The sequence below is a fragment of the Juglans microcarpa x Juglans regia genome, chromosome 8D (genome assembly GCF_004785595.1).
Source record: "Juglans microcarpa x Juglans regia isolate MS1-56 chromosome 8D, Jm3101_v1.0, whole genome shotgun sequence".
Classification (NCBI taxonomy): domain Eukaryota; kingdom Viridiplantae; phylum Streptophyta; class Magnoliopsida; order Fagales; family Juglandaceae; genus Juglans; species Juglans microcarpa x Juglans regia.
Genome location: NC_054608.1, coordinates 598,832 through 649,330, shown reverse-complemented (window position 1 = coordinate 649,330; position 50,499 = coordinate 598,832). Strand labels below are relative to the sequence as shown.

At 36.9% G+C, this 50,499-nt stretch overlaps 4 protein-coding genes and 1 pseudogene across 5 annotated transcripts; 3 read left to right on the top strand and 2 right to left on the bottom strand.

The window, feature by feature from the left end:
* Nucleotides 1-6,027: 6,027 nt before the first annotated feature.
* LOC121243562 (lysine histidine transporter-like 6) lies at nt 6,028-9,036 on the bottom strand. Its single transcript, XM_041141691.1, has 8 exons — nt 8,878-9,036; nt 8,646-8,785; nt 8,180-8,563; nt 6,927-7,320; nt 6,723-6,828; nt 6,499-6,590; nt 6,337-6,405; nt 6,028-6,254 (listed from the first exon to the last, which is right to left on the bottom strand). The coding sequence occupies exons 1-8, from the start codon at nt 8,896-8,898 to the stop codon at nt 6,156-6,158; spliced, it is 1,305 nt and encodes a 434-aa protein (XP_040997625.1). The 5' UTR covers nt 8,899-9,036; the 3' UTR covers nt 6,028-6,155.
* An 8,763-nt stretch (nt 9,037-17,799) lies between these two features.
* LOC121243001 lies at nt 17,800-21,387 on the top strand. Of its 2 annotated transcripts, XM_041141046.1 has the most exons (7): nt 17,800-18,208; nt 18,346-18,513; nt 18,996-19,257; nt 19,343-19,509; nt 19,703-19,852; nt 20,495-20,771; nt 21,234-21,387. In XM_041141046.1, the coding sequence occupies exons 1-7, from the start codon at nt 18,164-18,166 to the stop codon at nt 21,272-21,274; spliced, it is 1,110 nt and encodes a 369-aa protein (XP_040996980.1). In that variant the 5' UTR covers nt 17,800-18,163; the 3' UTR covers nt 21,275-21,387. The 2 variants fall into 2 exon arrangements, with proteins under 2 accessions (XP_040996980.1, XP_040996979.1); XM_041141045.1 differs by lacking the exon at nt 21,234-21,387 and having other exon boundaries at nt 17,801-18,208; nt 20,495-21,091.
* A 493-nt stretch (nt 21,388-21,880) lies between these two features.
* LOC121243068 lies at nt 21,881-25,154 on the top strand (annotated as a pseudogene).
* Nucleotides 25,155-32,716: 7,562 nt separating this feature from the next.
* Nucleotides 32,717-35,103, bottom strand: LOC121243556 (transcription factor HHO2-like). Its single transcript, XM_041141685.1, has 5 exons — nt 34,549-35,103; nt 34,143-34,426; nt 33,692-34,016; nt 33,501-33,577; nt 32,717-33,162 (listed from the first exon to the last, which is right to left on the bottom strand). The coding sequence occupies exons 1-5, from the start codon at nt 34,685-34,687 to the stop codon at nt 32,800-32,802; spliced, it is 1,188 nt and encodes a 395-aa protein (XP_040997619.1). The 5' UTR covers nt 34,688-35,103; the 3' UTR covers nt 32,717-32,799.
* A 9,945-nt stretch (nt 35,104-45,048) lies between these two features.
* Nucleotides 45,049-46,320, top strand: LOC121242104 (zinc finger protein WIP6-like). Its single transcript, XM_041140015.1, has 2 exons — nt 45,049-45,485; nt 45,700-46,320. Exons 1-2 carry the CDS (start codon nt 45,105-45,107, stop codon nt 46,162-46,164), a joined length of 846 nt encoding a protein of 281 aa, XP_040995949.1. The 5' UTR covers nt 45,049-45,104; the 3' UTR covers nt 46,165-46,320.
* The last annotated feature ends 4,179 nt before the right edge of the window (nt 46,321-50,499 follow it).

Below are 50,499 nucleotides of genomic sequence, written 5' to 3'. Positions count from 1 at the left end.
AAATTCTGAGCTATCCATAGGAGTAGTGCCATCAACTAATTTGAGAGATTGACTAGTTGAGAGAGGAGTAGATACATCCTTTGCATCACTCATATTAGTATTTGACAAAAGATCACAAACATATTTATGTTGTGATAAAAATAGATCAGCCCGAGTAAGGACAATCTCTATCCCTAGGAAAAAAAATGAAGAAGACCCATATCTTTGAGAGAGAACTTGTCACCCAGTTGCTTGATAATAGAAGCCATAAAATTAGAATTATTTCCTATAATAACAAGATCATCAACGTAAATTAAAAAATAACAAATTATTGAACCTTGGCTGTAGATAAATAAAGAGGAGTCTGCCTTGGAATTGTGAAAACCAAATTGAAGAATGGCATTTTTCAGAGCTATATACCAAGCCCGTGGGGCTTGTTTAAGCTCATAGATGGCTTTTCGCAATTTACAAACATGAGTAGGCTTGGACAAATCTTTAAACCCCGAGAGTTGCATCATATAAACTGTTTCAGTTAATTCCTCATTTAAGAAGGCATTATTAAAGTCCATTTGCCTCAAATCCCATCCATTCATAACAGCAATAGTCATAATTGCTCTAATAGTAGCATGTTTAACTACGGGGCTAAATGTTTCTTTGTAATCAAGCCCTGGTATTTGATTATATCCCTTGGCAATAAGACGGACTTTAAACATATCCACTGACCCATCAGCTTTTCTTTTCACCCTAAACACCCACTTATAGCCCACTGGATTGCAATTTGAAGGAAAGGGAACTAAGTCGCAAGTTCCATGTCTCATGAGTGTAGTGAGTTCAGTGGACATAGCCTCACGCCATTGAGGTTGATATATGGCCTAACTCACACTGATTGGTTCAAAGGTCTATGGAAGGGGATGTTTGGACATAGAGTTAAGTTGTTTTGGTTTGAAAATTTGATTCATTAACCTAGTAGTCATTTGATGCACCCTTTGAGGTTGAACCGATGGGTTCGAAAATTTTAGAGAATTCGAATTCTGTGTATTTTCGAGCTGACCTAAGGGTTTTGCATCAATTTGATCATGAGAATGAAAAAACATCACAGACAGAGAAGCATCTAAACTCTCATATGCAGTAGAAACAGGATTCAAATTTTGGGGATTTCTTCCTAGGGATTCCGAGACAGCTACATCATGAAGAGAGTTTAAGTTTTCGGAATTACCTGAGGAGGATGCAACAGTGGCATGAACACCTTCTAGAAGTGCTGGTGCAGGTGATGAGACAGGCGTTGTTGATGGTGGCACACTAACGGCTGGACGTTGAGGAAGAGAGGGAAGGAATGTTGGTTTGGCCATGTGGGCTTAGTATGCACGGATTGAGGGAGTTTTTGATTTTCATCAAATAGCACATGGCGTGAGACGTAGATTTTATGGGTATGGGGCTCCAAACACTTGTAGGCATTTTGGGTTGGTGAGTATTCGAGAAAGACACATGGTTTGGACTTGGGCTCCATTTTATTAGAGTTGTAGGCCCGTGTGAGTGGATAACAGAGACGCCCAAATTTTTTTAATTTGAGATAGTTGGGCTTTTGGCCAAAAAGAGCTTCATAAGGGGATCTATTTTGAAGAAGTGGTGTGGGTTGCTTGTTTATGAGGTATGAGGCAGTTTGGAATGCATGTGGCCAAAAGGAAAAATCAAGAGAAGCATCATGGAGGAGTGTAAGGCCAGTTTCAACAAGATGTCAATGGCGACATTCGAAGACACTGTTTTGTTGAGGAGTGTGAGGGGCGGTGGTGTAGTGAGTAATGCCATTAAAGGACAAAAACGATTTTAATGCAATGAACTTACCACCATTGTCAGAGTAGAGGGTTTTGATTTGAAAACGAGTTTCAACAATTTTTTTGAAATGTGAAAAGATACTAGAAACACTGGATTTATTGACCACCGGATAGAACCACTTATATTTTGTATAATGATCAACAAGACAAGGTAATATCATGACCCATCAATTCCAGTGTAACTAGTAGGGCCCCAAACATCTGTGTAAATTAATTCAAGAGGAGCATGACTTTGGAGACTAGTAACACGAAAAGGTTGTTGATGTGCTTTATTAAGGGAACACGAACTACATAATGAAGACAATTTTTGGGATGTAATTGGAAGACAAATTCTTAACAAGATTGTGAACAACTTTGAGTGATGGATGTCCAAGCCGCTTGTGCCAACTATCAATCGAGGTCCGTTCATGCACATTTGCAACCATTTGAGATGAGGAAGCCACCATTGGTTCCGATAAAAGTGTAGACGCCATTGTCACATGCTCCTCGTATTAGAATCGCCCCCGTGATCTTGTCCTTTACAAAAAAATGTAAATAGTGAAACTCAACAAAAACATTATTTTGTTTGGTAAGATGATGAATAGAAATTAAGTTTTTGCAAAGATTGAGGACACAAAGTGTATCATGGAGTATAAAGGTTCGTTTAGGGGAATGCAAAGCCAATGAACCAATGTGTGAGACTGCCAAACCTGAGCCATCACTAAGAATTACTTCATTACCATCATATTCTAAGTGAAAAGATAAATTGGCAAGATCACCCATGATGTTATGGGAGGCAGCCAAATCAAGAAGTCAAGTTTTTTCTTTGCCCGTAGAGGTTTGAGCACAATTCACAATTACTCCATTTGAATGGAGATGAGGGCAGGACTTAGCTATGTGGCCCAGTTGGTCACAAATTTGACATTTGGCCTAGTAGCGTCTGTTGGAGTTATTGGGCTGGCCCGAACCATTGTGAGACCGACAACCATCTCGCTGGAAGTTATTCTAAGATTGAGCTGAATTGCTGCCTCGTTGTTGTCCATTGGATTTAGAAAACTTCTTTGCAGGATCACCTCCATGTTTCGTTCGGTTCGTGTAGTTGGCAGAAGCAACGAGCTGCTGGGTTGCAGCTTCTAAACGCCGCATGTAGGACTCATGGCCTACCAAGAGATCGTGTAGCTCCTCAAACGCCAACGAGGTCTCCCGTGCTCGGATTGGCGCAACAATCTCCCTGAAATCAGGATTTAAGCCATTCAAAACATAGGGTTAGATCATCATCTGAAATCGAATGATCAATAATGGCAATTTCATCAACCAATGCCTTGACTGCATGCAAGTAATCTAGAATCGACCGATTCCCCCTCTGAATCAAGGTAAGCTTCTCCTTTAATTGCATAGCCCGTGTTCTTGAACGGCTAGCATAGAGAGTGTTGAGTTTTTTCCAAGCTTCATGATAAGCCTTGGTTGTGGCTATGAGGGTTGTGATTGTGGGAGATGTGGAGGCTAGGATGACACTTAAAATGAGTTTGTCCTGTCAAATCTAGTGGGTTTTGTTCAAATCGATAGAGGATGTACCATTGGAGGAGGGACACAAGGCGGCACCATTTACCTAATCAAGTAAATCGTAGCTGATGAGGAGTGCCTCAAATTGAGCACGCCATTGGGGAAAGGTGGAGGGAGTCAATTTTTCATTGATTTGGGCAGTGATATTTAGGGTAATAAGAGGCTTATCAATGGTGGTGAACGGTTGGGTATTGAGGTTGAATGTTTGATTTTGATATGAAGAAGAATACATCGTTGAAATCGGGATCGTTTGCTCCTGAGAGAGTGGCTCTTTTGATACCATATAAGAGAATATTCACTGCAGGGGTTCTGAAAGAATTGTTTCCCACACTTTCATTAAAACTGAAATATATACGCAGATTCTAGAGTTCTATTTTAGGAATGATATAGACGTTTAAGCCAAAAAAAATGCTACGGTTACCATGTACAGATATGAGAATAAAATGTGCAGCTATTACAGAAACTATACACCACAATTTCAGCCTAGATATGCTCTGTTGTGTCTTGAACTTGATTCATGCAATCTTCCTTTATACTTCGAATGCATATCCAAAGTACATTCAAACTGAAAAGGATTGGCGATTATGACATGGCTCTCTAATGACGAACAATTATAAATCTTTGGTAAGAATTTGTTCAGTATTTTTTGAGTTTCAATCAAAAGTGAAAGCACTAATTTCCTTCCTGCAATAACATTTGTGATATGTGATTTCTGAATTGGAGCACTTTCAGATGAATGGACACACCCATATGCCTTTGTGTACGTTGGCCTCACCAAAAGTTATGGCCAATTCTTTTGCACGCAAAAGGTATAGGTTATCTTGTATGGGTTTGGCTTGAAGCTTTGCAAGCATCTTGTATTTTTATAACTATTTAAATTCTTCACTTATAACTAGCCGACCATTTCTTAAAGCTTTAATATTCAAACAAAGAAATTTAATTAAAAATTCATATATGACAGACCTATGCTTTCTTCTTCGTACCAGTAGTATCTATCTTTAGTCAATGAAAGCCATTGATGAGCGAGTCATGAGCTTGCTAGGATCTGCAATTTGACAACAATTAATCAATTTTTTATATTATCTTCAGCGACGTTTTTATGGATCACATCACTTTCCACAACCACTCCCACTGTTTTTTCTTGAAGACTCACTCTCAAAGGTAGATGGTAGGGATCGATTGCAATTAAAGATTTAAGTATGCGTTCATCCCAAACTTTTTCTTAATACTTGTTTAAGTCACTTTGGGTGGCTGTCTTTTTCGAGTATCTGCAAAAGCTTCGTGCTATGATCTAGTGCTTGAAATAATCGTGTTATATCATATTCCTTCTTTAACCATTACCATATAGTTTACTTTCTTTTCTTTTCTTTTTCCTAAGCATGCAAATAAATCATTCAAATAAGGGAAATGAAATAAATGAGGAGGGGGTGGGGTTACCCAACAAACACTCCTTACAACAACCACAATGCAAAAGTGAAAAGAAAAAAAAAAAAAAAAAAAGGGTTTTAGGACCAAATACTTGGTCTCCACCTATACCCTAAAAAGAGGGTGCCGTCTTAAATGACAATTTTTTACAGTTCGCACAGCTGTGCAAACTGTGGAGCCATGCTGGAGGTGGTGGAAGCTAAAGGTGCACTGTAGTTTGTTGTCTTGAGATGTTTTCTGAAGAGACCTGTATTCCCTTCCTCAAGATCATCGGTTAAGGAAAGCGGAAACATAGTAGGAAGACCGGCATCAGATGGATTGGACTGCAACGGGCCAAGTTTCTTCACACGCACTTGTTGTGGTGCGTGGAGACCACGTGCCGATGATTGTGAGATGGGGTGGCGCAGATCTGGAAGATCTTGAGGTGGAGAATCTGCCAATATGGTGTGTGTAGCCAACAGAAACAATATGGCGCGGCGTTGTTTGACAGCCATGCATGGAACAAGCCACGCGTGAGAGCTATGCGCCAAGATTTTCGTCGCAATTCCGCTTCATCCAAATAGATCAGCGGCTGGGAAGTTGCGTTGTGGGGCACTTCTTGATAGTCGGTTGTCGGAGTGTAGTTGATCTGACCAAAATCGAACCTAGTGGAAAGAAGAGATAAAAAAACACTAGCCTGAAATAATATACACAGATCAGTATTAGGAAAGGAACGGAGAGAAGGATGGAAGCCAAGATTTCACACTCCTCTTCGGTGGAACCACTGGAAGGTAGCTGTAAACAAAGAAAAAAAGGTATAGTTTACTTTAACACTGGCAATTGATGGGAAAAAGTAAGAGGAATGTTGCTCTTCCACGTGGGGATCCCGACAGTATTTATTTATTTTTTTACTTAATAATTAAGGAAGTATTTTTTAATAATGTAAATTTTTTAAAAATTTTTCTTTTTTACAAGTGTTAAAAAAATGCATAAAAAAAAAGAAAAAAAAAAAAGGAAAAGCTCTGGGATGCCATGTGTGGCTGTAGAGCCACTCAAAAAGTAACGTTCTTTAATACCAAAAACTAGCCTTTTTTAAAGTCGAGTGAACACCTTTTCCATTTCCTCGTTTTTACGAGTCCACAATTCTGATAGAAGAAAATTAATTGTCTTTGCGCCTATCATTTCAAACAACTGAATTACTTGCAAAAAGAAAAAAATGATATTAGTATTATGGAGAAACGAACTGATGCAGAACATTGGGGCACTCCATTAAATATATATATATATATATATATTCTCTTCAATATTACAAAGACATAGAGAAGGTAATGAGAACAACTATTACAGTTAACTCGATTACATTTTGCTGGACCTTCCAGTAACATAAATCTCCATAATTTATGTGTAGAAACTATATGTGGAGGCATCAATAATAATATTCCGGAAGCCGCCAATTGTAGATGCCAGCATAATGAAAACTCCAACGTATATGCAACCCTGAAAATGCAGAAACCACAGGTATCAGTGAATAAGTTTTGAAGTAAAAAATGGGATATTGTTTGTGAGATGATGATTTTACCCAGTTGATGAACCATTTGGTGCTGAATCTTTTTGGTTTCTTGATCACTAGCCACATAATACTCGGGAGCTGCAACATTAATGCTCAATATTAATTAGTTCTTTCAGTAATGCAGTGTGTAATTAATAAACAAAAGGAAACAAGATTAATGTAGAAGCTTACAAAATATGAAGTGGGGGCGAATCCGAATCCACCAAAGAAACCAAGAAGATCCCCAAAGAAAGGGAAAGTGACTCCAATGAATAATGTAAATGCTGCAATATGTTAAGAACATAGTGGTTTCAATTAGAAGAGTATCACAAAATTCATCTTTCTCTCTCTCTCTCTCTCTCTCTCTCTCTCTCTCTCTGTGGTTCTGTTGCCAGAGATCACAATAGGAACCTCACCTACATAAGCAGATCGAGCAACGAGTCTGAGAGCAAGTCCTGGTGGGAAATTCAACCTTTTCACCATCATCTTCTCGAGCAAATCAAATACAGGCATGGCATAGACCTACAAAGCTTTCTTCATCATATTTTGCTGTAGTCCTCATCTTCTGGGTATATATACTAATGCATGCGTGCCAGTGTGCTATAGATGCATGTACGTACCTGGTAGCTGCCTATGACATGGATGACCACCATCAGGTTAGCAGAGGCAATGAGCCACGCGGGTTTCTGGAGGTTCATGAGCACATTGTCATCAACATCTTGCCCAAATGCCCAGTATCCAACCATGGCCACCGGAAAGTAGCATATTGCATTGATAAAATAGGCTCCCATTGCGCCTTTCCACATAGGTATCTTTGAAGGCTTCTCAGGAGTCGATGGAATTGTAGCCTGAATTTCGAGGGCCACTGCATGGCCAGCAAATGCAAACGTGATTTCACCCAGTGCATTAAACACACGAAACATAGAATCTGCTGAGCTTGTTTTTTTGTATGCGTAGCTCACATTGTCGATCCGTCCTCTTGACAAGCAACCCACCCAGGCAATAGTTGAATAACTGCAATCGGAAACTCCAATTTAATTAGCAAGTTCACGAATTTAACTTGTATGTGTACACGGATATATCATTTTTCAATGTTCCACACGGTTCTGTTTTAGAGTGAATGGCTTTACAAAGTAGCTTAATATTTAATAAAAAAGATAATTAGAAACAGTCGCAGCCACACAGTACCTGCTGAAGTAATAACAACTTCTGCTACCTACATACAGGAATTGTAAAAGGCCCACCTTAGCCGAATCTCTTCTCTCACTCCAAAACTATGAGCCAAAAATCTTTACTTCCCATAGCTAGCATTAGATATTTGTACTTCAAGCTCATATATACTGCATAGGTCAGGGGAGGCATGATCTATCCATTCATGTGTGCTTAGAGGAGTAATAATCAGGTAGATAAATAAGCTGGACCATCTTACGTACCCACTCATGAAAGAAAAGCAACAGGATCTGTTTTTACATACTTGGGGTTGTGTTTCCTTCAATTCTGAGGAATATTTGATCTTATGGAGAGTGAGTGCTCTAGATTTTAACTCTAGTCCCTCGCTCTGTTTACTTTGACACATCAAACCAAATTCTGATTTGAGCCAGAGTTAGTCTAAAACAGGACGAACTGATTCAGGGTTTCCTTCAATTCCTAACCTATCATCATGTTCTTTCCATTCTCTTGTTTTTCTTCTTTCTGGGGTGCTCCTTTTAGCTTAGAAATAAACGTTAAGATTACTTTCCCTAAGTTGTTAAAAGTCTTCCATGTACCTAAAAGTTTAAGCTGAATGCTTGTCAGAAAAACAATAGCTGAACAAGCATTCATAGATCATAAGTTGGAGTGCAAAGTGAAAGGATAGAATCAAAGAACTTGGTACCTCAGCGACATGATTGCTGCTGCTAGTGAAATACCAGCAACGGAGTTAAAATTTGGAAGCTGAGACAGGAAGAAGTGGATGCCCCCAAAGATCAAAATCCAGTAGGATTGTTTGAGCTGTGTGCAATTGGCGCAGGCAATCTCCATAAACTTCTTTAGGCACTTTCCCCCCGTGACCATATACACTATATCACAGCCAACCTGGACAATAAGTTGCTGTGGAAGCACAATCCATGGCCCCAGTTTTGGCCCAAAGGCATGTCGACCGAGGTCAATATATCGATCAAAGCGAGTTCCTGGAACACATTCATGGAGTTGTATCATCTGCCACAGTGTGTTCAAGGTCATGCACCATGATAACACCAAAACCATTGTCCCTGGACCCCTGAAGAATTAAGATTAAGGAGGTTAACATGAAAATCTTAGTGTGTCCTTTTAGTATTTGAGTAGAGTTCCAATATATGCACCATCCTAGGTAGGCCATGGCATAAGGCAGGCTGAGTACTCCTGCACCAATCATGGCCGTGACAGTGTGAAAGGTTGAGTACCACCATTTGGCTCGGCGAGAGGTGTCCTCCTCTATCCATTTGTTGTCTGAAGCAACTTCCTGCAGAGAGTACAAATTAATTCACAAACAACAGTAAGGAATCTAGCGAAGGAAATAATGGGTATGGATGTAGTAAAAGGTCTCGTGCATACCTTTGGAGAAGTTGACACCATTTCTGCAACCAGAAAAGGACTCGGACCCTTTGAATCTGGAGTTCCATGATGATCTTCAAGTATATATAGTGGAATAAAGTGAAAAATAGGGATTTTGCATTGCTTAGCCCCCACCAAAACACCTTTGTATTTATATTTGTTGCTTCCACTAAGACTTTTGCTTTTAAGGGCATTGTCATATGAAAGAGTAATAATGGTGAATGCAGTGAAATAATTGTGGGGTTGAAAATGTGAATCGCTCGATGAATTTGGCTAATATTATAGCTAATACTCAACCATTGGAAGATTCATGACGTCTGGTGCTGTGTTGCCAAGCACTGTTACTCCAATTGCCATTGTATCCAGTCATTAATCCTGGCTTTCTACAAGGCAGGAACCAATTATATGTGAAAAGCCCACGCGGGTTATCATTTGGGTCATTGCAGCAAAGGTACTGGGAGTACTATACCTACTTGATGGTCCAGACACGAGGTGATGGCAATTTCTTAGTTTTTGTCCAGAGCCAATCAGGGGAAATTTGGTTGGTTGATGAATTGGATCCATCATTCAATCAAACACTTGGAGCAGTAGCTTTATAGAAAAGGTTCACTAGTTTGATCAGGACTAATGATTAAAGCAAGGAAGCCGCTTCTATTTTGAAGTTGGTGGAGGTCTATTTTTTCTCTTTAGGGTCCCCATGCTTTTGATGCCAAAAGATGACTGCTGCTAGGCATTTGCATACCACAAAAATATAGACGAATTATCATATTCTCGCTTGTTAGGGCTGTACATGTTTTCCTACATTCCTTCTGCAAACTATTATCATATTAGCGTGTTTTATGATGTCATGTCAATTTTTATAAATATCAATATAAAACAAAACAAATAATTAAAAAACAAAGTAACAAAGAGAGTTTTTCATTTTCTTCAATTATTAAACAAATAAATTTGTTTAAAAAATTGGACCCCATGGTCTTCTTTGGTCTGCTATGTAAAACCAGAAGAATCAATGATGCTCTAATTTAACTCAAACGTTAAGCCCCTTACAAGCATTTTAGGTGGCCCTTGTGATGAAACCTGTCTGTCCCAAACATCTGTTGATGCTCTTGCTGCAATAGTTGTGGGAAGCTGTCCTAATGCTGCGTTTGAATATGCGAGGAGTTGAGTGTTTACTGTTAAGGTTACATATGGGGAAGTTGCTAGCTGTCATGGTTACAAACTGCGAGAGTTTTTAATGCTGATCGATGTTGGAGTTGCGGAAGTCCATAGCTGCGGCTACTGTTTCAGTTGTGGAAGTTGCTGCTGCTGCTGTTTGTGTTTGCATCGGCTGATGTTGCTACTGACTGGATATTTGTGACTTAATTTAAATTGGAAAAGTCTTCGAGTAATCAATCATACGTACATAGTCATCCACAATACTTTCCTTGAAAAATGAAAGCCTCCACTCACTGTCTCCATTGGTACAGACGACATGAACATAAATGCCATGAAAGGGAACATTCAGCTGTAGCAGCAGAGCATCGTCTGCATTAGAAAAATTCTCTACTTGTGAACTTGTAAACAAGGCAGGCCGCAGTCTTGGTAAGTAGCAGGCCTTTGACTCTACTTTGAGCAAGACATGGCCTGCCGTGTCTACTCGGCCCAACCAGGAAAGAAGAAAATGGAACCGCCAGTAGCCAGCCATTCTCTTCGTGAAATATGTGCAATTAATGATGTATATAATTTTTTTTTTAACAATCAATTAAGTATGCATACGCACGAACTTTCGTGGGACCGGCTAGAGAGAAGTCAGAGCTTCTCTATCTAGGAGGGGGAAATCTATCCTGCACTTACTGTTACTTTTTTTTCATGTAATTATCTTATACACAGAAGGAGTTTAAACATCTACATATCGACTTTCAAACCCTTCTCAGTTTCAATCCAAACAATAGCCACTTCTATTACAGCTTCAACATCAGATGGATATGGATTCACTGATCCTTCAAACAAAAGCTTTGTCATGGCATGATCTCAATCTCCAACCTACTCCAAAGACAACAAAAGCTACTTCAGATAAAATACTGATAAGAATGTTAGTTGCAGATAGACTTTTGAACAAATATGCAATTCATTCTAGTATTAAAGCCTCTTGAAACTTTATCCAAAACTTTCTCATTGAAGACATGGATATAAACAAGTTTATATTCACATTTAAAACCTCTCAAGATAAGTTAAGAGTGCTTAATTAAGCCCAGTGGAATATCAAAGGGCATTTGATTATTCTGAAACCGTGGTCTCTGGGAGCCACTCTCCATGAAATCAGTTTAAATCATGCAATTTTCAATGTACAAATTCATGGTCTACCCCTTGATCACATCACTCTCAATAATGCCATAGAAATTGAGAAAGTTCTTCGTAATTTGATCAAAGTGGAGGAAGATCCTTTTTATGGTTTAACTTTCTAGAAAATTTATTAGAATCAAAGTTGAGCTAGATATCACAAAACCACTTCAACAATGATTTATGATGCCAAGACTTGACAACCATGAAATATGGATAGCTATAAAATATGAAAAGTTGTCAGACTTTTGCTATGCATGTGGAATGCTTGGTCACTCTCAAATCTTCTGTGGTTTCTTAAGCTCACTTCCAACAAGACTAAAGTATGGCCCATGGATCAGAGCAGAGTTTCAAAGCAACCATGATAATAGTCAGGCTTTTCATCAAACGGGTGGTGAGTAGCATGAAGAAACAAAGCATATTGATAACTTCTCTCCTTCAGTTTCAATCATAGGCAATTATAACAAAGGAAAACAAATTCTCAATGTGAGTAAATAGCAGGAGCTTACTCTCAAAGGCCAGATCAGTCTTAGCAGTGATCATATTGAAAAAATCTCAGCCAACAAGCCGAACTTACATCATTTGATTTCATCTCCATCGAGCTCTTAACAACCGTGCGAAATTTCCATGAGAGAAGACACAGCAACACAGTACAGCTACAGTGATCCAAGCTCATTAATTTCTTCACTATTCAACCAACTACAGAATCCAACAACCTCACCTCAAATCGCAGCAAAATATCCCTTTTGTCTTCATGCTCAGAGGCATAGGTGGCAGATGAATTTAGCTCTCGGGTACAAGAATCATCTTCATTTCTCTCAGCCATTGAGTCAACACAACATCGCCCGCCATGGAGATCTCAATGGAAGCAAATATACACGGCAATGCAAAGCTATAAAACTCATAGAGAAAAACTTGGGCTTGGGCTTAAGTCAGATTCTCAAAAGGAAACAAAGCCTTTATTTATGGACCCACAAGATCTATATTCCAATAGGCCTCAGCACTTCTTCTTTGGTAATAAGCCCAAACTTTTCTATAAGTCTTCATCAGTTATTAGCCCATTAATGGCCCAAATGAATAGCCCTTCTGCATCACGTGATCAAGATGTTATTACCATTGTCATTCCTTCACGCCCAACTTCTGAAAAAGTCTTGGAATTGCCTCCAAATTAGATGAATATTCAACTGATAGAAGACTTAAAAGCTCATTGTGAAAACAGTCCCATGCAGATTGAAATGGCAACAAATTTATCATCAGATCCCAAACACAGTGAAATCATTCTCAGTGAGAACCCAGATATATACATTACAAAAGTCCATCAAGCTACCCGAGTAATCCTCCCTTCCAAAACGCAGCAACATGTTGAGTCTATTGAAGCTCCAAAAAGAAAATCTCAACGCCTCATCAAAGTGGAAAAAATAGATCCAACTGAATGTCATGCTCTAAAGCAATAAACAAATGAAGATTCTGTGGCACTAACTCTATTGGAAATGCATTCAGGCTCATTAGGCAAGGGAAAAAATCAAAAGTGAAAGCAAAAATCAGTCCCTATATTAGGCCACCAACACACCCATATGGAAAGTCCAAATCAGCTAGCGAGGCAAGCTTAAAAATGTCTCCACCATCCAAGTAAAGACAATGGCATGGAATTGCAGGGGACCCGTCCCAAAGCAATTAGAAACTTAAAGGTTAATATTAGAAAATATAACCCAGATGTAGTTTTTTTGTCGTAAACCTTGGTGACAGATGATCACACCATATCTATTATAAATAGTTTAGGTTTCCATCATTTTGTTCATCTTCCTGCAATTTGTAAAAAAAAAAGGCATGCTACTTTCGTGGAGATCGGGTGTAGAAATAGAACCTATAAATATAAATATTAATACAATTTGAGTTTTAGTTTACTCTGATCCTACACATCAACCATGGCTGATTACTTATGTATATGCACCAACCCAATGGAACAACAAAGCTAGCTTCTGGAGCCATTTAGATTCATTATATCAAGTTTTTCCAGAGCTTTGGATTTGTTTGGGAGATTTCGACAACCTCATTGATCAATTTGAAAAATATGGAGGAAGACCTATCTCTTATAATCCCAATAAGGGTCTAAAAGCTCTCATGGATAGAAATGGTCTCATAGGCATTGGCTACATGGGCCCAAAGTTTACATGGATCAATAATAGACAGGGTCAAGCACTTACAAGAGAAAGATTAGACCAAGCTATTGCAAATCAAGAATGGAGACTACTTTTCTTAGATGCTACATTGCAACATCTTGCATCATCAACATCAGATCATCATCCCATCTTGTTATATACTATGACCAATATTCGTCAAGCTCATTCTTTCAAGTTTGAAGAATTCTAGACTCGTGAGCCATTAAGCCATCAAATAATCAGTGAAGTATGGAGTAAACCCCACCTGGCAATCCATCTTATATTCCATGCAAGAAAATCAAGTCAACCAAAAAAGCATTTAAAGTTTGAAACAAAGATCATTTGGGAAAATCAACCACAATATACATTAAATTGAAAGTGAACTTCTCAAAATACAAGATGACATTATGACTCCTTTTAATCAAGAAAAAGAAAGATTTTTGCAATATAGACTTCACAAGCAAAGAGAATATGAAGAAATATTATGGAGACAAAAATCTAGACTCACATGGCTTACCTCAACGGATCTCTATACCAAATTTTATCATTTGACAACAACCATCCAGAAAAGAAGGAATGCTATTGAATCAATCAAACTGGCGCCAAATAAATGGTCAATGGACCTTACTGTTATAGAGTCTTATTTTATTAATCATTTTAGAACTATATATTCCTTTTCAAATCCAATTATTCCGGGTCAATTGGATAATCTCTTCGAAAAGCAAATTTCGGACATAGAGAATGAATCTCTAATTGCCATACCAGAAGAAAATGAAATATTTGAAACTCTAAAACAGATTCCCAGAAATAAAGCTCCAGTGCCAGATGGAATGACAACTCTATTCTATAAACACTATTGGAGTATTGTTAAAAAAGAAGTCATACTGGCAGTTCAGAATTTCTTTAGCAGTGGGCAGCTTCTAAAGTAGAGTAATCATACCAAAATTGCTCTTATCCCAAAGATGACTAGTCCAAATAGTCCAAGCCAATATCGCCCTATCAGTCTCACAAATGTCTGCTACAAAATTATAACCAAAATCATGGCCAATCGTCTTAAAATTCGTCTCCCAAAAATCATCTCTTCACTCCAGACAACCTTTGTTCTAGGAAGAAACATTAAGGAAAATACTATCATAGCTCATGAGTTTTTTCACTATCTCAAAAAAAAAAAAAAAAAAAAGGAAAAATAGGTTTGATGGCGATTAAGCAAGACATGGAAAAAGCTTTCGATCAGGTAGAGTGAGATTTTCTTTTTATAGTGATGCAAAACTTGGGTTTCAATCATAAATAGATAAATCTGATAAAGGAGTGTATAACGATAGTATCATTCTCTATTCTCATTAATGGTTCACCAAGAGGCTTCTTCAAATCTCAGAGAGGTATCAAGCAAGGTGACCCAATATCACATTTTCTTTTTATATTGGTCATAGAAACTCTTTCTAGGATCTTATTAAAAGCTGAAGCCCAGCAGAAGCTAGAAGGGGTTCAAATTAGTAGAAACGGTCAAACAGTATCACACTTATTATTTGCAGACGACACATTTATTTTTGCAAAGGCCACGGAAAAAAAAATGCTCAAAACATTTCAGAGTGTCTTGCAAACTATCAAAGTTGGTTAGGACATAAAAATCAATTTAAGTAAATCTTCAATGTTTATCACCAGAAACACTAGCCAGGCAATAAAAACATCTATTTTCCAATGGTTGCCTTACAAAGCAACATCAGCTATAATGAAATATCTGAGATTACCCACTTCCTTCAACATATACAAAAAAGAAAGCTACAGTGAAATGTTGAGCAAAGTGGGTAAAAAATTGGAAGGCTGAAAGTCAAAGCTACTAGCCCAGGCAGGCAAAACCATGTAATCAAGTCTATAGTAAGTACGATACCAACATATCATATGAATATTTTCCAGCTACCAAAATCAATATGCAAAACTCTTGATACAGCTTTCAAAAATTTCTGGTGGGGGTTCTCGAAAGACAAAACTCATAATTTGATACTAAAGTCCTGGAAATCTACTTGTCAACCGAAAAAAGATGGTGGTCTTGGTATTAGATTGATGGAAAAGATGAATCAAGCTATGCTAACAAAAACAGGATGAGAATTAAGCGGATGTAGCAATGGCTTGTGGCACTCAATTCTAACTGCTAAATATTTAAAGAACACAACACTTTGGGAAGCTTCGCAGAAGGCATCAGATTCATCCATGTGGAAATGAATACTCAAAAACAAAAGATTTGCTAAAAAAAGGCCAATGTTTCCAAATTTACAATGGAGAATCGGTAAATATCTGGCAGGATCCATGGATTCATTCATTGATCAATTTCCAACCACAGCCAATCCAAGGTATGGATCTAGAACATCCAACTCTTACAGTTTCAGATCTCACACAAATTAACTCTTGGATTTGGAATGTTTCAAAAATACAATATCTTTTTTATCAGGAAAGCATATCAGAAATACAAAAAACCTAACTACCAATACGAGCATATGAGCAGGATAAAGTGGTTTGGGCTTTAAACCACAATGAAAAATATTCAGTCAAATCTGCATATCAAGCTACAATGCTAGATCAAGTTCCTACTCAACAAATTCTCTCAATAACACTCTTCAAGCTAATGTGAAGCCTTAAAATCCATGATCGTTATAAATTACTGATTTGGAAACTTCTTTAGAATATTCTTCCTACTAGAACAAGATTTGGTAAAATCATTCCCCACCAAGAAACAAAAGAATGTATATTCTGTAACCATGAGAAAGAAACTCTGATGCACCTTTTTATTGAATGTCCTATCAACAAAATCCTATGGCAACAAAGTAGTTGGCCCCTAAACATTGCAAATTTGCATATTAATTCTATATCAGACTGGATGCAAATGATCATCTATCCGGAAAATGAGCTGGGACTTCGGAAAGAGGAAAGACACCACTTCCAACTATTTACAATCATAATGATAGATTTTATTTGGTGGAAGAAAAATGACATCATTTATAATCACACTTCTTTATCAATTGAGAAGGTAAACGTTCAGATTTCAGATCAAACACATCTATGAAGACTATAAAGAAGCATGGAAGGAAAAAGTTGATCAACAAAGCAAAGAAGAAAAATGGTATCCTCCTCCTCCAAATTATCAAAGTTTCTCTTTTGATGCAGCAATATGTGATTATTTTTCAGTAGTCTAAGCCATTCAAAGAAATCATAGTGGAGATATTCTGGGAATAATAACGGAAAAGGTAAAAACTACTATCCCTTTAATTGCATAAGCAAAAGCAGCGCTACTAACATCTAATATGGCTTCAACTCAATGTCTTGCGATAATAGAAGGGGATTCCCAATCGGTAATTACTTCCATTGAAGCCCAAATACCTCTTTATTCTAGAACATGTAAACTATTATCGAGAACTTTCAGTACATATCCAATCTTCATCAAAACTAGAAATTTGTTAAAATATATCAATCTCAAAATCGATGTGCGCACTCAGTTGTGCAATGGACAGCTACCAATCATGTTTTTGGAAGCATACCCTAAGATAAAATTTTTAGATGTTTTCTATATATTGATAGTGGAATGGATCCTCCTTAAACTTTGTATCTTTTATTTAATCTATAATATGCTTGATTAAAAAATATATATATATATAAGCTCTAAATTCTAAATTTATAATTTCGTATAAATATTGAATTTTATTATAAAAAAATATGAAAAATTCATTTTTTATAGGATCTATATTTTTACAAAATGCTTGTACAAGACTTATACATTTTATGTTTATACCTAACATTACTAGTTAAATTATAGGTAATGTTAAGGATGAAATCTAAATGAGTAATGCTAGGTACAAGTTCAAAATAGACAAGTCTCGTACAAATCATTTGTAAAAAAATAGATCCCTAAATAAAGAATACTTTCTTTTTTCTTTTTCCTTTTTTACATTTTTAAAGATGGGGTCTACTTTTTTACAAGGACTTGTACGTGGTTTGTCTATTTGAGATTTGTACAAATCATTTTACTTTTCGTAGTGAGATCTATTTTTTAGATTTGTATATTTATGACTTGCATATATTATTTTTTTAAAATTATTAGATAATTTTAAAATATTTTTATTAAATATAAGTAGTGCTACTATGCTTCCTCAATTTGGCTACTTGGTGTGCCCCTAGTACAAATTGCACATTTTTTTTGTTTTTTATTTCAAATATTTTTTAACAATGTTTAAAACTTTTTAAAAAATAAAAAATGTCAATACAATAATAATTACTTTCTTAACTATTAAGAATTTTTTTTAAAAAAATTAAATATATGAATAGAAAATGAGAAAATAAATTAAGAAGATATAATAGCTTATTCTTGATGTGTATTGCATTCATGTTGTTATATTGTCAAGAAATTAATATTTTTATAAATAATTTGAATATTATCCATTTCCTTAATAATAATTTAGTGCTTATACTTGGTGAAGAAGAAATCGGAGACCGAGCTGCAGCAGCAGTTCTGGACGAAAACGACCGAACCAAAAGAAGGGAAAAGAGTGGTACGCGGTACTCACCCTTCGCAAGCCTTGTCGTTTCCTTCTCCCTTGCACTCTTGCTGTTTGGTCTGCTAATCTAATTCCCTATTTCCATATCCCTCGATTTTGAATTCCCGAGCCTCATTACTTTGCCGATTCCTTGTGATAAGTGATAACACATATTCAGAAGCGGAAATGGAGGTTTTCTAGTAGTCTTGTCTCTGTGATCGGAGTAACAAAACCAGATTCTCGGAGACCCTTTGTATTCTCTTCACAAAGCTCATCCTTTGAAAGATGATGCTTCAATTCCCGGACCCGGTGAAGCTCAAAACCAGGAAGGTAGGGTGAATTGACGTCTAGATTAGGTTTTTTTTTTTTAATTTAATTTGTAAAGGTAGTAAAACGAAATTTTCGAACATAATATTTGGAACTAACTATTCTGTTTATAATCGATGGTATTATGTGAATGTTTACAGCTTGTGTTTGAGGAGGCGTATGCAGCACGTGACTCTGCTACGCTTGAGCAATTGAAGGAGCTTAGCTCTAAGCGCAGAGTGATTGAGGAGTCCATCAACGAGAGCAGTTCCATCACGGAAGCTATTGCACGAGAAATGTCTGGAGGATTGACATCCCAAGTTCAGCAGGTAAACTTCTGTTAATTAGTTTACACGTAGTCTTCAGAAAACTCTATCTCATTTTCATATCGCTCCTGATTTATAATGTATGCTTCTTGGTGTTTGTAATTAGTCTTTGTTACCTGATGTTTTTCAAACAAGCCGCGCTCTGCTATGATGGTTTCTGTTGGTGTTTGTAATTAAACCTTGTTACACGATAGAGTTGCATTTTGGTTTAAATGGTTTTTGGAAACCAAGTCCCTTCCATTCTGATTATATGCTAATGAACGGTTGTCTACTTATTTTTTGTTGATCCCATGTCTATTAAGGTCATTTTTGAGATTTTTCGAACTGAGATAATTCTACCAGACGAATTTGTGTGAGTGGCTGTAGTTTAGTCCATATTCATACGTTTGATTTGCATGCGAGGACCAATCAAGTAGTCTCCGGCAAAATTAAGTGGGCTGTTCTTATTATTCTTTATTAATGTATTTATTTTCTGAATGCATCAGGACCTGCAAAGGCTAGAAGGGTATCTTCCATTATTGGAAAATTTGATTTTCCACATAGATTTAATTGGTAGCAATTGCCAGATGGTGCGGTGGACTTCAGATCTGAAGATACGATGGAGTAGTGCGCTGAGCTCATCTTCTTTCTTCAACCTTCTGGGTCCAAAATTTTTTCAAATTGATAACTTGCGATTTGAGCTTGGTATGACCCTTTTTCTTTATGGTGCAATCCTTCGAGAGAGGGCTTTGGAAGTCCTGCCAACAGGTGTGCAATAAACTTTCACCTTCTTATCACATACAACAGGCGGTGGTTGCAGTTTTGATTAGTTCCTTTGCATTTGTTGCATTAGATTTGGTGCAATCTGCCACCTTCTTCAGAGAAGCTGCTGGAGTATATCATCATCTGGCTAATGAGGTTCTTCCCTCTTTAGGACCTGCATTTCCTGCGGAAAGGCCACCAGAAGCCATCTCATCTGTATCCACTGTCATGAGCCTCATTTGTTTGGCAGGGGCCCAGGTTAGTGACTTGGGTGTCACTCAAAGTATGCTTGTTGGATTTTACACGAGAGCTAAATATTAATAGTCTATACATTTGTTCTCTTTTTTCTTTTTTCTTTTTTTGGGTGGTGGATTAAATTTTCACAGTTGAGGAATGTCCCTCGGTCAGGCTCTTCTTTTTGATGATTGATGTTATTAGGCAAATGTGACAGGCAGTAACCATCAGGAAGGCTGAAGAAAAAGGCACTGCTATAGGCCTCTTGGCAAAGTTGCACCATGGTGTTACACAGTTACTCGATGAAGCCGATAGTCTTTTAAATACAGCAAGTAGTGAGTGCAGAGATATTTCATCTCGCTTAGTGGTATGTAAGGATGTTGCTTGGTTCTCTGGCTTATTTTTTTATTCTTGGTTTGGAGAATATTGGAATGTGCTTTTTGTGTCACACTTGTAAACTTGTGACAAACTATGGTTATTCTTTTGGTCGGTTCACATTGTTGTATTAAGCCTACTGAAAGCCGATCAGCTGAGCTGAGCATCTGATTCACAGTGTTGCAAGCCAATGACAGGCTGGATCTGGGTTTTATGCTTTTAATGCCGCATTTTATTGGCTTTGATGGTGAGATTCACTTGATAGTTAATTTAGAGCACAAAAATCTGTAACAAATATAATTTTTGAAGCAATATTTTTGCTCCTGTTGAACCAAGCCATCCATTCTTTTGTTAAATATCATAAATTTGGTGATAAAGTTTAAAATAATTTGAAAGGTCTCAGACACTTTTACTTCTTTCCTATATATTTAGTTTATTACAATTGATAATGAAGAAGGCCATGCTTAGATTACTATGCAATCAGCCGTGGGTCGTGCAAGTGCACAGCTAGTGCTTATAAATACACATAATATGTGCGATCTTTCTTCTTTGCCTGAAGTTGGGAGTACATATATTATATTTGTTAATTATGTAATTGAAAGATTCTCATGGGTGCCTTTTCTATTCTGTGCAGGAATTTATATTGTCATGCAAATCTCTACACGAGTTAAGAAGTCAGAAATATCTTGCTGGAACTCTGAAGATTGCTGGTCAAGTTGGGGTTGCAGTTGGAGTTCTTCGTGTTGCAGTGATCAACATCCAAAAGAAGATTCCAGGTGAAGAGTCATGGAGATCAGTGTTCAGAAAGGAAATTGATGATGCCTCTGAAATGCTCAGGAAGTTCGAGCATGAGAATGAATTTGTCTGGCATGAGAAGATTGCTTCTGGTGATGAGTTGCCATTACCCCAAGGTAACAAAATTGTGAGTTTTATACCTTACAAACCCAAAAGATGGGAGAGAGAACTTGCGTTCAAGATATAAATGTTCATTGAAGTGTTTGTACTATGTTCTTGTCTTTGTTCCCTGGTGAAGGTTATCAAGCTTCTAGCTTTGCATTTGCCCATTGATGGATGGATGGATTTTTTTTTTTTTTAAATACCAAACACTCTCTTGGAAACAATTTCTTCTCGGGTCTGTTCATTAAGATAGTGGCTGAGGGCTCTAGGGTTTGCTTGGCAATTGAGTTGTATGGACCAAGATTGTTATGTAAATTATAACCTTTTACTTGTCTGTTCTCTGTCTCTCCTCAATTGTTGCACACTGATGGGAATCACTCGTAGCATGTATGCTTTTAATCCAAATCCTTGATATAAGTCAAAGGATGACTTTGTGAGAGAGATTGAAATATATTTATTTGAGTTTTTCTGTACAGGTCAGCATGCCATCTGGCTGGTGCGAACTTTCGACAAGTAGTTAGTTTTTTTCTGTTACCTTTTTCCCCACCCATTTGATTCTCACTTCTGTTACTTGTATATAATATGAGATCGAGTATACAAGTTGTCAATTAGAAAATCAGTTTCTGAGAATATTTTGGAACCTGACCAATGCCACTCGCCGTGGACACCTCCTCGGACGGGTGGATTCTACCACGTTATTTATCTCTCTTCTAATTGTTATGGTTTTCAGTGGCAATTGGCCATTTGAACTAAACAATTTTGACAATTATGTTTTATTCTATGTATCTTTTAATTATCGGACATAAAATGCTGAGATTTTTAAAGATTAGAATGTCAGTTATCAATTTTAATAATTTAGGATGCTTGTTACAAGTCGGTGATAGTTTGGGTACAAGGTGTGATAATCTATCTTTATAATTTTTTCTTCTTAATTCTCATCGATTTAAACAGCTGAACCTCACGTTCTTTTCATTTCGGAATATTTGAATCAATATCAGTTACAATTTAACCATTTCATTTTATATCTATTCTCTGATATGACCAATTTAATACATTGTTATAAATCCCTACGAATAATTTAAAACAAAAATGAAGAAGAAGAAGAAGAAGAAGAATGCCCTTAATGGCCATTCAAAGGTCCAACAAACATGTCGCCGACTCTCGTAATATGGAAAACTTTGAACGTAACTATAGTCCCAGGAACAGGAACAGGAACAGGAACAAGAAAGATAGGGTAAGCATGGCCTTCCAGATGGAACTGAAGTAGTGGGTCAGCCTGCGCCAAGTGGCAGACTCTTGAAGATGGACAGTGAGGAATTTTGGGTGGTTAAAATACCCCCGAGACACATTTCAGTTTTCACTAAAATTCGCGGGAAAGCTCGGACGCGGGGCTACCATGGCCGTTGTTCACTGGATTTCTCTTCCTCGCTTGTGCAAACCATGCAGAACCGCAACACCCTTATCTCCAATCTCTCATGCCCGTTTAGTCTCAATTGTTTGCAGTCCGGTTTGCAAAGGCACCAATGCATTGAAGCTCTCGACCCCAAGGTCTCTCGATCTCGCTTTCTTACCCATGATCCCATCTGATATGCGTGTATTGCTTCAAAGTTCATAATTGATAGCTAAGGTACCGGTGATACTTCACTTGCAGGCGAAGTAGGGCTGTTTCTGAAGAGAACGCAGTTGGGTCGTGTTCTTGGGGCTCTTGGGGCACTAATATGTTCAAAACTCACTTACTTAGAGGTGGATTTTCATTTTCTTGATATGCGTCTTACATAAAGTTGCTTAATTTAGAGGTTCTGTCATCATATATTCGAAATTGCTTTTTGTTTAGGGGAATGGTTGGTTGTGGGAAGTTGATGGATTGAAACTACTGGTTGATCCAATCTTGGTGGGTAATTTGGATTTTGAATTCCCTGGCTTTATGATGCTGCCAAGAAGGTTTTGAAGAATTTCCAGGTATTTTTTATTAGCTATTTCCTGGTTTGTACCTTTGGTTATGTATATGTTACTCTTTTCTTTTTCTGTTGGTAAATTTGATATGGGAATTGTTCTGATTGGTGTGCAACTTAGTGCAGCTTAGTGATCTTCCTGAAATTGATTGCTTACTGATTACACAAAGCCTTGACGATCATTGCCATTTGAAGATCTTGAAGCCCCTATCTGAAAAGTCCCCAAATCTTAGAGTCGTAGCGACTTTCAATGCTAAGCCACTGCTGGATCCCCTTTTTAGCAATGTGTGTGCATATCCAATCTTTATATTTCTGCCTACTGAATGTGGATTTCTATTCAATCTTCATTTTATTATATTGATGTTCGAAAAATTAATACATTCTTCATCCTAAGAGAAAATAACATCAAACATTGGCATAATGATTTTAGTTTGACGTTATGAATTTATAGGCTAGACCAGAAGTGTTTTTACCCTTCAGTCGCTACCAGTCTTAACCTAATGATACATCCTCCCGTGCTGATCCATTGGAGCATTTCAGTTTCAATTCCCAAACTTTAGTTTTAGAAACTTTCAGGTCACATACATAGAGCCTGGTCAGAGCTCTGTTATTGAAGCAAGAAATGGTTCTAAAGTCAGGGTCCGTGCCACACCAGGTCCAGTTCTAGGTCTTCCATGGCAGCATCCTGAGAATGGGTAATTTTTATCATGCAGCGCCCTTGGATTTGATTTCAAAGAAATAGTAACTTCTTACAATAATGACCCTTGGTCTAATATGGCTTCAAATTTAAGCTATATGGATGGGATATTCAACAAGTTTATAATCCTCAGTGTATTTTGTGGTCAGGTATCTTGTCACTTCTCCTCAGGGTCCACTGACTCTTTACTATGAACCCCACTGTGTATACAACAAGAACATTCTGGAAAAGGAAAGGGCTGACATTGTCGTCACACCGGTCATAAAGCAGCTTCTCCCTAACTTAATGTTGGTTTCAGGACAAGAAGATGCAGTTCAACTTGCAAGGATGCTGCATGCCAAGTTCGCTACCATTGCTCAATTTTTTGCAGCTACCAGTTAACTTCTTTTATTCGTTTTTTTTATTTATTTATATATATATATATATATTTATTTTGTAGGTTCATTGTGCCAATGAAAAATGGGGACCTTGATAGCAAAGGGTTTCTCGCCAGTATAATTCAAGCTGAGGGAACAATGAAATCATTTAAGGTCAGTATTATTTTATGCAATGTTGAACTACAGATGACTCCAGACATCATTTTTTCCCCAAAATGCATTGCCAGATGTCATATTACATAACACTGAGCACCATACTTTTGTTTTCGTGGGTGAGGGGGATTCGGTTTCTGGCTGCTTCTAAAAATTTTCCTGAAATCTGATAATCATAGTAGTTAGCACTTTCCACCATTAAATGGTTTGTGGGGAGTTAGAGAGTCAGTTCTGGCATTTTCTGTTTTGGTATTTCTAAAATCAGACACAAAATTAATTACTAAATATATTAGCTACAAACTTTGGTTATTACAGTAATTTGCCCCGTCTTTGCTTATTTCTTGTGTTATAGGCTAAAGCATTAGCTATTCACTGTTAGATATGTTTATCCTGCAAACGTTACAGAGCAACTGAGAATTTAACTGTTTGCTAATGAAGGAGCTAGTGTGGAAGGAACTACCAGATCATGTAGAGGTATTGGAGCATACTCCCGGTATACCACTAGAAATCCAAGCACCTTCAAGTCTTACATAGTGCATCTTTGGTTATATGCGCAACTCATTCGGCACATATAAAATCATTTGTTTATTTTTTTCCTTTGCACATTGTTGGTCTATTATCAAGTACTACATCTATCAACTTTCCTTGTCTTTTCTAACTTTCAGGAAGGATCTCTCTACCAGAGGGTGGTGGCCGGTAGGCATTCCTCGGTACTATGACATAGCAAGCACTACTAGCAACAAAATTTAGGGAAAGTGGGGAAAATATGGTCCAAAGTCTGAACTAAGGTCTATTATCTACTAGACTCTCCTCTGTAAACCACTAGAGGGCTGAAATTCTGTGAATGTGTGTTATCCAACTGCAGGAAGGAGTGATTTTCAAGTAGTCGGCAATCCATTGAACCATTTGACTGCTAGTGATCAAAATTGCCAGTCAAAGTTAAGTTCTGCCAAACATAGCACAATAATAGAAAGAGATTTTCATATAAGAATAACAAGGGTTGTGCCAAAAATAGCATTAATGTTTTCCAATACCAGTACTGTTCGATGTTGTTTTACTCTTAATTAATGTACAAAGCGCCTGGGGTGCTTCATTTCTGTAGCAATACCGTGAGCTTGGGATATCTTCAAGCTGCAACCCCCATTTGGTAAAGGTGCATGGCCTTAGTATCTTTATCATGAGATGATCAATGATCTTGCAGGGAAGTATTGTGATTTAGTAATCGTGCGTATTAACCTAGTTAATTTTAATTATTATGAGCTTGGGATATCTTTTTTTTTTAAGAAGAGGACAGACCTCAAATTTATTGAAAAACCCTCACTTATGGCGGAAGAATATCATGGTTACAACTTGACCCATGGGGATTCCAAATAAACAAGAAAACCAACCCATGAATCAAAAAGAACTAAACAACGACCACAATACTTATTAAACTAGAAAGATCTCTAATAGAAATAAAGAATAAGAAGACAACGTGGTAACAAAGAATCTCAAAACCAACCCAGAAATAAGGAACTCCAACCTGCTCGCACTAAATATCCTTCAACTGCAAAGCATTTGTCAAGGCGCAACAAACATTTAAGTCTTCTAAGAATAAGACCATGAACACGAAGATCCATACAAAAATTATGGGCTCATTCTTTGACAAAAAAATCAGCAATTATATTGCGTTCTCGAAAAACATGACAAATGTGACATTTAAGTCTGAATATGCTCAATCACCTCTTCCCAAAAGTCCCATAAATACCAGTGGGAACATTCACCATGATGAATCCTTGAAAGCACCATCATAGAATCTGTCTCAACCATAGTATCTACTAATTCCAGGTCTTTACAAAATCTAGGCCCATCTCTTAAAGCCCAAAATTTAGCTATAATATTAGTCTGAATTTGATAGTGATGAGAAAAACCTACAAATAAATCTTTTCTATGATCTTGAATCACACCACCTCCTACAGATAAACCAGGATTACCAAGCGAACAACGACATCTAATGCTCCACAGCATCTCGACATCGAATTATGAATAATTATGGACCAATGCATTACGCCACACCAAATCAATTACAAGCAATTATATTCGCACAATATGTACATGGAGATAATGTTTTTGTCGATCCCTTTCCATATTTCTCCAAATTGTGCATTTATACATGATCAAATGCGCCAGAATGGCAACAATGCAGAATTGCTACAATTAGGGGTTTCCCCATCTCTCTTATCATTAGCTATCTATTCTTTGTTTCTTCACACACAAAAGAAGCTATTGGCAAGTCAAAACTCATGCAGGATGTGCTGAGGTGGAAAGTAAAAGGGCTTCTGATTTTAGTGTTATAGTTAGTTCAATTAGAACTATAAATATGAGAGTCATATTGTATTGTAACACACGTGAATGTGAAGTTGAGAAAAAACACAGAGAAAAAATATAGAGAGGGGAGATTGTACTTGAGAGGATATTGATTCTGCTTCAAGAATCAAGAAAAACTCAGAGAGAGGGATGATCTTAGTAATCTGGCATTTTGTGCTTTTATACTCAAATAAAGCTCTTTAGATGGTTCCTGCCGTGAATGCAGATTACTAGGGTCGGACTAAGTAATATCTTTGTGTTCTTTACTTTGTTTTATATTGTTTTCTTAAGTCACTGCACTCTTCTTGCTTCTTTCTTGGCATTCGAGCACTGAGTTTGATCATAAAGGAAACTCCAAATTTCAACAAAACTATACATGTTGTCCCATCCTCTTGCCCTCAAAATTGAGATATTCATCCCAAATACATGAGATCTTGATCTGGTGTGTACATAAAATGTTTTCACAAAGAGCAATAAGCTAAATCCAATACGAATTTTGATTGCAATGGTATTAATGGAGTACACATCATGTACAACAACTCAATAATTCACCACGCAATCTCAAAGAGAGGTAATTATTACAATATTTGATAACAAAGAGTACTAATAATCAATAGTTTTGTCCTTTCAAATTATGAGAGTCACTTATATTTTTTTGACCACAAGTTTAATCAAACTCATTAATAGGCGGCCCTCTAATTTGTAAAATCACCACTTTGATCTAAAAGTTTAAGCTATTATTTATACAACACATTTAATATTTAATTAAATGGTAGTAAAGTGTAGATTTAGGGTTTGAACTCAGAACCTCTGTTTAGATATTATGTAAAATCACCCGTACTTATCTTAAAAATTGAAGCTATTATTTGTATTATATTATTTCATAATTATCATGATGGCGAGACAATCTGTGAGCTATGTATTGATTTAGTCCAATGAATTGTCAACTCACATAGATGTAATCAGATCTTTAATTTGACATTGTATTAGAGGTATAAGATCGTTGAAAATCATACATAAATGGAATGCCGAGGCATTTCGCACTCAAATATATATATATATATATATATATTGTGTGATCACCTCTCAATATTTGTCCTTTTCTTTTAAAACAATGAATCTTTCCTAATATATATATATATATATAATAGTGAGCTTGCCGCGGATGTGTCTAATGTATATAGTTGCAATTTGCAAAGAAATCCATGGATGAATTTGGTAGAGTTGCCGTCACTTAATGGAACTCATGATCAACGAAGGTTTCAAATTACTTAATTTCATGTTGTACTACGTACGTACTCTCATTTGTTAAAGTTAAACTACTTGGGATAGTTTGTTTTTTCTCTACTAATTAATTAAACTCGATAGATCTGTTTTTTCTCTACTAATTAATTAAACTCGATAGATCTTGGTGCATGAGGCACTACTACTCTCACCATGCATAGTTGGATATATAAGTATTTTAAGATCATTTAATCCAAAGATAGGCCCTCATCACCATGCTCGATCGTGCTGATCTTGATCAATTCCAATGGATATGCATGTTTATTAATATAACATACAGATTAATTCATGTAGTTTTTATACACATGCAAGCAATACTAGCTATTTGTAGATCGATCGATGCATTTGTCTAGATCAGACATGAGAAGCTAATTAGGATCGATGGCTCAAAGCTAGCTAATATTTTAATTAAAGGATCAGTAGAAGGATATGGATGATCATCAGTGGTACTCTTAAATTAATCCAATTCGATCTACATGCATGATATTATATATATGATCCCCATGCATGCATGCCCACATTTGTATTTTTCCAGTACAGAAGCTAGCAATGGTAAATGGAATTGAATCAGACCGCGCCGTATGCGTCTAGCTTGGGACAAGTGGATTGTACAAATTAAGTTAATATTTTAATGAAAGGATCATGATCTGCATCAAACAATCGTAGGATCGGACGACTAAGAAAAAGCTAGGATTCATCAATGCATTTGGACGCGCGAGTACGTGGTACGTAGTCTTTTGGCCGGCCAGGCCGGGGTCTGATTTTGGTTTCAACCTCAGAACACAAAAACCACATATCTGCTCAAAATCAATCTCAAAGCACAGAAAATATCACGCATGCATCAACGTACGTATTGGCCCAAAAACTCTCTGTAGGAACAAAAATGAAAAGAAAAAATTAGGGTTAGATTAGTCCTATGTACTCTATAGTCTAAGAAATTATTAGTATATGTCAGCCCGTACCTTAATAGGGTTAGTTTATGCATGATATCAGTTTCATCTTATACCTTCATGAAATTAAGAATCGAGCTAGTTGTCAATATATATAGGGCAAGGTGTGCATTCATGAGGCCTTTTGGGTGCTGATTCTTTTAGTACTCATTATATATATAAATATATATATATAGCTCATTTTCATGGTTATTGAATTAAAATTTACAATGAAAATTGTCAATGCAGTTGGAAGAGTTTGTATCCTTTAATTGGGAGACTGACTGAGTCTTACATGATTGAAAAGTTTGTAATGGAGATCATAAATTATCATTAATTTTGAAGTTATGGAAGAGCGAAGTATAATTGGCTCAAATGCTATTAGCTTGGTAAAGCTGTAGATGCAAGATTTTGGTTAGGATTAGGTGACTAATTAAGTTGATAAGTTTGGATTGGATTACGTGACTAAAATGATAGAGTTTATCCTATCATTAAGTTCATGATTTTGGATGAATGTAATTATTTATTGACTTTATCTATAACAATATTAAATTTATCTATGATGTATTAGAGGTTATTTTGATAAGTCATAAATGTGAAAATCGAGCTCCAAAAAATCTACATTTATCTAGAGAAAAGATTGAACTGAAATTTGTTACTACAAAGAAGATTTAGCGCATATGTCAGTATTCCATCAGGAGACATCTTCGTGACAGATTCGATTCGTCAACAAAGTCCTACTAAAACTAAAACTGCTTTCAGATTGTTTATTTAAGAGATCATACTAGCTAGGATCTGTAGAGATTTAGATCTAGATATTTTCTAGAGCAATTTCCAATACATATTTTGATCTTGGAGAATTTTCATATTGTTTCTCTCAATGAGTGTGATTGTGCTCCATGTTGGAGAATTGATTGGTACTTGGGTTTCAACTACTAGAGTTCTAGGAGAAAAGTCAATGTTTAAAGATCGTCAGAGGTTCTGGTTGCTACTACTGTAAAGACAAACGGATCGTTTGTCTGGTCAAATAAGAGAGTCAATTGACAATTGTTTTGTAATTGAGAACTTACTTATAATTTGATTTTCAAATAATAAAATTGATTTCTCTAAGTTTGGTTGTCCCGTAGGGTTTTTCCTTTAAAGAATTCTTTAAAAAGTTTCCCTTCGTCACCAATCGTTGTGTCATGCAATTTATTTATTTACTTTATACATTCATTTGATTAAATAATTGCAAGATTGAGATCTAACAAATTTGTTCCAATGAATTGGTACTAGATATTTCCGCTATGTTACAACGTAGGGACATTTGGGTAATTTCAAAAGCCATGAGGAAGAAACCCTGACCTTCTAATATTTTTTTATCATTTTTCTGCCTAATATTTTTTTCAATCTCTTAATATTTAATATGAAAAATCAAATGTTACATGCAATTTCCATGATTCACTGATCAAGGTAAAGTCCAACTAGAATTGTGATCCATCCAACATGATTCATTGCTAATACATAACCATGTACAGTAGTCAAAAGCATAGATAAGGCTGCATCTTTTCGTCCACATATTTATATTGTAACATTTGATTTCTTTTTTCTTTTTTCTTTTTAATCAATGCCAAGAAGCTCATTTCTCAAGAAAGGAGGGGTTTTGACAATCAGTTGAAGCAGTACCCAGATAAAAATACAGACAAGCAAATTAAGGGAGATGTTCATGCCCTCCAATATTCCCCATGTTTACAATTATCAGAAATATATTGGTCTTTGTTTAAGACAATTTTGGGGGACTGCAAGAGTCACGGCCTGGCCGTGCGAGACATTGAAGGGATGCTGCATGCATTGGCTACTTACTCTCTTCCTTGTGATCCTCCAAAAACGGAGAAAAGAACAAATCTCAAGTTCCACTCCACGTTCCATGGATCTATGTCTATCCCAAAGTCTACCAAATGAAACATTAATCATAGCTCTTAATAATCGTAATAGGACTCCTTTTTCTTAAAGAAAGAACTTGAACAAGAACGTGCTCATCATGTTAAGTTTCAGTTTGTTAATTGATAATATATAATTTGTTGTCATCTTGTTAAGACCCAAAAACCAAATCTCTCCCTCTGCAGAGATAAGATCAGTTTTAAAAGAGAGAGCTAGAGATCACGCTTATGTTAGGTAACCCAAATATTAAACAATATGGAACATAAGAGTAGCTAGATCGATCAGTTTGTTCTTATGGGTTTTCTAATTACCAATAGAGCGTGTGATATTTTTTCGGGTTTTGAGAAATTTTGTATACAATCATATAGTCCTAATATATATAACCATTAAATCTTTGGTTAAAGGCTCGTTTGGATAGTGAGATTAGGTGATTTTAAATGAGTTGAATAAAATATTGTTAAAATATTATTTTTTAATATTATTATTATTTTGAGATTTAAAAAAATTGAATTGTTTATTATATTTTGTATGAAAATTTGAGAACATTATAATGATGAGAGGAGATGAATTGAGAGTATTTCAATATTCAAATAGACACTAAATGAATCAAAATCCATCGTATACATACAAATGTGTGGCAGTACAACTTGTACCACATGAGTAATTTGTAGGGTCGGTTCCTTCAATATTCAAATATATGGATTGCTAGGTTACTCATATTGATGAAGGGATAAACCGGAATATCCCCCACTTTGGATTAGTTTATCTGTAAATACATTAATTAGGAATCTTCGGATAGGGTCGGATCCAAGGGGCCGGAATGTCTCCCTCCCTCTCGATCTGGTTCTCACCAAGAAAGATAAACTAAAGCAATGGAGAATATACTAGCACATTTAGGCCGGATGATTTCTTATATGCTCCTTTCGTATATTACTTAAATCGAGATTATGGTGTTGGGATATGTGGCGGTGGACCAATGATATGACTACATTTTCACTGAATATTTTATGGGTGTATTCTTCTAGAGAGGATATGATGGCAGAGCAGATTATAAAATGGTTCCAATTACAGCATTTCTTGTCCTATATAATGTGTTTTTGTTTTTAAAGGATAAAAGGGTACTGGTTTGTGTTGACATTATGTGATAACACCGATTATCTTAGGCCTGGCTGCACTAATGTTCTCGGAGCCGCCACGTTTAAAAAAAGAAAAAGAAAGAAAGAAAATGGTGCACATCACAGCTAGCCATGCAAGCATCTCTTGTTTTAACCACAATGTGTCCCGTTGCTGATGCGGACATTCATGCAATGAAGTTGCCCTGACAAATAAGCATAAACAGAATGGTTAACATACTTGTTTTTGCGAATCTTTCTTATCCTAAAACTTTTCTTCTTTTATCTTTTAACCCTTTGGCAATAATGAACAAGGAAGAAAGTGGATTCTACTGACTTCTAATAGAAATGATTTCTCTACCCCTTTCTTTGTTTGCCAAGTAGCAGGAAGATTTCTCAAGGGTCAAGATTCTTGTATTTGTGATGCTAATATTCTTTCAAGGAAAGGAGATAACTTTCATTTGGTCATAAAAAGCTTTTCATTTCCTTCATGAAGTGATTGACGAGACATCTTGTGCGAAGAGAATGTGGATCCCACAGAAAAAATACCACGTACTAACAAAAAACTGACAACCCTGTCTACCAAACCTTGGCCACTGAAGTCCATGGCGATTGGAAGGGGGAATCATTAAGCACTTGAAAAATGGAAATGATGATTTCCAGGAGATGATCAGGATATTCTCTCATTTTAGAACTAGTTGAAGGTTGATGGTTTTGGGTCTATATTCTGCTTGTGCATTTGATCTAATAACTGACAAGATAAACGGTTGATGGTTAGTTGACATCCAGAGTAAATCCAGAACCTAAGCATTCTACTTTTTTGGCATGACAGTTTGGAATAGATTTCATGTGCAATGGCATTTTTCCTTGATGCTCGATTATTGAGTGTACAATCTGCATCAGCGTAGTAACACTGCTGAAGTTCTTGCTTCTGCTTCACAATCTTCACATGAGACTATACAAATTAATTGCTCCCGGGCACTATGGTCATGTTTTGCGGCTTTCAAAATTCAGAATATAAATTGAGTTTTGTTTATCCATCAAGAAACAGTACCACCATAGTGGAGAACTACAAGGATAAATTGGATAATCATTCATTTTCAAGATTTGACTGTCACCATCCCTTGTATCCAATGAAATCTACACTTTTTACAGTCCAAAAACAACAGGGAAAATAAGGAGACAAAAGTCAGAATGACGAGGATGTCTTATAGCATTTTCTATTCAGTCGTGATTACAAAACTTTTTACATCACTCTTAAGGCTATGAAAATTAGAAAACAGGGAAAGTAGTGGTAGTGTGGGTGGAGGATGATGTGGCTGGGGAATCAGAACAAGCTCTCTTCCCACTATGGCTAACCCTTTCTTCAGATTGTGGGGGCTGGGATTGCTTCAGAGGTAATCTCTGGATTTGAGATGTTGATGCCTGTTGGACTGCAGGTGGTGGTGCGGCCACAGGAGCATAGATTCCATTGGCTGCTGCAACACTGCAGGCAATATCTCCTGATGCTGCCACTGCTGCATACTCGGCTGGTGCTGGCATCCATATGCCTCCAACAACTACTACTTGTGGTGGCTGTTGGTTTCCATTATTGTGGATCGATGGACTTGGTCTTCTTGTGTGCAACCGATATTTCTGAAACATATCATAGATGATTTAGCCCATGCCTCCCTCCAAAACATGATGATACCATAAAATAAAAAATAAAAAATAAAATCTCCCAAAAATAAAGCCATTATCATGCTAGAAGAAATCCAAAAAAAAAAAGTTAGTAAGAAATATTATGGAGAGTGTGTAATTTTTGTATCTTAAATTTGACAAGTAAGCCAAATCTGTGTGTTGTGTCTCTCTTAAATACTGAATCTCCTGTGCCAACATTAGAAAAACATTCTTAAATGTAAAAACAGATATGGTTTTGACACATTAACTCAATTATGCAAAATGTTTAACTGCTATGATTATCAATTACAAACCTGTAAATGGCTTTTGACCTCGTCATTAGTAAGCCCATCAACCTTCATTAGTTCCCTAATTTGCTTAGGTGTCGCAGCTGCAATACAAACCAATCACTGCCTTATATCAACAAACAATTCAACTCATTCCAATCCCACAAAATGGGAATCAAAATTAACGTCCAGAAGAGAAAAAGCGCACACATACACACCTTGTGAACCACCAAGTTGTTGAAGCGCATGCAAGAACCGCCTGTGCAACTCAGGGGACCAATTCCGCCTCTGCTTTCTCTGAGCCTGCCCTTCTTTCTGTTCTCTTCTGTCGTTTTCACCGCCTCCTCCCGTGGCTGTTTCCGCAGACGAACTCGTTGTGGCTACAGCCGCCACTGGCTCCGGCTCCGGTGCCAGAGAAGAAGGCGCTTTGCCCTCTGATGCATTACTCACTGCAGCACTCTTCTCTCTTTGGAAAGGCTGGAAAGCACCACCACCGCCACCATTCCTCTTAACCTCCATCACCGTTGCCTTTCTCGGTACATCCTGCAAAATACCCGCAAACAGAAAAAGCTTCAGTCTTTCCCATTCCTTTCCTCTAAAATTTTATAGGCAATTACCAAACAATTACAAAAAAAGAAAGAAGAAGCTCTTTTTCTCTTTGCTACGTACCTCTTTGGGTTGTGGATCTGAGGTTGGATTATTCCACAACTGAACCGATCTAAGCCAATCCGACTTCTTCTTATTATCATTGCTGATCACCTTCTCCTTCTTGTTCTTGTGGGATTGGTGCTCCTCCACCTCATCATCGGACGAAGCAGACCGCTTTATCGGAAAGAACTCCTCGAACACTGGAGGAACATCATTTGAAGTCGTCTGCTCCGAACTTTCAGATTGTCCATGCAAGTTGTTCTCCGTTGTCGTTCCCGAATACTGTTGCCGACACGCCTCAATAGCTACACGGAAGCACAAACCCATTAACAAGTAGACTACGAAAAATACCCAAAGAAAAACATTTTTTTTTTAGAAAAAAAAAAAAAAAAAAAAAAAAAAACGAGAGGTCGAAGCCTTTGGTTACCTTGGGTAACAAGCTCTAAACAGAGAGGTAACTCCCGCTGGAACACCTGGATCTTCCGGCGCTCTTCCTCTAAAGCTTTGACATACTCTCGGAAGCCCAAACCACCGCGATGCTGCATTTTCTCAGGGTAATAATCCATTGAAAGACAGTTTATGCCTGCGATAATACTATGGGGTTTCTGATCAAAAAGCTAGGGAATAGAAGATATAATATAGGCGCTACCACAACAACAAAGGGTATTTTGTCCAAAGCACATAGAATAATATAGATTCGACCAACGAAACGGGTTTCTAACAGGAATCAGGGTCTAAAGAGAATCTCAAAAGAGAATAAACTGAGGACAGCCGAAGGAGAGAGACAGAAGGGAAAAATGGGGAGATTTCGAAGTCGTGCCGTCGCGTACAAAACGAATCTTTAATGAGTTCTCTTTTAATTCAACACACAAGCTTTGTTAGAAACAGAGAGGGAGAGAGATGAGAGGGGTTGAATATTCGAAGCAGGATTCGCTTTTTTCCATCGTGGGGCTGGAAACAACGTCAGCCTACATGCACCCAGAAGCTTTTATTATTATTAGATGTTATTGTTGCAGCAGATAAGATCAAACATCTTGTCTGTAACATCAGAAATGAATTTGACTGGGCTCAAGTCGGACTTAGTTTTTATTATCTCCATGGAATATACCTCGGGTTCCCAGCTGGGTGGAATCTTTTCGTACGGGAAAAAATGTGGCTTTTCAGAGACGCTAAAAGCCAATATCACCATATCTAATCCTATTGTATAGAATTCTAATGCCAATGCAACTACTGTTCCCTATGTTCACGCTTTTCTTTTTTCGTTTTTTTTTTCTCTTGCAAATTTAAGACAAACCATCTCGAGGGAGAATATCTATATTTTATGAATTGGACTGAGGAGGAATTGCCCCGTATGAGAATACATGCAGTAGTGTCAGTATATGCACTACTCGCATTCAGTGTCTTTGTTTCTTTGCTTTACTTTTCAATGTTTCATCAAATCTAGAGCAGGCTCTCTTACATTTTTTTTATTATTATTATTATTTTTTTTCATGAAAAGATGTTATTGATTACTGTAATTTATAACAAAAAAAAAAAAATTGTGATTACAACTCAACACTTAAGAGATACAGATAGACTAGAAAAACCAAAACTCAGCGTCAAAACCCACCCCCCCCCCCTCTCTCTCTCTCTCTCTCTCTCTCTCATATGAAAGGTTTTTCGAAAAAAATGTTTTATTTTCGCCACCTAATTTTAATAGTTTTTAGAAAACTGTTCACCTCAAACAAAAGTCTTCAATCTCTCCTTTTCATCTTCCAAAGAACCTTTTCTCTATAAAGAACCAAGAAAATTTTATGAATAATTATATTTTCTTCCAACTTAAATCATTAAACTTATATACCATCATGAAGTAATACATGTTTTTCTATATATTTAATGCAATAAGGGAGAAAATCTTATTTGTCTTATAATATATATATGCATGTATTTGATTTCCATGACAATTCAGCTAAGCCATTACCAACTAGCTAGTGTATTGAAACTTATTATACGAATGTAATAGGAAGTTTTGATATGATAGTGGAGAATATATATATATATATATATATATATATATATATATATATGTTGACTGACACAAGATTTAAGATCAGTTTCCACACCAATTCCTTGGATAACTCATTGAAATTTATATCCAACTCATGATAATGAGTGGTAGTAATCGTTTATCATTGGATATAAGAATATTAATTAAGCATAATGACGGAAGGTAATTATTCCATGCACCATGCCAATATTTCATGGAAGCTGTATTATGAACCACGCAAGATCATCAATATCTATGCATTGGACCACTTCAAAGTTGGTCAATATGGAGACACGTTTAGTGTTAAGTGGCAAACCACGATCCAAGCAGTAGTGATTGATGATACCCATTAGGACAGCAACTTTCTACTCTTCCTAGCTAATTTGCAGGCCTTTTTTTTAAAGGATATATGGAGTCAGTAGTAGTACTAGTACTCTATCTAAAAGGAAAATTTTAATAAATCCTTTTTTTGAAATATGTTTTGAATTTAGATTTGTGAAAATAAATTAGTAGAGTTTAGAAATTATTTAAATGTAATTTTTTGGTATTTTTGTTTTTGTTTTTATATTTTTTACTTTCTACTTAGATTTAAAAGAATGATTGGACAAAAAATTGAAATAAAATATTCTTTTGAGATTGAAAGATATTTAGACTGAATTTAAATATCGTTTTAAAATTATTTTGGAAAGTTTAGTACTAGACCAAAGAAGGCCTAAATTTTGAACTTTATTCTATCTCTTAAGAAATTTTGAGATATTACCATGGACAATGATCTTAAATTAGAACAGAAATGTAGTCTATATATATATATATATATATATATATATATATATATATATTTCATACGTACGTGCAAAACTTAAGATTTCAAGAGTTGGGTCCAGTTAATGCCAAATATCGCATAATAATTCGGAAGTGGAGAAAGAGTCATTTCCGGCCCACTATGACGATTTGGGCTTCGATCTGTGTGATTTGGTGCAGGCTGCAGCTGCCGGCTGTGTGTATGTCCATGGCAGTAAATTAAAAATAAATACTGAAAATATAAAAGAGATTAGGGAGACATATATATTTACGTGGTTCGACATAAAGCCTACGTCCACGAGGGTTTTGGGAGGGAATATCCACTATAATAAGCTTATTTACAGTCCCTCATAATCTCTCGTCTCCACTGTACAATGGATATTGGAGGCTTATTTTCTAGTGTAGATCTTGTCTCTGGAGCTCCTTTTCCTTTCGAGAGGTTGAAGAAACTGAAGAAAAAGTTGAAGAGTCCCCTTGGATTCATCTGCTGTTTCCTTTTATTTTCTCCTCTTTTCATGTGCCCCTCAGGAGTGGTCAAAATTGGCTACATTTTCCTTGCGTGTTTGACATCTTCATTTTCTTTCTGCTTTGCTTTTTTCCCTCTGATACTCTTATCCCTTGATGGTTTTTCTTCTAACATCAATCCCTCTTTTCCTTGTCCTCTCATTGTCTCCCCGTATTTTCTCTTCTTTTATCTTCTAGTGATGGAACGGGAACCTCTCCCCTTGGACTGGGGCCTAGTAAGTTTATTTTGGACTGAGTATATTTTATCCTTGGAGGTCCATATCGAAAGAGAGAATATTTATTGATTGATTGGTACGTAGAAAAACACTTAGAAATAAGTCTATACATGGGAAAAGCATAAAAAGAATCTCCCGGTCATGCAGTACTGAAAAAGAAATGGTAACGTGAAATCTCGAGCCGAAGGAATATATATACAAACAAGCTGCATGGCCTTGGTGTGATTTGTATTCATCTGTGGATAAAATCGAGGAGATTTTCATTTTTTGCTACTTTAATGAGCGAGCATGCATGGCTTTAGATAGATCGGAAAGCAATCAAGTGATCTTCAAGTGGAGTGAAAAAGGGCTCGATCTTTGAAAGCTCTTAGTTAGCTAGCTTTTTCAGATCCCTTTAAACATATGCATGCAGATCTGCATGCATGAACAGAGAGTAAAGCAGCATGCAAAAGTACCAAAACTAAACCACTTCTGTTTGCAGGAGGACTTCTCATGGAATGTGAGATCGTAGGGCATGAAATGGGGCAGCTGTTACAAGCAGGCTATGTATATACCTCATGAGCTTTACATCTGGGCTCATTTTGGGCTCCTTAATCACAAGTTTGGAGAAGGAAAAAAGAAAACCGATACATCTATTGTTGTATGCATTGGTCCAGTTACAATACGTTTAGAGGGCTGCCCTATTGAAAGTCCAAAGCCGGCCTGGCCCTGCAACATAAAAGTTAAGGCTGCAGGTTTATTTTTCTTCAAATTATTCAAGCGATAGCAAAACCAACAAAGAACGAAATGTTAAGGAGTGAACTGTACGTACTAAGTACTATGACATCTAGGCTCTCGGAAGAACACATATTTTCAAAGTCTCACTCAAAATCATCTGAAAAGAACTGAATTTAAGGGAAAAAAAACATTTTGCGCTGGTGCATGACAATTTTCACTCGCCAGCAGAACGATGAAATCCTAAAAATCATTTCAAACCATTTCATGACTCTCCGCCTCTCTCTCTGTGATCAGTCTCAGTACTCCCTCTATTTTCTTGTCTCCTCGATGGAAACCTCTTCATGTGAGGAGGCCCACGAAGCCGGGCCCTGATCGTTCATCTACTGATCTTTAAGTTCATCTTTCTCTCTCTCTCTCTCTCTCTCTCTCTCTCTCTCTCCCTCCCTCTCCCTCCCTCCCATTTCATGAGTGATGAGTCTCCCTAATTTAAAGCATATGATGGAGAAGTAGTGTTACATTATGGAGCAGGCCGAAAATCTTGCAGGGAGGGTAATTGGAGACTTGGAGTCGTGCATGCAGAAGCAAGAATCCGTACTTACGCCGCATGCTTATCTCACTCTTGGCGCAATAAACGTTTATCATGTTATCGCGTGAGTTTCGTCTATTACTTCAAATAATAAAAAAAACTCTTTACGCTAACTAAATACAGCATATAATTATGTAATAGAAATAATTAAAACAATAATTACTCTTAGGGCTAGCCACCGCACCCAAGTCTACTTGCCCAATTCACCCATCCTACTAGGGGACGAGTAGCTGCCCGCCCTGAGCGAGGATGCAGGTGGGTTCTTTGTTAAGATATAAAATAAATAATAAAATTTATATCTTCCCATCAGCTTAAACTTTTGGGACAAATGGTGATTTCAGATAGTATCAAAGCGAGGTTGTGGGTTCGAGTCCATCGGGCGTCGCTGGGGGGAGATTGTTGGATTATGGGATTCAGCGATCTCCCTTAGAGACTTGCTAGACTTATGAGAGTCTATCGATGCTTGACAGCCCAACCCATCAGTGCACCTTGTGTACACTGCGAAGCCCCTCATGTCCACCCGCATCATATATACATGCTGGGCTCTACGCTGCCAAAATGTATAAGGAAATAAAGTGGCGCATCTGCTAATAGCAATTGCTTTTGGCCTAGTGATAAGTGTTTGATCCTAACAACTGATATTAGAGCAGAAATCCTGAGTTCGAACCTTGATTCTACACTCTATCACATTTAATTAAATATTCCACGTGTTAGATTAACCATTGAGGGAAAGTCTGACCCACATGTGAGGGGGAGTGTTAAGATATAAAATAAATAATAAAATATATCTCTTCCCATCAGCTTATCCTTTTGGGACAAGTGGTGATTTTACATTCCTAACTAAAAGATACATAAGTAGGTGGGATTCTATCAAAATTTCACAAGCTCGCCCGTATATACACTCAAACCCTAACTTTATTCTCTCTCTCTCATTTTCTCCTCCACCCACCTTCCTGTCTTCTCTCTCTCTTCTATTCTCTTCCTTTGACGTCGGCACCTCTGATCACCTGCTACACTTCTTCTTCTTCTTTCTCTTGATCCTCTTCTATTCTTCTTTTTCTCCTCCTCTTAGCCTACTTCTTCTTCTCCAACCATGGTCAAGACATTGTCATGGGTCATAGTTAAGCTTCAATCTACAACAGTACGACCAGTACAGCTTGGCCATGGGTCTCTACGACCTAAGCCACAATCGTTGTCTTGGATCTGTAAGTTAATAACCCACAATTGCTAGTTTTATAACCAAAAACTGCGACTGTGGGTTAATGGGATTTATGGACCACAACTGTGGATCTATATTTTTATACACAAAATATGAAAATTTAGGTATAGATATGAGGTTTCTTATTGGATTTGTAGTATTCTTGATGTATTTATGATTATGTGCAATTTGTTTTTATATGTATGTGCGATTTCGTGGTTTTTGTGAGAATTTATTATTAGATTAGTTGGTATCAATTTGTCCACCAGCAAGCGGATACAAACAATCAGAAATATGGATAGAAATGAGATGCGGACGTTGATTAGGCCACTCTAACTAGAATAGGATATGGGAGGGGTGGATAGTAGGTGTTAACGCCGTGTTTCGTACGTCTTTGGGTTAGGTTCCAGCAATTCAGGTCTTCAAGACTAGGCCTACGAAAACAAAGAAGAAAGTAGCTAGGAGAGTGCGGTCTTAGGGTCGGGGAGTTTTCGGTGCCAATGTTAATAGAGTATTTTGGAAGTTCGTAAATAATGAGAAAGTCTAGAGACCAGAGATCATTTTTCGTACTTGAAAATTGCTATTCAAACCAGGAGTCTGAAGGGGACAGATTGTGCCTACCCCCGTGGGACCTACGTCATCACTATTGTTTCCTTTGTCAGGGTCCTTTGATGTGGCGTGCCTCTACAACAACGTCATTAATATGGCATGTTGTTCAAGTAGTTGTGTCATTAATATGACGTGTTGCTCGGATAGTGATGTCATTAAATGCAGCATGGCTTCCTGATTGCTTCATTCTGCAAGCTCTATTGGCCATCCGTCGATGTTCCATTGTCAGATGATCAAATGTTCTCCGTCTTTCCCGTTCTACCCTGTACGAGACCCCATGAGCGCGATGCGGCCAAGTGGTATCAGGTTTGTTCGTTCCATCAGCCATCATTGGTTGTTTTTCCTTGTAGACGAGTTGTTTCGTGAGCAAGTTTGGGTCCTGGAGACCGGATATCAAGATGAAACTTATTACTCTCAGTTGAGCGCCTAGTACAGTTATGAGCAAGGAAAAAATCCCCTTAAAGTAGGAATCACATATATATAGATAATCATGCTAAACATATATATATATATATATATATATGTATGGTGGTCTAATGAACATACGTATGGTAGAATCAGAGTGCATGATTGATTATCGCATGAATCAATGATGAATCAAATAATGGCTGTTTGAGCTATCTTTTAATTAAGGCAGCAGAGGCAATAAACTGATCACGATGGCTAACACTATCCAACTTACCGACAATGTCATGTCACCTGACTAGGGACGTCATGATTCTCGTCTGCTCATATACAGCTCTCACTGCATTTAGATGTTGAACTGAGTTACAGTTTTTTATAAATAGTAGTGAGTTGAGTAGTGGAACGAGTTATATAGGACCCATCTAAACTGAGTTTAAAGTGTGTTTGGATGTTAATATGAGTTTAATATTTTTTATGAGAAGTTGAAAAATGTTGTAAGTCCCACATATAAAGATGTGTTAAGTTAAAAAAAGTTATGAGTCCCACGTGTAAAGAGGTTTTGAGTTGAGATGAGTTTAATAATTTGAGAGTTGGGTGTTTATATGTTAAATTCATATTAAAATTAGACTAAATTTAATTGAGTGTTGCAACCAAATACAGCCTTAACTTCTTGAATTAGAATTGACCTTAAACTTTTGTAGGGAAAAAACACCTTCTTAATTAATTCAGAAAATTTCGCTTCAAAACTGTACGTCCTACAATGACATTAATGGGATATGTTGTTCATAATATATATATTTTTTTCATAATATTAATTCTCACCTACCGAGTTCTCGTGTGCTCATCTAGAGGCCTTCTTAGAAAGTGTCCCGTGACAATATTAATTAACAGTACTGGAATATATATATTTTTGTAACATTATACCGTCTTTTTCACTAAACTTTTGGTGAAAAGTGAGAGCATTAATTCACACACACACATATATATATATATATGTATGTACTGACTTTTTGGATATAGTAGCCAATTAGCAATCAACACACTCAAAACTGGCCTTCATGTATAATTTCCACGACTATGAATCTCTGTCGACGCTCGATCGATCTTTTAGGTACAAAAGTATATTTATATAGGAAGATCAAAAGACTAGCTATCGTGCTTTCCGTCTAGCTACAGTAGTACTACTTCTTCTTCTCTGCCCAGTAAACGAGTATGTGAATCTCTATCTCTATCTCTATCTCCATCTCTTTTGGTTCGGATAAAGAGATGAGATAAGAGGGAGTAACTCAAGTAAGTCATATGCATGTGGATAGAAGCTGAGATCACGAAACTAGCTGCATGCAGAACTAGCTCGGGAATCGTGCAATATTTGTGTTTGTGTTGGTACGCTATCCTATGCGCGCAGTATTGTTTGCCTCCGCTAGCTAGCTAGCTGCTATATACGTACCAACAAGCAAGCCAGCTTCGACTTTCCCGGTTAATTCCTTTACCCAAACAAGGCAACTTTTTATTTTTCTATTTATTTTTTTTTTAAATAATGATGCTGTTAATTAATTAGGTTATGGGGTGCTTGAGCTTAATTCCTGGACAGCAAGGAGTGCATGCAGGTTTTGCTTCTCCAAACAAGCCAATTAATTACTAGCTAGTGCTAATTGGGTGGGGATTTATGTCCTGTAATTCTCTACTCTTCCACCACCACCCGTGCAAGGAAGATCCCTTACTCTTTTGAACCCTTTTTTCTTTCTTTCAAAGAATTTATCAAATTCGAAGGAGAAAATTCATAAAATTAAAACCTTTATGAACAAAAAGATAAAATTTTAAAAACATTTTAAGGAGGTGCATATATGGTAAATAACTAGATAGAGCATATATATAAACTTAAATTTACACAATTTAATGAAAACAAACAAGTTAAAAAAACTACAAAAATGAAGGGTCATGGTTGGCCACTAATAATTTTTTCTACTATATTTATATTTATATTTTTATACTCAATAAATTAATTTCTACACATTTATTTTTTTAATGTAATAATAATTTTGATTCATGGAAGTTCAATTATATTCAACGTATATAGGCCTATACCGTGCATAAGATTCACGTGCCGCCAAGCAACGGTGCGTGTTCTGTAGCCACGCACAATAGAATAGGATCAGTGGCCTTAGATCTTGCATATCCAACCAATTTCTTCTCACCAACAGTGGCACGAGATTCCCATGTGCCTTTAAAGCTACTGAAGACTATCTGCCGACCTATCAAAGTATCTACTGGGTACTATTTTTTTATGTTTATGCTTCTGCGAACAAAAGATCATGAGAAAGAGGAAGTGGGAATTGCTTTCAACCAAACTGGATCAGCAAAGTGCTAAACAACACAATTTACTGTGACTTTTGATTGTAGTATTGCACTTCGATCTTCAGACCGTAGAAAAATCGTTTCAGACGGCTTCTCCCTATGAAAAATGGCGGAGAGACAAGTCACTAGCTCTAGACCAGTTTTTTTTTTTTTTTTTTTTTCATTTTATGTTGTATTAGTGGAGTTAAAACGATTATTGGAACCAACTTTTTTACTCCTTTATCTTGTAACATTACATTCGTTTGAAAAAAAATATAGGTTTTGTATAGAAAAAATCTTCTTCTTATTTATTTATTAATTGCCTTTCTAGGCCCACATTTTGTCACCACCAAAACCCAAAACCGATATCTCTCTCCCCCGCAGTATCTATGGCAATTGGCAAAGGCCCCATGAAAGGGCGTATGAACAGTAAAGTCTGTGACTGTACTCTCCCTTGTCTGCATGCATATCTGCCCTTCTGCAATCACTGAGTTCACTTGACCACTTTGCGACTTCTTCTCTCTCTTTCTGATTTAATTATTCGAAAAAAGTGGGACCAAAAAGGGCATAATTAATCGAACAGCCACTTCGTACACACAATAAATGCAAAGAACCTTAGCTTTCATTGTACTGTTTGTCTTCATCCTCTCCCTTTTTCTCTCTAACTCAACGTATAAACAGTCACTAATCCTCTCCCTCGATCATACGCAAACCCTAAACTGAACTGGATTACCAAAACAAAACAGACAATACTATTAATGTGGCGGTCTCAACATTAAAGGAGCTGCTTTTTGTCCCTATCTAAGATTTTGGACCCTAGCAGCTAGCTCTTTGGTACAATTATATATGGTAAAAAGATAAAGAAAATCTCGCACAAGAAAAGCACAAAGGCGCAATAAGATTAATCTAAACGCATATAAAATCGAAAGACATAAGGTCGCTGCATTTGGATGCTGGGATAATTTCAAATGATCTAAATTAATTTAAGAATAATAGTATTTTATAGATTTTATCGATGTGTTTAAATATAAATATGTTGAAATTTTTGTTTGAATATATAAAATAAGTTGTGATGGGTTTAAAAACTAGTATGTATCATTAATAATTGGTTTAAGATGGATTGAAGTATGCTACACAGCCAAAGAATACGTGAAAAGCTTACTTATATCATGCACAAGATAGATCAAAAGCTAGCTGATCAAGTGCTAGCTAATAATTAACGATATAGAACTTCCTTAATTAATTAAGTTGGAATCATGAAATGTTGCTCATTAATTTACTTCGAAAGATAAACTTAAATATATAAGAACTTATCCATACTAATTGCTTAACATAATTTGAAATGTTGACACTTGAAAAAAAAAACAAAAAGCAATCACGATACCATTAATGACACTTGTCTAGCTAGACAGAAACATCTTTCTATTGAACCCCAAACATAACCGATATATGTACCCCAATAAGCACAGCAGTTGTTTATAATTTATTGACTTTTCCGTCCTCCACCAAAGGCCATAATCAATCCCTGGCTTCTCTCTCTCTCACACATATCAGCATCAACATCATCATGCAAACTCCCTCCTTCACGGCCTACACATCCTTTAGTACTACTGAGAGTGCAAGTTTGGAAGCTGATGAAAATTGCATTTTTCTTTCTCTTGGACCAGCTCCTGACGTACACATCCGGAAGAATCCTAGATATATTCCCTACTCTAACCACACTGTGCGTCACCAAACTACATCTTCTAGTCCTCATGATCAGGATGATGTATCAGTAGCCCTTCACGTTGGTCCTCCATCTGGATCCAGTTCTAGCAACCCTAATGACATCGCTGCACCTGCTGTAGGCCAATACTGGATTCCTTCTCCCGCACAGATCCTTGCTGGCCCAGCACAGTTCTCATGCACTGTCTGCAACAAAACATTCAACAGATACAACAACATGCAGGTTAGAAAGACATAAACAATAGATTTATGGTTACTGTACACAGGTCGAATTTCTTGTTAGATATCGCATATGCTTATAAACATGCATATGTTTTCAGTTTTCACTGTCGACGTGGATTATATATGCATTACGTCCATCTTATTGCATTCCCTAATTGGTTGTGTCAAATTATCTTTTTTCCTTTATTTTTTGCGTGTGTGTATATGAGATTTAGATGCATATGTGGGGGCATGGATCACAATACCGGAAGGGCCCAGAATCTTTGAGAGGGTCGAAACCGTCTTCTTCTATACTGAGACTGCCATGCTATTGCTGTGCTGAGGGTTGCAAGAACAATATAAAGCAACCAAGGTCAAAGCCGTTGAAAGATTTCCGGACCCTGCAGACTCATTACAAGCGAATGCACGGAGCCAAACCATACGGGTGCAGAAAATGTGGAAAAGCATTCGCTATCCGAGGGGATTGGAGGACTCACGAGAAGAATTGTGGGAAGCTCTGGTTTTGTATTTGTAGCTCTAACTTCAAACACAAGAGGTCCCTTAAGGACCATGTTAGGGCATTTGGAGAAGGTCACGCTCCGCACTCTATGGATCAGCTGTGTGAGGGTGAAGAAGAAGAAGAACGTAATGATGACGAAGACATTGAAAATGGAGGCCATGGGTCTGTTTTCTTTTGGTAATACACTTGGAGTTTAATCTTTTGCTAAGATTAAGGTCTAGTAATTAGTGCCTCTATTTTCCGTTGTGTGAGAGGTTGAAATAGAATGAAGACGAACGGCGTAATGAAACCCAAGGTTCTTTGCATTAATCAGTGTGTGTTGTGTGTATGAGAGAGAGAGAGAGAGAGACAGAGAGATAGCGAAAGAAAGAGCCTTTAGTATTGAGATTCTGAAGGCGCAGTGACTCTGAGCTTCGTACGTCTACCACTACTAACACTTTCATCAGCCCTACCTAACGTCAGAGAGGGTACAGGACCGTAGAAAGATTACTGTTTTTGGGTGGTTCTTTCTTTTCTGTTTGCAAGATACTGTTTACTGTTTTTGGTTTCACAAGGGTTGTCTTTTTTTTTTTTTTTTTTTTGACCAACTACAAATAGATCATCATATACTACGTACCAAGACGCCCGACGTTTCTAATTCAACAAATAAATGCACTCTGCCTTTGATCATTCTACATCATGACCCAGGCCATGTCCCTTTTTTTTTTTTTTTTTTTTTTTTTTTTATTGACTTAATTTGGGGATAAGGAAAAAACAAAAAGAGAAAGGTCGATCTTTTTCGAAGGAAAATCCTTAAATGAGCATAAGAAAAACGAGTAGTACTGAATTCCTGACGCACTTACCGGATTCCCTTCATCAGTGAAGATCAAATCCACCTTGGACCTAATTAGATCGTGGCTCAGCACTGCATTTGCTGAGCCTCACGGATTTCTCTTCATCAAATTAAATTTGCGCGCCACTTATTATACTTATATATATACTCGTCATCCAAATACGAATGAGGCATTATTAACAACCCTTGGGTAATTATATATATATATATATATATATATATATATAGAAAGCTGCAGTTGCATGCGTACTTATAATGATATATACATATATATGTATGTATGTGTGTATGTATGTTTTATATATGTATGTATATATGTGTGCGTACGTGGGGCGTGTATCTTCTTCAATCTTCACTGTATATAAGTTGCTCGATCGGCATAGTCTTGATATCATTGCAATCATGATATCATTATAAGAGCATTCCCATTTATTTATCTATATTTCAATCTGTAATGATATCCATATTATGCACTTCTCTATTCATCAAAGAAAAAGAGAAATAAAAAGATGGAGAGAGAGAAACATGAATAAAGAAAGAGAAACTGAGAGAAATAACAAATAATGAGAGAGAAACGTACGACCTAACAAATGCATTGATGAATAGCATTAATGCACTATCAAGACAACCTTTGACAACTTATATCACAATAAGGACTGGCAACACGAACTCCTACCAGCACCTCATCTACACAGCAACCCAATAACTTCAAGTCTGCAACATCATAAAATCTGTCATACTTAAGATAATATTTATTATATTTTAAATTTCAAATATCTTTATTATACTTTAAATTTCAAATGTTCAAATGTACTTATCTTTCAGTATAATAATCAATTGTAACAAACTCCTATCATTATAAATAGAAGTGCACCTCCACCAAATTAGGAATGGTGAGACTTGTTCAAATCAATTTAAACTCTATATAATATCAAAACCAGGTTTCTATGCAACACATCCTCACTATGTCTGTAAATTGGAAATAGCTATTTATGGCTTAAAGCAAGTTCCACAGACATGGTATTCATGCCTCAACTCCCAACTCATTGCCCTTGGTTTTACGTGCTACAAATATGATCCCTCCCTATTTGTTTCAAGTGCTTCTCCTCCAGCGGTTCAGTCCATCACCACCAACCTTTATTCTGAATTTGCAATCAAAGACCTCAGTGACATGCACTACTTTCTTGGTGTTGTAGCGAGTCCCGTGCATGATCGTTTTTGTCTCAACATCAATATATCCATAATCTTCTGGATCATACAAGCATGCTAATGGCCAAACCAGTATCAATGCCAATGTCTACATCTTCCAAGCTCATGACAAAAGATGGTCATTCTCTCTCGGATGCAACTTTTTATCGCAACACAATTGGCTCTCTTCAATATCTTGCTTTAACACATCTAGATGTATCATTTGCAATCAACAAAGTTTTTCAATACATACAAAGTCCTCGTACTGAGCATTGGACAACCGTTAAATGCATCCTCAAGTAACTCAAACAAACCATCTCATTTGGCTTACTGATTAGGAGCAGCTCAACAACCCCACACACTGTATTTTTAGATGTAGATTAGGCCAGTTGCCCAGATGATCGCAAATCTACCAGTGGTTATTGTGTTTGCCTTGGCAACAACATTATCTCATGGAGTTCTCAAAAGCAACCCACCGTCTCTCTATCAAGCACTGAAGCAAAGTATAAAGCCCTATCAAACACAACAGCCGAGCTCACCTAGCTGTAGCATCTCATGTCTGAATTGGGTCTCTCTTTGGCAACACCTCCAACCTTGTGACAACATCGGTGCAACTTACCTCACGACCAACCCCGCCTTTCATGCACGTACAAAACACATTGAGCTTGACTACCATTTTGTATGCGACATGGTTGCTTCTAAACAAATACATGTTCGCTTCCTCTCCAATTGTGATCACCACGCAAAGACCCTTACCAAGCCACTTTCTTCTGCTCGATTTTCCCTTCTTTGTCACAATATCAACGTCTGTCCCTTACCGTTGGACTTGCGAGGGTGTAACAAGACAACCTTTGAAAACTCAGATCACAAGAATGACTCCAGCAACACACGAACTCATACCAGCACCTCATCTACACAACAACCCAATAACTCCAAGTCTGCAAGATAAAATCTGTTATACTTTAGATACTATTTTTTTATATTTTAAGTTTCAAATGTATTTGTTATATATACTTTAAATTTCAAATGTTCAAGTGTACTTATCTTGTAATTATCAATTGTAACAAACTCCTATCGTTATAAATAGAAGTGCACGTCCACCAAATCAGGAATGGTGAGACTTATTCAAATTTGTTCAAACTCTATATGCACATATGTGATGGTACTGTAGCAAAAATTTATTTTACATTTCCTTTACATATAATCAGATGGGGAAGGCTTTTGGAAAATTCATTAGCTATTTGTCAATTATAAATGCAAATTAAATAACCCATTGGAGCTAATCTAAGATGGATGAAGAAAGCAGCTTTATCCTTTCTAGTTAGAAAGACATGACTTGTCATGAAGGCTGATTCAAGTTTCAACTGATATCAATCTGATCATATTCATGTGTGTGTGTACACATATATTTTCAATTGCACACAACTTGGATTACAAGCTACCTAAAGGAAGGTCTTTCTTCTGCGAGACCAAGTATGTTGTGTATTGCAGAAGTGGTTTTACCAATAGCATCAACAACAATTGAGGGGACAAATTTATAATATTCCATCAATGATACTTCATTTGTACATCATGACTATACAAGACTGCAGGAAAGAATTGATTAATCCAATGAATTAATTGGTTCCAACCAATAATTTGATTAAGTAGTACCAAAGGTATTAATGGAATGACAAAGGCGAGCAGGGCCGGCAACCAAAGGTACACATTTGAAGGTGCCATGAGGGATTGAATAACGTTAATTAGCTCAATGAGGCTAATTTGGGACCAAGTTATATAGAAACACAGTTGTGAAAGCCTGTTCAATCTATACAGACCTGAATATTGTATTCATTGTATAGCTTGAGAAGGTGAGTGGAGCCCCAATGAAAAGAGTTGACATTGATGAAGATGATCACATATATATAAGGCTTCTCTGTCATGAGATCAATCGAGCATGACGATAGCTACGCACACACAGTATTATTTGCATGCCAACCTGCGTATGCCATTCTTTACACACATGCACCCACATGACTACTAAATGCACGCACTCCTGCTTGGAATGGGCATGGGCTAATCAGGAAATCGAATGATTTTCGTTCGTAACAATCTTGAAATAGTAACTAATCTGGTATTATATTTATATTGAAGATTATGATATTAAATGTGTGAATTTATTGAATGTGGGTTATTATTTATTTTAATGAACCACTACCACAAAGAGATACATTGGTTCAATGGTTCAATGGTAAGGGTGTGTTGTTTCAAAGGAAAGAGAATGAGTTCGAAACTCCATGGCTACACTTAGATGATTTAATTTTAACAAGGCATGTGATAGCCCAAGGGGCACATGTGGGCCAAGCCCAAGGCCCATCCAAAGAGGCACAATGCTTGGGCTAAAGAGACATGATGCTTGAGCTGAATAAGTGCAACCCTTGGGTCGGGTCGAACAAGTGCATGGGCCGAATATGTGCAATGATTGGGCCGGGCCAAACAAGTGCAATGCTTCAAAAT

Bases quoted from the DNA above. Each gene is read 5' to 3' on its own strand.
- LOC121243562 (XM_041141691.1), bottom strand. From the start codon at position 8,898: ATGGTGTCAACTTCTCCAAAG. The intron at 8,786-8,877 runs GTATGCACGAGA...TACTCTCTGCAG, and splicing joins TGGTGTCAACTTCTCCAAAG to GAAGTTGCTTCAGACAACAA. The intron at 6,255-6,336 runs GTAAAATCATCA...CTGCATTTTCAG, and splicing joins CCAAATGGTTCATCAACTGG to GGTTGCATATACGTTGGAGT.
- LOC121242104 (XM_041140015.1), top strand. From the start codon at position 45,105: ATGCAAACTCCCTCCTTCACGGCCTACACATCCTTTAGTACTACTGAG. The intron at 45,486-45,699 runs GTTAGAAAGACA...TATGAGATTTAG, and splicing joins ACAGATACAACAACATGCAG to ATGCATATGTGGGGGCATGG.
- LOC121243001 (XM_041141045.1), top strand. From the start codon at position 18,164: ATGATGCTTCAATTCCCGGACCCGGTGAAGCTCAAAACCAGGAAG. The intron at 18,514-18,995 runs GTAAACTTCTGT...TGAATGCATCAG, and splicing joins TGACATCCCAAGTTCAGCAG to GACCTGCAAAGGCTAGAAGG. The intron at 19,853-20,494 runs GTATGTAAGGAT...TATTCTGTGCAG, and splicing joins ATATTTCATCTCGCTTAGTG to GAATTTATATTGTCATGCAA.
- LOC121243556 (XM_041141685.1), bottom strand. From the start codon at position 34,687: ATGGATTATTACCCTGAGAAAATGCAGCATCGCGGTGGTTTGGGCTTC. The intron at 34,427-34,548 runs GTAACCAAAGGC...GCTTCCGTGTAG, and splicing joins TTTAGAGCTTGTTACCCAAG to CTATTGAGGCGTGTCGGCAA. The intron at 33,578-33,691 runs GTGTGTATGTGT...TTTGTATTGCAG, and splicing joins ACAACTTGGTGGTTCACAAG to CTGCGACACCTAAGCAAATT.